The sequence below is a fragment of the Homalodisca vitripennis genome, chromosome 4, assembly GCF_021130785.1.
Source record: "Homalodisca vitripennis isolate AUS2020 chromosome 4, UT_GWSS_2.1, whole genome shotgun sequence".
Lineage (NCBI taxonomy): Eukaryota > Metazoa > Arthropoda > Insecta > Hemiptera > Cicadellidae > Homalodisca > Homalodisca vitripennis.
Window position 1 is genome coordinate 172,624,522 of NC_060210.1, and position 54,610 is coordinate 172,679,131.

At 32.3% G+C, this 54,610-nt stretch overlaps 2 protein-coding genes across 3 annotated transcripts; one reads left to right on the forward strand and one right to left on the reverse strand.

Annotated features, from left to right (window-relative positions):
• The first annotated feature begins 16,279 nt into the window (after positions 1-16,279).
• Positions 16,280-26,390, forward strand: LOC124360648 (prefoldin subunit 2). 2 transcript variants are annotated; one of them, XM_046814454.1, is made up of 3 exons: positions 16,280-16,554; positions 24,075-24,198; positions 26,118-26,390. In XM_046814454.1, the coding sequence occupies exons 1-3, from the start codon at positions 16,406-16,408 to the stop codon at positions 26,286-26,288; spliced, it is 444 nt and encodes a 147-aa protein (XP_046670410.1). In that variant the 5' UTR covers positions 16,280-16,405; the 3' UTR covers positions 26,289-26,390. The 2 variants fall into 2 exon arrangements, with proteins under 2 accessions (XP_046670410.1, XP_046670411.1); XM_046814455.1 differs by having other exon boundaries at positions 16,537-16,662.
• Positions 26,391-38,279: 11,889 nt separating this feature from the next.
• Positions 38,280-52,278, reverse strand: LOC124360649 (fibroblast growth factor 1-like). The gene is made up of 4 exons (XM_046814456.1): positions 52,154-52,278; positions 44,278-44,453; positions 42,380-42,486; positions 38,280-38,633 (listed from the first exon to the last, which is right to left on the reverse strand). Exons 1-4 carry the CDS (start codon positions 52,210-52,212, stop codon positions 38,442-38,444), a joined length of 534 nt encoding a protein of 177 aa, XP_046670412.1. The 5' UTR covers positions 52,213-52,278; the 3' UTR covers positions 38,280-38,441.
• Positions 52,279-54,610: the final 2,332 nt, after the last annotated feature.

A 54,610-nucleotide genomic window follows, 5' to 3' on the forward strand; every position in this document is an offset into this window, starting at 1 on the left:
GTCCACCAACTCAACGACCGCCATCACCACAAGCCCAGGCACCACCATGTCCACCAACTCAACGCCCACCATCTCCGTTTTCGAATGATTCCATAATATATACTTTTTCTATGGTGCTGATATCACCTAGGTATAAAAAAAATCTAACTCTAACTGCAGCAATGTCCGACTTTTCCATAAAGAATTTTTACAATGTTACAATTTTTGTACATGAAGCCTAAGTTATGTAATAGGCATAGAGTGGATTGTATACTATCCATGTAACCAATAATTTGGTGTCCCAGATTGTAGTTACTTTTTACCCAATTCTTTTAACTTCTTCCTTTTTTGTATACATATAAATAAAAGCTTTGCAGCAAACAACTTGTTGACCGATAAACATCCTTTGTTCATAACTGTTACTTGTGTTTTAATGATTATATTTGATATCATTATGTTCTTAAAAGTTTAATGGTTGATGATTTCAAGAAATAAGAAACTCAAACTAAATGAAATACTCATATTTTATCATAGGTTGAATTTTGAGTAGTTGAAAAAATGTGCATATTGTGTAAACAATAGGCCAGTTGAGGATTTTGTAGCAGAAATATTATATATTATTAATATATATATATATAACTATATTTCTTATTAATTAAAGTTTTCCCAGAATGTTGATTTGCATTTTAATTTCATTAAAACCTAAATTAACGCATAAAAGTGTTACTTACATTACTTTTTTAACACAAACTAATGTTAGTACCAAGAAATTGTGTAAACTCTTTTATCTTAAAAATAAATTAGTGGTCCATTTTTGCTGTCCAAGATTGTAGTTTTACCTAATAATCATAATTTTATATATATATATATATATATATATATATATATATATATATATATATCATTTAAATTAAAGTTTTGACATGTACATTTTCTCTGATTAATTGAAATACTTGTCTTCAGTTCACAACCATCTTAAGTGTTAGATTTGATTAGGCAGAAATCTTTAGGTTTTCCATTTTTATGTTGACTCAAGCATTTTGGTTTGTTTCAATGATACTGTTACTTCAATGATTTTATAAATATAAGACTTCTCCTTATATATATAAAAAGACTAAATAGGATTTTTCCGGACATTTGCCATCGTTAAGTGAAACAAGAAAACAGTAACACTACGTTTCGAGATCTGCAATCTGATCTCTTCTTCAGGTAAAGAACTAACCTAATACATAATTACAAACTAGGTTAAAATAAACAAATCTTACTAAAGCGTTGTGGCACGCCTGAGTCAGGAATCACAACCTACATGTTGTATGTCAACTTCACTAACACTAAAGACATGCACTTAATAAAAAAAACTATACAAAACACCAATCATTAAACTAAACTACGGAATACAGGTCACAATATGTCTTCACTCGTCTACTAACCATTTACGACTGACCAGAGGGGGTAGCCAATGGTAATCGTGACGGCCGGCTAAAACAAGATGGCGGAAATACAAGGGAAGGGGAACAGGAATGGGCCCTTTCGTTATTATTATTGGTTCATGCGAGATGAAACTTCTTAAAACCATATTGTGACTCCGCATTGGTTTATTGCAAATATCCGATCCGTTTGATACTTTTGGTATTCTCTTTAGTTCATTTTTTAGAATTGGCAAACCAAAGCGGCCTAATCTCGACTGATGGTTGACTGATTGGTTGGTCTGCCAATTTAATGTATGTTGCCTCAATTAATTTCCTTATTGTGACCAATGCGGAGTCACCAATATGGTTTTAAGAAGTTTCATCTCGCATGAACCAATAATAACGAAAGGGCCCATTCCTGTTTCCCCTTCCCTTGTATTTTCCGCCCCCCCCCCCACCCCCCCCCCCCCCCACCCCCCCCCCCCCCCACCCCCCCCCCCCCCCACCCCCCCCCCCCCCCACCCCCCCCCCCCCCCACCCCCCCCCCAGCGCCGCCTCGTGGGCGAGTAACATCAGTGGGCGATATCATACAAACCTTCTCTGTGTGAAAAATGTATATACATACAAAATTTTCATAATGATCGGTCCAATAAGTTTTAACGATTCCATAAAGACGACAAACACACAAAACATTCATTTTTATATATAGAAGATGAATGAGAGAAAGAAATTTAGGTGAACCCCCCCTCCTTGTAATCCAATGTAAATAACTTGTTGGTAATTAAATAAAGGGTCTTAAATATTTTAATAAAGTTTATGAAAGAAAGAATGAGCAATCTTCAAGTTGGATAAAAATAAAAATTTATTGAAAACGAAAAGAGACAAGCTTTGAAATTCCGAACATAAAATGGTGACGAAGGGGACTACATATACATGGTAACATAAAAAATTCAGCTATGACACTGGAAATATGATTAATTTAAACCAGAAATATTCATACACGTACAAAACAATATAAGAGTAAGGTTAAAATGTAATACTATTAATCATGAACAATTAAATAATATCTCCCTGATGTATGTCTATTTACATTGGAAAAATTCATAAGACTCCATCATTAATGATGCAACCTTCATTAATTAAGAGTAAGTGCCAAAAAAGATTTTTTATTACTCAAATGGATGTGTTGCACAATGTAAAAATAAGAAACATTAGTATACTGATTATCAATACATAAGATTTTGGTGTAGAGGCAGAGTGGCATGTTTCTGCTGCTGCCCATGGAAAAAGACCATGTGATGGAGTTGGGGGTTCAATGCTTGACTTGATGAAATAAACAAGCCTACAATGACCATATGAACCAAATTTAAACTCCTTTCCCAGCTTATGTATGGATAGATGGAAATTTTGTCTGGAATGAATTTTACCTTCTCCACTAAAGATGTATGTAAAAATATGCTCTGGAGATACAGCAGAGGAAACAGTGAACATCCAAAAATGCCTTGAAAAACTAAAAATGGCAGAAATGGATATATAACTCCTGCATACGACCAAAAGTGGTTGGCTAGCGTATGTGTTGGAGAATAATGAGGGAAGAAGGTGAAGTAAAACTACATTTCTGCACCCTGCTGGTCTTTCACCCATATTTTGGGTGTTCACTGTACCTCTGTGGTATCACCAAAATAATATTTTTACATACATCTTTGATATACTTGAATTTATAGGGATAAAATCATGATACTTCTGTGTTCCCTAAATAGTCATTGATCGGCTGAAACGGTTATTCATACATTTATTTGCCTCGATATACTCATCTTGAATGGAGAAGGTAAAATTAATTCCTAATCTATATGAGTACTAACCTTCATACCAAAATTTCATCAAAATCTGAGGTGATCATGTTTATACCCTGTGTTGATTTGATATGGATTGACCCTTAGTCAATACACATTTTTAAATCATTAATTGTAAACATTATAACTATTTACTGTATTTATATTAAGTAATTTACTATAAATATAATCAAAACCTTAAATCCCATGTGATTTATTTGTCCAGAGGCAACATACAATCCATTATTTGAGATGGCCACTGTAGATATGACATTAGTGTGGCCCTCTAAAAATTTTTCTTTTTTAGACTTCCAGTTTTTGATTGCCAACTTGTTTACCCAATGGATAAACAATATGAACGCCATCAGGATGAACTTTCAATCCATTGTGAGGATTTCCTGAAATAAGAAAATTTGTATTCGGAATCTTTACCTTTTTCCATAGGGGCTTGAAGGCAGGCACAATTGAAATAAAATTAAAATTTCTTTATTTGTACAAGCAAAGCTAAAATTTTTGCTAAGACCATAACTTGCTATTTGCAAACATTAATATACATTAAATTAGATAGTTAAATGAAATCATGAAAAGGATGTGTTCTTATTTTGTATAAAACATGTATGTTTCAAACAGTACAAAATAGGGTTTCAGCTGTTTCTAAATTAGGACTAAACAAAAAGATATCAAACACAATATAAATGTATTAACCTTGCATTTAGTGCAGTCATTGAAGCGAAAAATACGGTCTTACCTCCGAATTTTTTTACTGTGAACCGATATTTGCATGAAAATTTTGGAATTAGGTCTCACCTTACCCTTAACTTCAAAAAGTGAAAAATGATCTGAACTCCGCCTATTATTTTTAAGGGGTGTAAACAACCCCTTAATGGAAAAATTCGACATTGAGCCATTTTATCGCTAGAAAAACATGTTTAATTAGTAAGTGGTTTTAAATTTTAAAGTGTTTTATAACACAATTACCTCATATTAAAATCATTTTCAACCCCTTGAACATCTTACAACCCTTGCAAACAACCCCTAAATTGAAAAAATCACACAAAAATACTTTGGTATGATATATAAAAGATTGTAAGTATAGAGTTAGTAATATTTTATATTTTCTATAAATAATTATCAAATTTTTAACCCCCTTTCAACCCTTAAAAAAAACTACCCCTTGATAAAAAAATGGTTTAAAAATGTTTTTTTGATAAAATGAAAAGGATTTAAAATATTATTCCACACTCTCGAAAAATGAATTATCATATTCTTAAGCTTTTCTTCTACCCTTAAAACTTACCCCTAAATTAAAACAGTAAATATATATGATTACATATTATTTTAAAATAATTTAATTTAGAGTAAAAAATTGCCATTTATTGGATAAAATTATTTACAAATTATACAAAATTTACTCAAATGTGTTATATATACATATAAGAAAGTTGGTATGTATTCATGCCTACGTTTCCAAAAATATGAGCCATATTATGTATATATATACACATTACAATAGTTTTTGGGTCTCTATTATACTGCGTACTTTCACATTGCTCCAAATATTCACAGTCCGAAATTTTCAGTTACTAAGTAGAAAAAATTATGATAAGTTTTTTGACCATAACTCCTTCAATTTTTCATGCTATCACAATTTATAAAAAACCATTGTAAAGTTAATTAAGAGAGCTACAACATCCTTCATTGCAATATATAGTAAAAAACCTTTTTCTCAAACGGTGAAGGGTTAAAGGGCTTAAGAGAGGCTGTGATTGCGCTGCCACGCGCTCTTTAAACAATCATATTTCCGTCAATTTTTGTTTTACAGAAAAATCAAAAAATCCAAATTGTTTTGTCAGAAATATACCTACATTTTTCATACCTACACTTTTATTCGTATGTGTCGTCATTTTTGAGATATCATGAAAAATAGGTGATTTTTTTAAAATTTGAAATTTTTTTTAATCGTGACTTTTTTGAAAAATATGTGTCCTGAAGCAGCCAAACTGATACAATCTATTAAAATCTTCATAAATAAAGTTGATTCTAGGCGGAATACGATTACCCCCCAATTAATTTTAATTTTGGTGGAAATGGCACTTATGAAACCCATTGATTTAAAAGAAAAAAAAATTAGATGCTCCTCTTATTTGCAATACAGCTCACTTATTTTACGTGCAAAAGACTTTTTAATAGTGCTCATTTTTAAAAGCTTATTTCAAGCACTATAAAACTCTTTTTTATTAGAATGCCTAAAATGCATCTGCTCGCCGCTAGATGGCATTGACCACATCGATTAAATTTCAGACAAAATAAAAAACGGCTTTGATTTTTTAATATCTAGCTTAATATTGCACTTAGAATACTGTTATAAGTTAAAAAAACAAAATTGTTCATTGTTTTACCATGCTAACAATTGTGTTCCTTATAAAAGTTTCGATAAAACGTATATTTTTGGAGATATTTGCAAAAAACCCCGAGGTGAAAAAACGTGACAAAACAATTGCGAATTTTCAATTGCCAATAACTTGAAAAGTATTGGATTTTTTCGAAAAACGTTATAGATGATTTTTTTTGCTTAAAATTTAAAACCTTCTATCATCGATATCCGAGGTTATTTTGAAAAAAAATAAATTCACTCCCGAGAAGGGGTGGCAACCACCCCCAGGGTGGTTTGCGGAGTTCAAATCCATTTTCACTTTTGAAGTTAAGGGTAAGATGAACCTAATTCCAATTAAAAATTTTATGCAATTCGGTTCACAGTAAAAAAAATTCGGACCAATCAATGCTTCAATGGACTGCACTAATTTTACTTGTTCACACACTCTTTCATACATCTGCTAGCACCACACCTATGCATCTCAGACTGTATTTGCCGTATGCCACAAACTAGGCATTGCTGTCAATTGAAATGAAGTTATGAGAAAAAGGAATTGCATAATCAGTTAGGTAGGTATTTTTCTAACAAAATAAACATATCAAATACTGCATTCCTATGCTAAAGCAATACACACAAGCCACAGTACTCCTGCTCACCCATGGATACAAACTAAAAATATTTTATATACAAACTAGCTGTTTTCCCGCGGCTTCGCACGCGTCTCTTTAAGCTTTGCCCGTATATTTCTTTGCCTTAAAATAGTGTTTGGCTGTTTAATATACGTAACTGTGTCGTAATTGCAGTTTATAATGTGCAGGCGCTTTGATAACTTTTATATCTTGCAGTACGGCCTGGTGGTGAGTTACATCAATGGGCATTGCATATAAACCTTCTACATAGAAAAATACAAGTAAATACAAATTTTCATAGTGATCGGTCCAATTAGTTTCTGAGTCTGTAAAGGGCAAACACAAAAACATTCATTTTTTTAGATATTACTAGCTGTTTCCCGCGGCTTCGCACGCTTTTCGTAAGCTTTGCCCGTGTATGTGCACTTCTGGTTCAAGTGAATTATATTTCAAACGACAATGTAGAGTTTGTATTGTTGCCACCGATAAAGAAAATATGTCAAAATTGTATATTTTATAGTCCTACGTACATGTACTTTATTATAAAGTGGTCTAACATTCAAGCTTTAAGCAGAAATTTATTTTGAAGACAAATATACATCAAAGCTTAACGCCTTCAAATAGTTTTTTCGCTATTTAATATACGTAACTATCTCGTAATCGCAGTTTATAGTGTGCAGGCGCTTTTAAAAAACTTTTAACGTATGCAGTACCGTCTGGTGGCGAGATACATTAATAGGCATAGTATATAAACCTTCTCCATTGAAAAATACATATGCATACTCATTTTTCATAATGATCGATCAAATAGTTTACGATTCTATAAAGGACAAAACACACCAAACATTCATTTTTATATATATAGAAGACTATAAGTGTAGTAATTAAAATTATATATATAAATAATATTTTTGTCGCATTATATATGTTTACAAAGAACAGCTGATTAAAAATTTGAAAAAGACTCTTTCACTTAATAACTATTTGTTTGCTGCAATTGCATTTCTTACGGGTATTTCTGTAACCAGTGGGGCGGAATCCTGAATCGGGGAAAGGGATAACATCAATGGGCATAGCTTATAAACCTTCTCCGTGGAAAAATACATATACGTACAAATTTTCATCATGATCGGTCCAATAGTTCACGATTCCATAAAGGACAAACATACAAACATTCATTTTTTATATATATAGAAGAAGAAGACTAGCGGGCCCGGCGCGCGCTTTGCTTCGCATTTCAATAATTTTTTTGCAAAAGTTGCCCGCGGCTTTGCGCGCAATTTCCCGTTGGAAACAGTACACTATATTCACTTATTCTTTTTCTATCACATTCTAAACATTGCTGAGATAATTGATAGTCGTTCCATCGTGAGCCTCTTGGGCGTATTATGAAGGTATGTACCATATTCCTGCCTCTATCTAGCTGTTACCCACGGCTTCGCACGCAAATCTTAAGAACCGAAGTCCTTATATTACTTAGTAAATTTTTTTTTTTTACTATAATAAATTTTAGATTATTAAATTAGTTATATCTCCGATGCCACGATTGAGCTTGCTTTGTTGTCTCGATCGAGAGAATATGTACACACGGAGTTTTGAGAACCATACTTCTGTCAAAAAAAACAACTAAGGTTGATTTTATAACATTCTTTATATTTGTAGCCAACGTAAGATAGTAATTATGATATCTGCATTGCTCTTCTGATCAAGCATGAGCATGGTTTATATTAAATAAATATTGCAGTTAAAGGTGAATTTTTACGTCAAATTTGAATTGTATTATCTGGATAGTAAAGTCTATGTTTAACAGTGATTGCAGAAACAGTTTAAATAAAATTTGTCGTTTCTCTTAAGCTTACTCTATGCTTTAAAACTATAAGTGTAATATATGTTTACAAAGAACAGCTGATTAAAAATTTGAAAAGACTCTTTCACTTAATAACATATGTTTGCTGCAATGCATTTCTTACGGGTATTTCTGTAACCAGTGGGGCGGAATCCTGAATCGGGGGAAAGGGATAACATCAATGGGCATAGCTTTATAAACCTTCTCCGTGGAAAAATACATATACGTACAAATTTTCATCATGATCGGTCCAATAGTTCACGATTCCATAAAGGACAAACATACAAACATTCATTTTTATATGTATAGATTTTAGAACCATAATTTTGATAAATATATTTTTTCTTTAACACACAAGAGGTTGTACCTGTGGCAGTTTGCCGCAATTTTTAAAATTTTGTTGTATATTATGATTAACAGTATCAGCACTTTTGAAACCCTTTTTATCTCTTCTATATTTCTTTACAAGATCTTCACATCTGTTGGTTTTTAACTCACTTTTCTATTAAATAATAAAAATGTTGTTGCGACCTACACTCAATTTGGCAATATTCATTGATACGAAAAATGAAATGTATAAATACAACTACTACCTTATAATAAATTCAAGTTAAATTTTCCATGTTGTTTATACATGCTTAAAACATACATGTGGCAATTCATTCACGCTCGACCTCCTGTGTAATCTAAATTTTACGATAAATTTTCATTACTTGTAATATATTTATTTATTCACACAGTTTTATTTGTAAATAATTTAAAGTAGTATATTCTGAGATACAGTTAGACAAACTAATCACATGATTTTTTAGAAGATTTCTTACTGAAGGAGTATTTAAAATTATATAAAGTAAGCTGAGAAAATTGCCTTCACACGACCTCTTCTGTCCAGGAAGGAGGTATGACCTTTCACGTGTTAAAGTAAAAAATCATCTGACTTAAAAATAGTCAGCCATGGTAGCAATTGAAGGAAAATGTCTGCATACCTTCACCGACCATGACCCCTAAAGACCAAAATCACCCTCCATTCCAAGGTTTATATAGCATAATGTATATATGCTACATAACATGGCTTGTGGAAACAATAACTGTTCCAATGTAATTCGTTGGTACAAGAATTTATCTTATGAGTATTTTGGCTGAGTTCATTCGCCAGCTTTTTACACCACTTCATTCTAATATAGTGACCATTTAAACTTTTAAAGATTCACAATTCCTATTTTATGGACCTATTGAAAATGTTTTTTTTTTTGTGGCATACTTGTACAGGGTGGTCAACTCAAGGTGGCCATCATTGGGATCTCAGATAATATTAATTTTATAGCAAAGTTTATTAATTTGGAACTTTACCTTATTTTTAACGCTTATTATAACTACACTGAAAGTTTCAGAAACTCTTTTTCAACAGTTGTTAAAAAGGCATGTAGGTATTTACAAACGAAAAAGTTTAGGTCATTATTTTTAAGTACTTAAATGATTTATGACTTAAAGCAGGTTTTCAAAGTGTTTTCTATCTTCATAAATACACGCATGCATCCTGTGTAAGTCATGTACGGTTCTTACTAATGTGTTATGGTTAATGTGTTGCAAAATGTCCACAGCAATGAAGATGTTCAAAACAAACTCTTTGCATTGCTTCGACATCAGAGACACCTATATTACAAAAGAGCACTGTCTTGTTTACTCAGAAGTCATCTGTTGTAATCCAGATAAAGTCTGTGACAGTGTCAGATTTCAGACGCTGAGTGGAAAGTGAAATGGAGCTTAACTTAACATTCCCATTAAACCAACCCTTTACATCATAGCTATTTTATGTGGAGAGAGTGTGTTTTAGCACATGAGAAAAGGAAAACTTACTTGTTAACCAGTTTATAAAATTAATCACAGACTGAGACTTACAAGTTGTGTACCTAGACAGGTAAAATAATGAACAAGGGTACAACATTTACTTTCTAAAAGATTTACCAAAAGCTATAGTGATATAAAATTGGCAATGAGACAATGGATTCTAAGATATTTACCACACAAAACCTTACCAAGAGGACCTAGCACCTAATCAACACATATAAAAAGCAAAATTTGAGAATTTGATTGTAGGGATAATGATAAATATAATTCTAGATAGAAACCCAAGAAACAAAGCAACAATGTAAGATTTAGAATTCAATTTGTTGTAAATCATTATCTTATTACAGTGCAGTTTTGTTTAACCCTCCATCTGGCCATATAGTAACTTTTGAACTGGCAAGCCCATTTTGGCCGATTTCCAAGGGTTTTTCTTAACTGTTATAAAATGTACGCTTTATGAAATGGTACACTTCTTACATATTTTTGCCAAAATATGAAGAGTTTTAATTGTTTAATATTGAGCTGAAAAAAGCATTCGTACTGAAACAAAAAAATGTCTTGCAAACACCTATGTTACTGTTTTATATGGTAACAGTAAAAATAACAAACATAACTTACTGTTAGCATTGAAAAAATTTAATGTACATAGAACATACAACAAAATACATGTCATATTACTTACATATATTAAAATACAGTTGTATGTAATGAAAAGGATTCACTATGAATAAATTACATAGCCAAATTCAACTTGAGAATAGGAATTTCTTACCATCAAATCCAATAATTGAAAGGAGTTCGAGATCTTCTACATCGACACCTTCTTCATTCATATTACTATGTTATTTGGTTTTTACTAGCAAATTCTTAGTACGTTTCACTAACTATCATAAGTAAGGACAATGAACAGTTAACAAAATGTCATTGTTTATTATTATGATACAACGTTCTTGTTGTCATGGAAACGGCATTACAAAAATGTTGACAATACCAAAGAGATTCAACCAATATCACCACATTAGTACATGGAGTCTTCAATATATGACGTATGAAAAACATTTTGAGTTAGGTCTCGTACATTACATTACTTGAGGTTTTAAGTTGGCCTCACTGCTTCTTCTATGTACAGTACATCAAGTGATGAGGTAGAGCAAAAGGTTAGATGGTATATTTGACAGAAGGCTGAGAGCAAAACTGCTCCAAGACATCGAAGTTGGTATCGATTATTTTTTACTCGTAGTGTGTTTTATATATATATATATATATATATATATATATATATATATATATATATATATATATATATATATATATATATATATATATATATATATATATATATATATATATATATATATATATATATTCCAGGATGATCCTAACAGGCCGAACCCAATATTGTAAATATGTGTATATAAGTTGAATAATGCATTTTCTGTGTAAAATCATTCTTGCTAGACGGGTTTAGAGATTAGAGAAATATAAAAAACTAAATGAATAATGATTGTTTAGCGCTTTCATGCTTTTGGTAAAGATAAGTGTAGTTATACAGATTATAGTTGACCTGTGACCTGTTATTAGTTTCTAGTTGGAAACCAAGTCTTAGTTATAATCAGGTAATAGCTGAATACAAGAGAAGATTGAAAGTGCTAAGAGAGAAAAATATAATAGAATGATTGAAGGGAAGGAGTTATTGGAGAAACTGACATTCTTAAATTGCTCTCGTAGTATTATAATTATCGTATCTCGATTTATTTTTAAGTTTTGAAATATTTAAAATCCCATTTAGACTGTTCTCCAAGCAGAGCCATCCAATGTTATAAAATTTGAGGCAATGGAAAGCTACGAAACCCTCCTCATAACTTAATTAATTACGCATAGGGGAATAATGCCTATACAGTTTGGAGTTACGTCTATACGGTATCCTTACAACGTGTATTATTGTGTATTAAATATAAAAAATAAACTGATATTCCGGTCTAGTAAAGAAGACGTTAGTGACTTAATCGCTCTATTCTATTGATGACTTTTTTTATATCTATAATATTGCCATAACTGTTAGTCTTAAATAATAATTATAATACCTTTTTTATCACTCTTATGTATATATTTTATGACATGCATACAAAATAAATGAATCAATTTTAATATTATATATAATACTTGCAGTTACTATCTGCTTCGCACGCAATTTTCTGTTGAAAACCAAGACACTTAAATCACGTATTCTTTTTCTATGACATTATAAACACTCCTGAGTAACTTATAGTCACTCAAAGTTATTCCAATCTTATGATCCGTTTTAGATTTAAGTTTAAAAAACAGTGTTTTGGGACCCTGAAAATACACAGATGTGAGAATACTACTTCGGTAGTAAATCGTCTACTTTCGGCCATTGCAATATACATACGGCCTTACGGCCTAAAGATATTTCTGGTGCCACAGTTGAGTTTGTTTTGTTGGCAAGAAAATATAAAAATAGCCTATAAAGGTCCGAAAAACCTACTTCTTAAAAAAAGTTGTTGGTTTTTTAAGTCTTTAAATCTGTAGAAAAAGCTAGATAGTAACGTTATCTTTAATTCCTGAATTACACTAATGATCAAGCCCCACAGACTATTTTACATAAGTCTGTTACATATACAAAAATATCTAGTTACAACAACAATGTAATACAGCTAATCTTTATTAAAATGACTAATTTTAAGGGGACTCGGACAGTAAAAATTTGGTAAAAAATTACGTTTTCATTTTTTTATTTATTTTTGTAGACAATTTTCTTGTGAACATTTTGATATACAACACTTTATATTTGAAATTTTATTAGCACTCGTAAAAAAATAAATTCGAAAGTGTGTTTACGTAAATATGGCAAGGCAACAACACCTCATAGCTGAGCAACGCAACTTATTTGTTATAGTACTCATTACTTTATCAGTAAAGGAGATGATGCCTTATGGAGCAGATGTCCTAATAGACAAATTAGAGTGTATTGGACACATACAAAAGCGGATGGGTACTACGCTACGCAAACTAAAGTCCGATAATAAGTCCATAAAACTTGCTGATGGTAAACCACTGAATGGTAAAAACCGCCTTTCATCAAGTGCTATAGACCAGCTCCAGGCCTATTATGGCCAAGCCATAAGAAGGAGCAATACAGTTGAAGAGATGAAGCAAGGAATATGGGCTTTATTTTATCACAAGTCATCCAGTGATGAAAATTATCAACATGGTCTTTGCCCAAAAGGCGCTGAAAGTTGGTGCAAGTATTAACGATCTCTTGTAACTGGTGAGACATACAAACATAAAAATAATATCCCCTCAGTTATTATGGAGTTTAGGAGCCTGTCAGATCCTGATCTCTTGAAAAAGTGTTTACACAAAAAGACCCAAAACCCTAACGAAAGAGTAAGTGAACATTATTATGTGGGGATATGAATGCTCATCACCCATACTGGGGAGCAATTACTTCTAACACAAGAGGAAATGATATTTTTCATGAATATAACAATTCATTATGTTGCTTAATAATTATCACAGTCACACTACAATGCTCTCCTTAAACCACTTCTACCCTTGATTTATCTTTTGCGTCACCAAATATGAATGCTTTACTGGTAAAATGGGAAGTATGTAAGGACTCTATGGGTAGTGACCACTTATCTATAAGTTTACAATTTAATATGTCAAGTCTTACATTTAAGTATAATCCTGATTTTAGTAATATCAATAACAATATACTTAATTTTTTTTAAGCAAACTGGCCATTTTCCACTAAGACTATTGAATCAAAAATTAGGGAGCTACAACCAATCTATCTTAAACATAAAATGAGAGAACTCTATAATATTATTACACAGTCTAGTGAAGTATCTATTAGCAAAGTTAAAACTCCCATAAATAATTTAAGCCAAAACCATGGTGGACAGACAATTGTTCCCGGGCTATTGCCCAAAGACGGCTAGCATTCACTTCATTCAAGAAACAAATGAATGCAGTTACCGTGCATATCAAATAGCTCAATTAAAGGCTAGAGAAGAAATCCAATTGGCCAAGAAATTAAGTTGGGAAACCTTATATTGGTTAAAAAAGATCAAGTACATTTGCTTTGAAAATAGTGAAGAAGTTAAAGGGTAATACATAACAACGAGGAATTCTATGAGGGTTTCATGAAACATAATTCCAGATTACGTATCCCATGTTTGAAATGCAATGCATCGGAATGAAATTATATAGATCAACAAATTACCCTTTAGAAACAAGCTTTACGTTAAAAAAATTACAACTAACTTTTAAAAGTAAAAAAAAGAACACATCACCAGGCCTAGATTGATTTCTTATAAAATGATTAAATATTTGCAATTCAATTCCCTTATTATGCTCCTAGAAAGTTTCAATGGTGTCTGGAATGGATATACTGACATTCCTACATCTTGGAAACACATCAAGGTCATTGCCCTATTTAAACTTTCTAAAGATAAAAATTTGGAGGAATCACACAGACCAATTTCCAGTGGTTTCTTGCTAAGCTAAGATTTTTAACTCAATGATAAATAGATTAAATAGATTAAAAAATAGATTAGAATGACATAGAAAAACTTGATATAAGTCCTAGCTCTCAATATGAATTTAGAAAACTGAAAGGTTACGATTTCATTTGGTACGAAGCAAAACGTACCAAAAAGATTGTACTTCTCAAAAAGTACGGTAACGATCTGTTTATACGAGTTAATAAAGCCCGATGGTATAAAGAGGTTGTTGAAACGATGCCAAAATATACATGGTTCAAAAATGTTGAAATGAAAAGATGGGAAATAATCAACATTCTAAGATTAAGATATATATAAAAACCAATATAAATAAAAACCTATATACTATTGGTTAGAACTTCGCTCCACTATGTCTGAGGTGTACTTTAGGTCATAGTGTCACTTTGGAACATGTGTTTTTGCGTGCCCTGCTTTATGACCATGCTAGAAGCCAATGTTTAAAATTAATTAAGAATGAGTATGGGATGTTTTTTTTTTTCAAAACTTAGCTAAAATTCTACAGTCAAGCGATCTAGTGATTTTTAAAGAACTACTTGAATATTTCCAGATAACAACATATTCCAGGTAACAGAAATGTAATCTGGATAAGGTGTTTCATCCAAGGAAGCATGATGGACCCTTAGCGAGAAGTTATCCTAGATCCTTTATGTATGGTGATTCCTTTTGCAATGGTCACGGGCTCACAACGTTCGATTAAATTGAAGTCACAGAACTAATGGTACTTGAGTCATATTAGTAACCTGTCTCTTCGTCTTAACTCTTTCAGCCACTTCAAATAAATAATATCCCATCCTACAGTGTCAAGGCAAATAATTTAATAAACATAGTATAAGTAACAAACAGGAATATCCAAAATAAACTAAATATTTTGCATTCGTCACTTTTGTCATCTAATGTAAAAGTTAGATAATACTATTGTCATAACTATTTGCATCACATTACTGTAAATAATATTTTGTTCTACTAAATACTAAATTCATGAATAAATCTGTTACAATGAATAGCAATTTAGAATAAAAATATGTGAATATATTATTCTGATGTCTAATTTCAATAAACATTGAATCACAAAAATTCTGATATCTAAGCAATATTAGTGATGGGAGAATCGAATACTTAAAAGAATCGAATACTGTGTTTTCAAAAGCACCCTTGAAAAAGTATTCGAATGCCTTTTCTAACATAGCAGTCGATACTTGTAAAATAAAATGAATTTTTGTTTACAAATGTATTTATTAATTGAATATGTGTACAATTATGCATTTTGATATATATATATATATATATATATATATATATATATATATATATATATATATATATATATATCTAAACCCTCCAACGAATACATTCATATGAATACGAATACAGCTCTGCAATACTTTATTTAAATTAAATACTATTACTCCAAACGAATGAATACTGTATGTTTGAATTCAATTCTCCCAGAGAAATTGTATTCATTTCAAAAATACTCGAATTTGTTTTGAGGTAATCGAACATGTGAATACTCTGGCTGTATTCGAATACTTTTCGATTCTGTATTCGATTCTCTCATCACTAAGCAATATTCATGCCAAATTTCATCTTAATGCGATATTGAGTATCAAACATCTGAAACTTCGAACTTTGTAAATATTCAAACATTATTCTTCACAAATTTTTGCATTTATATTGATAGGATAAGACAGCATGGGCAACCTTAATACCATTTAACTATTATATTCTTGTCTGCTGACATCTAGCTAGATATAAAAAAATCGTACACTGTAGCCTACATGCAGAACAGCAGGAAGACAACTGCTTTACTCAAGTAACAACCTGAAAAAAGTACGTAGTTTGATATTGATACAGTCGAAAAGACTTTTCAATACTGGATTGTGGTAATTGCATTGCGTGGGTTTGGTATTTTAGTTGTAATAGGAATAGTTAATTAAAATGAATGCGGACAATAAAAAGGCTAAAACAAATAAGGCCAAAAGTGTTAGTGGGGACGAAGTGTACAATTCCTTTCAGACTTTGAGAAATGAGCAGCGTACGTTAGCAAACAAAATATCAGAATTGGAATACGATCTAAATGAACACAAGTAAGGTTATGTCTACTATTAATGTTTATTATGAGTAAAATTACTTTTATTTGTGCCTAGTTTTCTGTTAAGTACTCCGATGCTGCTTTGCAAATCACTTTTTGTCAGGTCAGTGTTAGCTTTATGAATTTTAAGACAAAAACGTGATACTGTGAAAAGCATTGTTGTCCTAATTAAGATAGAGGTAGTCTAGTCTGTGAACACGTTAACATTTGCATATTAGCACATTGATTGTGGCAGATAACTAACAAGATAGAAAAAGGCGTAGCATAACAGTGTGACAAACAGAAAAGGGTTACTAGTCATTACTGGTAACATTGACCCCAATTGAGACTTAATATTTATGTAACCTAACTATTGTTATTTGATCTGTACTAATTTAAAATATCCTAACTTGTTATCAGTGAAGTTAGTGGTGCAGTTGCCAATAACAATTTCTACATTATTCATGTACTTTGATCATTTTCCTGTACAAAATTAGCCTATATGGTTGTAAAGGGAGAAAATCACAAATAACTACATGGATTTTAGTATTAGAAATAGAAACGACATTTTGTAATTATATTTTTAGGTAATTGTCACATTAACTTTTGCCGGAGCGGCAAAATACGAGTTTTGCTTTATTAACTTATTGGAATCGTCCTACAGAACAAAACAAGGTTTAACGGCGTGGAAATGAGAAATAACGAAGTTCTAGAACATAAGAAATGGAACAACTGTTCAAGCACAGAGTAATATTTCCATGTTCTACATCCACAGAGGGCATCACGTGACCTTTTTTGACCATTATTCAACCTCATGATGACGTTATCGGTTGTGGCGCCATCTTTGCAAACCTAAATGAAAAATAAGGTACTTTGGGATCATACCGACCACACTAGTATGAAGAACACAAAAATAGAAATTTATAGAAACAAACATGATAGAACGAAAAAACAACTCTTCAATTACAAAATTACAAACTTACAAGCATTTCCAGGTATTGTGATCGCTGTTATCTTATCTTTCTCGAGAATCCTGATTACGGCAGGCCGCGCGGCATCACGTGATTTGCACGGTACATAATTGCCTTTCCATTACAATTCAATTTATATTTCTGATTAGCCCCTCTAGAATTTGATATTTTACTGATAGGTACTATCTCGAGGGATGTTTTTCTTTCGTCGACATCAGCGCAGGGCAGCACCGAAGGTGCTGTCAATGCCCGCGCTGATGGCCGGAGGCACTCGCATTTTGGGTGGCGGAATGTGATCAAGAATAAAAACAAGTTTTTAGTGTTTTTTTAATAAAGAGTTTAGTTTGGTAAATGTTTGTTTTTGTTGAAATTTTGTGTTTGGAGAAATGTAGAGGTAAAACACGGAAGTACAACAAAGCGATGCACCAGCTGAACGGGCGGCGAGACTCTGCAATCACGTTATCTACTAGACGCTCGACTTTGACCTCTGTCTGAGGATGGGGAGGGGTTTGCGATAAGACAATTCCTGTTTTATATGGACGAAATATTGTTCTACGCTAATCTAGTAATCAGTAGAAACGAAATATGAAATAACGATTCATGTCTGGGTGTGGTCGGTATAATCCCAAAGTACCAAAAATAATAATGAAATAAGCAGAATTTTGATCCAAATGGACAATGTTTTTCTTAAATTTCGAGCTACAAATTAATTAGTTGTTATCGCTTTGAGACGAGTGCCTCCGGCCACCGCGCTGATGTCAACGGAAAAAAAACATCCCTCGAGATAGTACCTATCAGTAAAATATCAAATTCTAGAGGGACTGATAAGAAATATAAATTGAATTGTAATGGAAAGGCATTTATGTACCGTGTAAAAAACTTAATAAATCATGAATACCCCTAATGTAAATATATAAATGGACATTAATAGAGAACACTTACCATTAGTGTGCTCCACAGAATGTACAGAAACTAAATAATCTAGTTTCGGTTGAAATGTAAACTCTTAAGATGCCTAACAAAACACTCCGACACACCAATTTACTACAATTGGTCAAACTAGTGGATGGTTAATCCATGATCATCATGCAATCACTCGATCCAAACCACAGTACATGATATCTAGTGAAGCACTCACTTCTGCCCCAGAGCGTCCAGATAACAGATACGCTATCAGTCCCAGCCGCAGATAATATTTACAGATATCCAGACACAGCACACAATCAGAACATTAAAACATTAAGAACTTAACTATTTATTTATATTCTCTTTAAAATCATGTTATTTGTCATTTGCACGTCCCTCTAAAACCATATATATTTTTTGTTCAGGAGGATGAGCAGAATACGTTGATAACGTCAAATTTGTGATTTGCCAGGTCGGCCTTTAATCTTATAATTTCCCCAGAGTGTGCTGTGGTCTAATACAGCTTCAATAACCGTCCCGTGTAGTAGCGTTCACTGCCTTGTGGACAACTTTGGCATTGATCACTCGACTATCGTGGCAAGTTAAATCTCATATTGTCATTTAGTAGTGTTTGAGTGTGGATTACTTGATCAGTTAAAATATTAGAAAATAATTTATTAATTGGTTGGTACCATGTTTTTCAGAGTGAGAGTGTGAGTTCGCCATGTAATCATTTGTTGTTTTTAAATCAGGAAGCTGATATTGTTATATGACAAGAATTTACCTGGTGGTTTTAAGTAGGCTAAATTGTACAATTGTGCAAAAATTAGGAAATTATTGTTGTTAGTTTTCTCCTTTTATCAAACAGAGTGGCCATGAAACCAGAATAAGCCAGGAATTTAACACACCGGAAATAAGTTGGAAATCTTGCTGTAGAACAAGAAAAATCTCAAAAACAAATTTTCCATCATTAAGAACATATAAAAAAATAATTAAGATATAATTTGAAAGTTCTTAGAATAAGGACTTGATTAATTTCGAAACATGGTATTTTACATGAAGTCTGTGAAACTATGGATGAAGATTGACATATGTTCTCGTTGGCCTCTACTAGTATAGTGGAGTTTATCTTGGTTAATTCTAGAAAGGGTAGAAAACAAATGGTAGTACAAGGTAGAGACAAATCGGATCTTAAAAATGTTACAATAGGGGTACCACAAGGTTCAGTGTTAGGGCCTTTTCTGTTTGTAGTGGCTGTGAATGACTTTGCACACAATATACCATGTTTTTCTGTACTATATGCTGATGACACCACCCTAGTGAGTAGCAATGAAAAAAATAGACCAGTTATTGATAAATCGTAGGAGGCTGCTAGATGATGCAAATGAATGGTTCAGATCTAATTCTCTAGTTGTAAACCGTGATAAAACAGAGAATATATGTTTCTCTCTTGATAATAATAATTATGATGATTTAAATTTTAAACCTGTAAAACTTTTAGGAATATATTTGGATAGTAAGCTAAGCTGGGTTGTACATGTGCAAATGATGTGTAAAAAATTGGCAAGAGTCATCTACTTACTTAGAAAATTAAGATTCTGTGTTAGCATGGATATGCTCATGACAGCCTATTATGCCTTCTTTAATTCAGTTTTAATGTATGGAATTTTGTTATGGGGAAATAGTAGCGCTGCTCAAAAAGCTTTTATATGGCAAAAAAAGGCGCTAAGAGTTATTAAAAGTTTACCTGACAGAACTTCTTGCAAGCCCCTTTTCAAAGAATTGCAAATTATGACTCTGCCAAGTATGTATATATATTCATGTTTATTAAAATGTAAAGAAAATTTAGAAACATATCAGCTCAGACAAAATATACATAATTATAATACAAGGAACAAAGGCAAGCTAGATATGGTAAATTTTAGGCTGGAAAAAACTAAGAAAAGTCATTTATGCATGGAAATTAAACTTTTCAACAACTTGCCTGATAATGCATGGAGAGTTAGTATTGTCAAGTTTAAAACTTCTATTAGTAGTTGGTTAAAGGACAAAGCCTTTTATTCAATTGACGAGTATTTGTCCTGTGACACTAGTGAAATAAAATTTTTAGTCGACTTTTTCTATCTTTCTTGTTTCTTTTAAAGTTTATTTATTATTTCTCATTGGACAAAGCCTTTTGATGAGCATTTGTCCTGTTTCAATTTTGACGCCACCGTTACAAATTTGTTAAGTTGTTATTTGTTTTATTCTCTGTTATTACTTCTTATATATTCTATTTATTGTTGTTATGTTATGAACTTATTTATTGTAGTTGTACATTAGTTTTTAATTATTTATTTATTTTATTATAGGCTTATTGAACAATTTTGTATACAAGAAATTAAGGAATTTGGTATTGGCTAGTTATATGAATATTCTGACGATGTCAATTGCATTTATATATGTTTAAAGACAAATAAAGAATCTTGAATCTACCTCAATGTCGTGGCAAGCCTCCCGATCACGTAACAATCCATTGGATAATGAAAGACAGACAACCAACCGTTCGGGCCTCGGCCACTACACAAAATGGTAAAGCGGCAGAGCGCTAGTGGCTGTCATACAAGAAGTGTTTTTGTGGTTAATTTTTATTCAGTCACTGAAATGGAGTCTCCAGATAAAGTTGTCAAACTCTTATTTTTGAGGGAAATTATTATTTTGAAACAAGAGTTTGGTAGATAGGTTGGACCGGGGCCTAAAATGTAGAGTATTTACCCTATAAACAGGCTTACAGTTTGGTTCGGTGAATATTATCATCTGTTTGATGGTTTGATAAGAGATACTATCTGGTTTTTTTTTTATTACACCAGAATGTCAGTTGGATTTTTACCAGACCTGGTAACACGTTATGGAGAAGAAAATAGTGGGCTTGCGACAAGTAAAGCCAAGAAGGGGGTGTTTGGGTTTGATTTAATGCACAGCAAACTCAGAATGAGCTGAGGTTAGGAGACAAATTTAAAAGTGGAACGTGTTTCTTCCAAGACAGAAGGAATTTATTGTTATGTGAATTTACAATATACTTTTTCCGTCTGTAGCTATCAGTGCGAGGCAGCTCCAAAGGTGGTGTAGTAGCCTGCGCTGATGGCTGAGGGGACTTGTGTCAGCCTGGTATTAACCCTTTGACCGTTGTAGACGAGTATACTTGCCACCATCATGTGGCATGGGGGAGCTGGTAGGAGGACGAGAGAGATTGGCAGGAAAAAATGAGATGTGAATCCCGTTACATGTGCGAGAGTTGCAACATCATTTTATGTATCTAGGATTGTATTCTAAAATTGTCCTATAGTAAAACAACTATGGAATAAACTTATTCATATCCTGACCAAAATAAGCCAGGACTTTCAAAGATTTTTTTTTAGGTGTAAAATCTTAATACACTAGAAAATAATTAACAAAAGCAATAAAACAGTTCTATACAACATATATGGTTACCAAAGGTGAATGGAACACATTCACAACACTGCATCATTTGAGCGAGTTTGGCTAAGAAAAACTTAGTGCAACTGGTTTAGCCACCTGCACAATCGACAGAGATCAAAGGGTTAACTATTATTCTCATAACACCTCAATGAATAAAAAAATATTGTTTATTTGGGTAGAAATTCTCTTGATTTCAGTAATATTGTTATTTTATGTAGCAAAAGATGGCGCACTGACTGATGTCATTATAAACCATTACAAGGTTGACTCATGGTCACAACAAGATCATGTGACACTCCGTGCAGATGTATGGTGAGGAATTATCGCTCCATGTGAGAAAAGTAGTTCCAGTTCTACAACTTTGTTATTTGTCTTATCCACCCCATGAAACCTTTTATTCTTTTGTTCAGGAGGACGATAATAATATTTTAATAATGTGAAACTCAAATTTTGTTGCCACTAAGGCTGTAAATATCACATTTACCCTTAACTTAACTATATGACTGTTGCATCTACCTGAAGGCTCACCTGAGAGCCAATATGTCTAGCCAAGCTAATCGCCATAATTTTCTTAGGCTGCAGTTCAATAAGAGACTGGCAAAATAATTGATTGTATATCAATAAAAACGTATACGAGTGTATAATTACAATATTATAATAGTTTAGGCACTTTCTGATTAAACAGAGGCCACCCGTTTAACGATTAAAAAAGTAGGTATATAAATAAAATTCGAATAATATAATAAATATGAACAGAAAAACTATACCTTCATTTAGTAAAATTATAAACACATTTATATTTGAGTATTCAAAAACTCAATGAGGTCGGTGAAAAGTGTGACGAAAGCGCTATTGCTTGCACCAACGTACTCATTGTACTGTCTACATATCACTAGAACAAGTGTACAGTATGAAAACAAAGATAACAATGAATTACAGAGTTAGGTTATGTATGATAAACCGAGACACGAATATGATAAGAGCACTGCAGTTACTCCGGTTAATGACTTTCGACTTGACATACTTTCACTGATTTGACTGTCCGAGCAGATAACAATTCCTACAATGTGATAATTGTGTACAGATGATAAGGAAATATGTTCCATAGTATTATTGTGTAACTGCCCACCCAAAGTTGCTAAATCCCGTTTATGATCGGTGGCCTCCGTTTAATCAGAAAGTACCATAGTTTATTAAATATAAATGATAAAAGATTAAAAAATTACAATAACTAAATTATATTTACAATTTGAGAAGAGACATGAAATAAAATAATAACAAAAAACAAGATGTATTTAAACTAATCAATGTATAAATTTTTTATTTGGATATATATATATATATATATCCAAATAATATAAATTCATATATATATATATATATATATATATAAAGTACATTTTACCTGATTTAATAAGTTTTTTTTATTCTCCATGATTGTCATTTTTATCATGTTGTGAATTGGCCCAATGTTAATGGGTCGATGAAATTTTTGCTATGGTTGATGTGAATTGGTAATTCATAACATTGATTTTTCCATCATCTACAATATTATTATTTTGTAAACAGATCATATTTAAATATATGTAAATAGCGATATTAGTTCCAGTTTGATAATATCAACATTTCCATCTGATAATGTAGACTGTTATCGATTGGTTTGCCCCCCTCTTATGGAACTGCAGCCTTTTCTTATTTCACTACATGAGGATCATTATTATTTTGTAAAATAGTTAGAATCAATCCCTAATCTGTTTGTTACACTGTTATTACAGTTTGTTTAACAAATGCACATAAATATTTTCAATTCACAGTTAAATGCTGTTTTCCTACATAACATAATATTTAACATAACTAAATGATTATTTATGCTAGGTACGATTATTAGTTTCTATAATCGGAAATAAATATAATTTTAAATGTCAATAATTTAGTTTTACATTTTGATTTTTATTGTTTGGTATTTAAAGTGATCGGAAAGCTTGATATTTTGGTGACAATATATTATACTGCAGCTTCTACTGAAACTGGACTGATATATAGAATACTACCATCTGGTCTTGTCCAGAAGTATTAAAGTAGGCTATTTAAAAACTTATACATTTTTCACTCTAATAACGAAAGATAGTTATTTTTATTATGGTCACCAAATAAAAAAATGAGAAAGTGTGTGCTTCTAATTTGGTGTATTTTTTTGCAGGATTGTCATTGATACATTAAAAGATCTAGATGGAGATAGAAAGTGTTTTAGAATGGTGGGTGGTGTCTTGTGTGAAAAAACAGTAAAAGAAGTTTTACCAGTATTATCGACAAACAAACAACAGGTATGGCCAACATAATATAAAGAATAGAGCCTTTTGTTTTGTTGTGAGAAAGATAATTTTAAAGTTAAGCTTATCTAAACTGGATTCATATTAAAATATTCTGGATTGTCATTATGAGTATTATTCAATAAGTAACAAGTAAAATCACTGTAGCTCAAAAATGGTTTCAACCCTATCTATAATTTTCTCTATAATCTATAATAATCTTTTTGAGAAGATTAATCATCTGTACAGGATGGGTGTGAACAATCAGTGTACACGGTTGTACCTGATTCGCATACCTGTCACCATAGTCACAACCATCGCTTCACCAATCTACCCCTCCTTCCCCTAACTCCTTGCCTACTTGCAAAGTTCATGACCCTTTAAGAATGGCCAGCAGATGTTCAGGGTTTGTGAGTTGTAGTTGGGCTCTGCCTAGCGTCAATCCACTGTCTGCACCTGTAAAGCGTAAGCCCAATATCTGCCAGGTTTTTTTTAAATACAGAAGTTTACCTAGTTGGTATTTACTTGCATCCCAAATTAATTGGTATGAGTGATTTAAGTGTTGTTTCTTATTTTAGAAAATTAAATAGAGATTTTCAAATGTCAAATAAAGAGTATACGTAGAATATAATCATTTTATATCTTGGGCTTATATTTATTATTTACTCATCTATAAATTATTGGCAATCATGACATATGTAACTACAAATAAGAAGTAGGTAGATATTTTTACTAATTTGCTTTTGTGATAAGGAATAAACCTTTCAGCGGTAAAGTTATAGATGTATACCACATTTTTTCTCCACATTTACAATGTTTATTATATTAGTCTATTCTAATTGGAATATTAAAACAGAAATAAAAAGAAAGCATAATAAATATAACAAGCCTTTTCAAACATACATTATTATTACATAAATAAAGTATGGTAACATTTTTTACCCCCAAAAAATAAAGAAACAAGCTATTGAATACAAATTCAGAAAAACAATGAACTTTTATATACAGCAAGCAGTAGGTAATAAAAAGTACCTTATTATATTGAAAACTATGAGTATGTTTTGCGAAACGGAATAAACGTAACCTGTCAAAAACTAATTAATAAGCACAATCAGTTTGCAAGTAACAATTTGTTTTTAAAATTAGACATCAGGTGTTCAGATTCATAACAAGAAAAAAGTACGGTAAAAACCTAAGAAATAATTTTAAAGGGTTCACTTACCTTGTAACTATGGATCCTCAGTTTTTGTTGCAGTTTGTTTTCTGAACACGGCCTAAAGACAACTGATTACTGATGTTGCTTTGACTACCCATTTTATCCCAGAAAGTTGGGATGAATGAAAAAAAGAAATATTTATATAGACCTTTGTGAACCTTTCTAGAATGCAAATTTCTTAGAAGGAGCAGCCCTACTTCTTTTGGTTAATATGCTTAGTAACCCGTAATGCCTCTCACCCTCAATAAAACTCATTCTCTCTTTCAGTGAATGTATTCATAACTTAAAATGACTATTCCGGAAATCCACATGTCTCTAAGTGTCACGTGTGCGTAGACACTGTTCTATGAAGTGGGGCGGCTACTTCCGTCTTAAGTTTGCCCATCCTCCTCATTATGTAAAAGAGGTTATAACGGGCTTCCCATTTTGATGATTTTGTAACAGAAGTAAGCATATATAAAAAGTTAACAGGAATTGTGAAAGGCTATTACAGTATTTTAGGTTTTGAACTTGTAGCAGCACTTCTGATTCGAATTAATTATATTCAGCCATACTCCCAAATAGAAAATGGAATAGATCTTTAAAGGTTTCAGCTTTTGTTAAGATAATACTCGTATTAAGAATTTAATAACTATTAATTGTTACACTCATAATTTTAAAAAAGATAATGTGTAATTTAATTGTAAATGAGATATATATCCAAAGTTTTTTTTTTCAGCTCTCAAACTTAATTGATTCCCTAAACAAGCAACTAACTAAAAAAGGCATAGAAATTAATGAATATAAAGAAAAACACAGTATCCGAATAAAGGGGCAAGATGAAGAAGAATCAACGGAGAAGAAAGTAGACGATGCTCCAGCAAGGAATGTAATGGTGAATCCTTTGTGATTTTGCTATCTATTGTTTCATATTCTGCACAATTCTTTCTTTCTAACTCTCAAATTTTGGCTTGTTTCTCAAGAATCATGAAAATAAACATTTTTAATGTTAGATTAATATTTATGTTAATAGTTATAACCCCCCATTTATTTCATCCTTTTTTTTAATAAACATTAAAATTATTAATAGTGAGATTTATTTTCCCAAAATACCCATCTTAGTTTAATTCAATATACTTTTTAAATAAAGTAATTTTTTATTAGCCTATCGATTGACTAAGGAGGTAAGAAGTTTATGGTAAGCTGTAACCAGAGAGCCTAAATAAAATGCTATGGATGCAAGTATTTGTAATTAATGGGACCAAGACTGCTTTGGATAATTCAAGTTTTGGATAAGGTAAACCACTATATTAAATTGAAGAAAATATTGAATCAAGAATCAAGAATCTTTATTGTCGGCCCACAATAACTGCATTGACAATGTCATCAGATGGTTTATACATATACACAGTATAACACCAACATTAAAGAATAAAATAATACATACTACATACTTATGGTAAATAGTACAAGTCACAAAGCATAAAAACTAAAAGAATAAATTGTCTACATTACAAGAAAGCATTTCGTCTACTGTATAAAAAGCTTTTTGTCTTAACCATTTGAGCAAAGCATTTTTAAATTTTGTGCAAGGAACATCTTTGGCCGTTAAAGGTAGCTTATTAAATAATTTTACACCAACATAAAAGTATGTGTGCTGGGTCTTAGTTAGCCTAGCGTATTCTAAGTCAATAAGGTCTCGATATCTGGTGGAATAATCATGACTAGAGTTTCTAAGACTAAGTGTTTCAAGATTTTCTTTAACAAACATTAAACTTTGAAATATAAACATACAAGGTACAGTAAGAATATTATGTTCTTTAAAAAAAGGTTTACATGAGTCACTAAAGGCTATATTGAAAATTGTGCGTAAAGCTCTCTTTTGGCATAGAAAAAACCTCTCCTTAGCACCAGTTGAATTACCCCAGAGGAGAGTTCCATACAGAAGATGTGAGTGGAAAAGTGCAAAGTACGCTTTTAATAGCAATGTGAAGCTAGTACAAGTTTTGAGTTTTTTTAACAGAAAAATTACTCTGGATAAACGGGTACAAAGAATATCTGTGTGATTTTTCCAGGTAAGCTTAGTGTCCAGGTTGATTCCAAGTAGCTTAACAGAGTTATGTATAGAGTTATTTCTTAAACTAAAATTAATATGTTCAGTCTTATCTTCATTAATTTTTAAGCCATTAGCGGAAAACCAGAGGTCAGACCTTTCCTTCATGTAGCCAATCATAGCCGAGTTAATTTCAGAGAGCAAGTTAGAGCACATCAAGGTAGTGTCGTCAGCATAGAGTACACTTTTATTAGGCACAAATTTGGGAAGATCATTGATGAAGACCGTGAATAAGAAGGGACCCAGAACAGAGCCCTGGGGGACCCCGCTTATAACCTGCTTAAGGTCCGACCTCTGATCACCCATTTTAACAAACTGGTACCTATTACTAATATATGACATAAATAGTGAAAGCTCATTGCCCTCAATTCCATAGTAATTTAGTTTTCTGATAAGCTCTTGGTGGGGCACAGTGTCAAAGGCCTTGGTGCAATACTGCCTACAATAGATTACATTTTAAGCATAAAAATATATGATAATGGATTTTTAATCTGATATCAGCCTATATGTACCACTGTACATACAAAATGAAAATATTTGTTTTATTTTGTATTTTTATCGTAAGAAAAAATAAGTTATCTCTACTTTTTTCTCCATATTTAAATGATGTATTTGGTCATCACCTATCAAGCTATATTACTAAATGTTTCAAGTATATGAGTTCAACATCTTTCCTATTCAAAAAACACTAGAAATGTAATTATTCAAAGTACACCAAAAAATTAATTTTTTTCCTTATCCAGTTGTTAACACATTCATTGCTGCTGACTCCAAAAGGTGCAGTGGACTTTCACGTGCAGCACGGATGTAAGGGCCGCCTTGCTGTTCTACTAACAATGTCTCAGTATAGTTCAGCCTGTGGTTGTACACAGGTGATTCTCTGCCACATTTTTGTCTTTGGCCAACGCTTTATTGTGATTGGTTTTGTTTGCATTTACACAGTAAATTATAATAACATAGTAAAGTTCGGCTTCAATAGGAGCCCGGTGTAATCTTTGAATGTTTTGTGTTTATGTGTTGTTTTTATGTAGGTAAAGTGTGTTGTGTATTCTTCCTGTGCATTATTTGTGTGTGTGTTTTTTTAAATAAAAATGGATCCTGCAGTGTCAAATACCTCAGGTCATAGTACCTTTCACACCAACAATGAACAAAACTATGACAGTAAATAAATGTAAGGACTTCTTGTAGTAGGATTGCTGTTTAACTTGAACCATGCCATTAACTGTATTATGTAACTTCTTCTTGTGTTGGATTCTTCCTAAGGAGAATCATTTTTGAAATAAAATGTTTTGAGAACTATGCAAATAAATTTGTAATCTAACTACAGTATGTGATTGATCATGCATGCCGTATGCAAACATTTTCCAAGCGACTTCACTTGGTCCAACATATTGAGCTTTTAAGAATACATTAATTTCATCATGATTAAGCACATGATTTTCAGCAGCTACTTCTATATTACAGCAATCAAGACTGTTATAGACATACTTTTGGATATACTTGATAGAGCGAACACTCGAACAGATATCCACATTGATATGAGTGTGGAAATATAGCAAGAGGAGTTGATTTTATGGTACAATGAACTGATTAATAACATCAACAAACTCTCCATTGATGCGTTTAGTTATGGTCATGCTATTATCTCTTCACTTATAAAGTGGGTAACCCTTTACATTTTATTTTGTTTCCTCGATGAAGATTTTGGAAAATCTTTTTTACACTTTCCTTCTTGCATGTACAGGAAGGATTGAGATGACAGGTTCATGTACCAGATGAGTTTTTACTAATTCATAGTTTTTTTATTTAAAGGGTTGGAAATTTCAGCAGATACAACCTTTTCAATGTCCTCTAGGTTCCTAAACATAAAATTATCTTCCAGTGTTAAAAGCAGGTGAATGTGGGGACAGTCCAGATTTTTGGAATTCCCTAGTTTACAAGAACGCTTTTAATTTTCTGAAGATCTCCTCTTTACAAATTAGTCGTATCAATTCGTCCACTTTAGCATGAAAAACTCATATCACAATGTATGGGGTATTATTTGGTGTCTCCCAAAAATAAATACTATCAGTTATTTCAGACCATGTAAGATTGCAAGTAAATGCTATGAAGATATCTGGCTTGCCAATTTTTCTCACTAATGCCATAGCATCTTGGTAATTCTGCCTCATATTTCTTGGACTCTCACTAAAGAATGAAGGCAGAAATACAATCTGACCTAATCTCAACTTTGCATGCTCAGCCCTCAAACGTAAAGCATCTGTTAAGCCTACGTATACGTTTCTATATGTTATATATATATATTTTATATATATATATACGTTTCTATATATATATATATATATATATACATACATGTTTCTACATGCAATTTAGTTTTTTCCCTTTGGATGTATTATGTCTATCTCCTTTAATATGGCAGTAATAGTCCACAAAAAGTTGCTGAGTAAGTTTTCCAGCATTTATTACTGGATTGAAGTCACCCACAGGACCATTTTCTCAGACTACAATTCTATATATAACATATTGTTTGCATAGTAACAGTCTTTCGTATTTTAGTTTGATGCACACCTTGAATTGGCATATCTATGTGCCAACCAGTATCACCACATGGCCAAATCAAAACGTAGCACAGGATCACAATGCATACTATCATAATTTGTTTTTTTTGTAAAGCACCTGCTCTTTCTTAAACAGTTATATGTGTATGAGAAGGAGGTGCTCCATAGCTGTCAAACAATTTCAGAAGTAGTAGGATCATTTTAACACCACTAATCTGAAGATGTTTTATGGTAGAACCGCATAAGAAAATTTATTAGTGAACTATTGTAAGTGCAAGGGCTTTTTCCTCTTCTGATGTTTCTGATGCATGGTTTTGTATGAACGAACATAAGGATTGAATTTACTAAGCAGATCACTTAAGTTGGAAAGTGTCTGTTTGGCCAAACCTTTATTAGCATTATGTGACATTCTCATTTTATAAGCTTTTGCAAAATCAAGAATATATAACTGATCATATGAAGTACTTTAGAAATCAACTGGTATAATGGAGAAATTCGGTGATAAACCATGCCATGGATTCTAAAGGAGTAAAGACCATAGTTAGGTGGTAAATCAACTTTTGAAACAAATGACATTGCCTTATTATTTTGACGAATATTGTCTCTGAAATTTTTAGATCTTACAAAAAAACAACCACCAGAAAACAACTCTTTCATTTTCTGTAGTAGAAGGTGGAAGTTTGATTTTTCCATCATAGAAACAGAGAGTGAACTTTCCAGCTGTATTCTTCTCGGGTTTGAAATACAATGCTGAGCAATACCAACAAACTCCCTCAAGACCACCTACAGAGTAAGGACTGACATCTGGAGTAACATCAGAAACCACACACTTTAAAGTAAATTTAAACTTCTTACTAATCCACAACACAGACAATTCTACAAATGTTTACTGGGCATATTTTATAGATGGGCCAGGTGGTACTGGAAAAAACATTTGTGTACATATGTTTAATCCAGAACTGTATTAATGTAGGCATGCAAGTTATATCTGTAGCATGGACTGGAAATGCTGCTATGTTACTTCCACATGGCCATACATTTACAACCGATTCAAATTACCACTAAATTTACATGAACATTCTGTATCCAGTTTAAAAGTAGTAAAGAAGCCACGATAATTCGTTCTGCAAAGTTACTGGGATGAAGCACCTATGGTCAATAAACATTCCTTAATGTCTATTAATCGACTATTGAAAGATATAATGGATAACAACTGTACAACTTGGTGGGATTCATCATCTCAGTAGGATATTTCTGGCCAGTGTTACCAGTTGTACCTCACGCATCTAGAGCTGCTTCAGTACAGAATTAACTTTTTAATTGAATTTTCAACTCTTATGGTCTCTTTTCAAAGTTTTCAAACTCACCAAAAATATGAGGGCTAATGCCGATGAATGAGAATTTGCTAACTTCCTGCTCGAAATTGATGATAGTCAATACTGTACCTATGATGATGGTTTAGTGGAGTTGACTTTGTTGTTGATTTCAGATTCAGATATTGTCAGTGAAATATATGGTCAAAATTTATCATTCTGTCTTGACACTTCTTACCTTTCAAGCCATGCAATTCTGGCTCATAAGAATAAGCACTTACTCCAAAATACTCTGCTCTCCCATTCTTTTTGGGCTTTGCCCTCACCGCGGCCAGTCAGAGTGGCCTTGCCTTTAGTCCTCTTAATGTCAGGATCCACAACTACAGAACTTATATCAAGTGTTTCTTTCATGGGTGTTCTAGAACTAGCCTTCAATTATTTTCTTTTAGAGGAAGAATGATCAAATGTCATCAGGGATTTGTCTTTTTCTTGTGGTTAAAAGGCTACATGTTATTATTAAGTTAGTTCCATCATTCTACAATTTCCGCTTTTCACTATTCCTGCAAGCAACTTTTGTGTTCCTTCCAAAACCCAATATTCAAGGTACAACAGCTACATTAAACTTACATGAACAGGTTAAAATAATCTGAATGTAAACAAACCTCTCTTGAGACGCCAAATGTACAGCTGACAATGGCTTCACAACATAAAAAGTCCTTTTAAAAAAAATCAAAATTTAGGTTGAATGTCCGCGCCTAAGTCTCAACCAATTTGCGCGATCGGTACATCAAATAAAGGCGCACATTTCACTGAGTGTTCTTAAATAAAAAACAAAGTGTGTAGGTTCATTAAAAGCGGGGGGGGGGGGGGGGGGGGGGAAATGGTAACGGTACATTTTAGATTCCCATTAGAAATGTATGAGGAAAATATTTTTATGTAAAACGTGAAAATACTAAAGCTAAGTGACTTTTAATACTTGATGCCTGATCTGTAAACAAATATCTTTCATTTAAAACTAACATGAAGGAAATCGGCCAGATAGAACTGCCGTACTGACTGCCATTACGTTTTTATAAACTCTTTTAGTATATATAGATTGTTGTAACAAAAACAAGAAAAATTCACTGATTTAATTCATTATTGTATAATAATTTATTGTTGTTTGCTTAATATTTGTAATAAAACATAAAACTCGTATGCTTAGTGTAAATAATAAAAATGTAATCTTACATTAAACGTTTCAATCTTACTTCTTTAACAGAAATTTCTTCTATTAATTGTTCAAATTCAAATTCTTTGCCTATGAGAATATCAGCTTCAGTGTTCAGAATTGCAAAATAATTAAATTTTTCTTCTTTGAGAGTAGAACGTAGATATGAATTAATTCTCCTCAGCAACGAAAATGGAAATGACGAATGAATGTGGAGCATTTGATAACCGCAGTCAAGAAATACATTCTCAGAGCTATATCTACATTAGGAACAATATCTTTCAGGTTCTCTTCTCTGAGGAACTTGCTTATAGAAAGAGGTTTGCATGTGATCAATTTTGAAAAATGTACACACTCATTTCTAAATGATAACTCTATATCAACACCGTAAGGGTTTTTCGGATTTGTTGCATGTTGTACAGTGACTGATGGTTGTTTGTAAGGTGAGAAAATTTAATTGTTAAAATTTATCAGTTTTTATAGAATATGCTTCTTTTCATTTTGGAAATTCACTCATTAAGTTGTCAATAATAACGTAAAATATAAGGACAACTTCATAATCACTTCCACACCATTCTCTTCCACTAATTGCTTTCAAACATATCTTGGAGAGTCTATTTTTTTTAATGTTATATGCTGTAGCTTCTAATAAGTAAGTTAAAACAAAAATTAACAAAAATAAAAATCGTTTAGTTTAAAATGGAATAAAATGTTTGTTCCGTAGTAAGATTTTGTAACTCTAAAATAATATTTCTAATTTTGATTAATTAAAATCCTTATCTAACAGTAGGTAAAGTCCCCCACTTAAACTTTCATGTACTCAGTTATTTTTGAGATTACAATGGTGGCACAGATAAAATGGACATCCTGTATGGACATATTTTTATATTTTATCAAGAAGACTTCATAAGAAACTTCAGCATAGATTATACAGTCTGATAATAGTTCAGATAGTATCAAATAATAAATATATACAACGCTTACCACTTTGTATTGACTGTTAAAATCAGCCTTGTCATATGTACCAGGGTTATTCCAAAAGTAAGGTCCGATTCACCGTAACTATTTAAATTTGGTGCCAAGAACAAAACACGCATGCGCGCCGACTCCCGGCATGCCTTGCGCGTCAAGCACCGCCATTAGCGGTTTTATTGTTGCTGTGTGTTGTTTATGGCGTTACGGGTTTTGTCTGCAATAAACATTTCAGCGACGGAAATTCATCGGCAGATTACTGAAGTTTGCGGTCCTAACATAATTAGTGACAATAAAGTGCGCAAGTGGGTGTGAGTTCCAACAGATGAAAAGAATGGATTCTGCTCTTGCTTTCTGGAGCGATATCATAAGGAAGGTGACAGTCTTTTAGACCTTATTGTCACACGGGATGAGAAGTGAGTTTCTCACATAACTCCAGAGTCTACACGTCAGTAAATAGAATGACGTCACACGATCGCCAGCCAAGGCAAAGCAGACAATCTCAACACGCAAGGTTATGGCGACCGTGTTTTGGGATTGACATGGAGTATTGTTAGTCGACTTTATTGGAAACAGGGACAACGATCATTAAAGCCACCTACTGGGCTACCCTGACTAAACTTCGACGTGCAATCCAGAATAAGCGGCGTGGTCTTTGTCGTCTGGAGTGTTGTTGTTGCATCACAATGCAAGATCTCATACTGCGACAATAACCAAACTCTAATTAAGAAATTGGGATGGGAACAGATGGACCGCCCACCGTATAGTCCGGACTTAGCGTCAAGTGATTTCCATTTGTTCCGCTACCTAAATAAGTTTCTTTGCAGCAAGCGTTTCGACAAAGATGAAGTTAAAGAAGCAGTTAAAGACTAGTTATCTTTGCAGGCGGCCGATTTCTATAATTTAGACATTCAAAAGCTTGTTGAACGACACATGTTAAATAAGTATGGAAAAAATGTAGATTTTTAAATATTTTCTTAACCGGACCTTACTTTTGTAATAAATCTTCGTACTTATAGTTCGTCACAATACTAAGCCAAAATATGTCGAAAAGACATAAATACTGGGCTCAAAAGAGAGGATTTTGTATTTACCAAGCTCAAGGACTACAGCCCCTCGCCAGCAATTATTGAAGAAGTTTTGAAAAAACAATTACTTAAAAGTACCCTTGTGTACCATACTCTTTTTTTTAGATACAATGCAAATGTAGATATAAGGAAACAACTTTAATGCATATGGTAAGCACGCACACATATATTGAAAAAATACAATTTATTACAAGAATTAAAAAAATCAAACAATATAATAAAACAGGCTCAAAGCAGTCTATCAACTTTCTTGCCCGTAATCTCTACCTGCTGAAAATCAACATCTAACAAAAAACAAATCTCCTGAAAATTCAACCAAACTAGAAAAAATATCATATAAATTGCAGAAACATAGAAGAAACCAATATGAAACCTCATTAACTTTAGTGGCAGAAGCCTAAAATGCCTTACTCAATGAAAATGGAATAGTAAAACTAAATATCTGCACCTGAAAAACCAAAATGTCAATAAAAACCAACCTAGCATAGAAACTTTTCAGAAAATATAATAAATAATCAAAATCAAACACCTAAATAGAATAAAATAACTGGAAATAATAAACCTAATCATATAAAACTGTCCTGAAATAAGAAACCACCCAATCATTTCAAAATTATTAAGAAATAATTAAACCCAAACATGCTGTGAGTTTTCCGATATGACCACATCACCCTCATCAACATGAAGATGTTTATTCCTTAAATATTTTTTGTTACTAGGGAATATGCACTAACCACTGTTACCAGTAATTAGGATTAGCGGTAAATAAACATAAAATAATCACGGTTCAAACCATTTATGATGAGACCAGTCACTACAATGTAAAGAGCAACTCTCTATTGCATTGGCAATGCAAAGTAACATAACAGACATTACATTTCCAGGTATAACAGTTAGAATTAAAACTAAACTTCGATATTAGAAGAAAATTGATTTCTTAAAATTCAAAACAGCACACTTTCAACTAAAACTATAGAGTAGAGAATCAGAGAAAAGTAATATCTGACAAAAATAGAACTACTTCTAACAAATGAGAAAGATTATGGCAACTGTTTTTTGGAATGCTAAGGGTGTGATTCTGGTTGATTTCCTTGAACGGGGATCAATAATCTCCGCAGAGAGTGAAGCATTGTAGAAGCTACATGAGCGATAAAAAACAAGCGTAGGGGAAAATTGAGTTCAAAATTTAGTTTTTTCCATGACAATGCATGTCCTCATACAGCCAATCGTCTAAAAGTCTTGGATGATTTTGATTGGGAAGTGTTTGATAATTCGCCTTATAGCCCAAATCTGGCACCAAGCGATTACCACCTGGCCTACAACGCAGCGCTTCGGTAGAGAGACGCTAGTGGTAATCATGCAGTGGGTAAGATCTTAGGTCGCAGATTTCTACAAAGCTGGAATCGGAAAACTTGTATCACTTTATAATAAATATCTCAATTTGAACAGGGATTCAGTTGAAAAATAGCCAAAGAGTGTAGCTTTTAAATGTATATCATAAAATGTTCCTATTTCAGTTTGTTAATTTTTTATTTCAAAACGCCTGTTACTTTCTGGATAGCCCTCGTACTTTTAAGCAGAAAATGCATGATGTCTGTGACTATCCTAAGCAGAACAGATCAGCTCGAGGCAGAAGAGCATTGATACAAAGTAAATTATTTTAGTGTCCTACAAGTAAATAAATGCACCGATGAGTCAAAACGCATGTCTTTGAGAACTCAACCAATTCAAGCTGCTCATAACAAATCAAGAACACAAAAATAAAGATAAAAGTTATGGAAATTTTGTCAAAGCAATATTGTCTTGTACAGAGAGCACATGGAAAATCACCACAGGTATGTAGTCAGTTATAACCCACGCAGCTGTCTGTAATAACTTTGCATAAACTGACAACACCACTAGTCATATTCCTTTGCCACATTAATCACCCTCCTTTACATCTGAATAAATTTCAGAACGATTAAATATTTGTTATTTTTTTAGGCTACAACAATGTGACTAACAACAATATGAAAAAAGACAAATAATTTTATGAAAAGAAAATAACTTCTCGTTATTCTGCAGATAATTTCTCTGAGCTGTTCACAGTCTTCCAGCAAAATTTTGAGAAAAAGAAAAGAAATAAAATTGACATTTTAAACCACTAACTTACAAATTATTGACACTCACTTACTTGTGTTTACAAAGAATGGATTGAAGGAGGACTGCATTATTAACACCTGTCTTGACAACTATTGCCTTGTAAATGAATATTGTAGGGAAACTCATCTTAAAGGAGGTGTTGCAATATACTGTAAGGAATCATAAGACCTCATGTGGAAGCTATATATGTACATCTCAGCAAAGAGTTTGTATGTGGAGTAGCTATGGCGTAAATGACTAACAATCAATATACATATACAATTGGCATCTACCGATCTACGGACACATTGTTAATGGCTTGTAGATTATCTCAGCGGTAATAGATAAGGTTCCGACCTAAAGAGTTCAGTCTTGTTGATTGGAGACATCAACATAGACAGCCTTAAACTGGAACGTGACCAAATCCTCCTCAGTGAGACTCTTATTAGCTACAACATGAACATAATTTTTCTCCCTCCTACTAGAATAACTCCTTATTCAAAATTATCCATTGACTATGTTTGTAAAACTCTTAAGGGGAATAAAGTTTCAGTAAATATTCTGGATGTAGGAATTTCTGGCCACACTACGTAACTCTGCACCTTCATTCTCACTGAAAAGCCTAGGCCTGTCCAAGGATAAAAAAATAAATATACACTAACAAATAAATAAATTCTCTTCTCATGAAATTTTCTTCAGCAGTGGATGAAATCTCATCAAGGTTGTCAAAAGCAAGAATTGCCTATCTTATAATCTACTTGATAGGTATTTCTTCTAAAGAGGCAAATTTCTATAAATCAAACTCCCCAAGGTTATTCCCGTTTTTAAGCATGGTGATCAAACAGAAGCAACTATCGGCCAATCTCTCTGAGCCGATAAAATTAAAATTTTACTTTCTCATCTTCTTCAGGTAAAACTGTTTTTATTAAATTAAACCACAGCAAAATACTGAGATTCACTTGTAGCCATCTTGAAAGTAGTATATGTATCTTTTGAGTAAATTTAGACACTAATAAAAAGTAGCCAGCAAATTTTGAAACAAATTCATAAAAATGAGGTGATTATCATAGGGTTAAAATGGATTGTAATTCTTAACAAATGATTTAATCTACAAGTTACCGGTATTTATGTGTTACCGACAGAACTAGCTTTAGCAAAGGAAATTCTATCACATAATCTCCATATGGATGCAAGGTCTATCTCAGTTAAAATCAAAGGTTACAGAGTATAAGAAGATATTGTATCCAATGCTAAAAACTGTTGCCCCTTGAATCTCTATGTTGCTGTAAACAAAGGAATAAATTATTACAAATACTGTATACAACAAAAAGGTACTAAACACTAAATAAATGCAACTCTTAACGATAATAAAAAAGTACCTAACGTTTCAAATATAATTTTTAACAATGAGCCAGTAACAGAAGATTGAAATGGATTGCAACACAAAAAACAGATTCAGTTTTGGCTGATAAGTATGTACTTAAAATATAGAATACAAACGGGAAATTGACAATATTAACAAATATATAATAAAGATTTATTTATAAGCAGTGTTTACAACATATAAAAATAGTTTAATCTTACATATAGCATAAATACGAATTTATTGAATATAGGACTTTGGCACATATAAATATAATACTATATTAAATACTGTATAAGCGTTATTACTGTTTGTGGTTCATTTACTCAGCTGTTCTTCGTGGCAGAAACTGTATAGCTTTTTGGCCCCATTTTGTTTTGTGTCCGGGTTTTTGTTTGCCAGTTTTTTTAATGGCCACATACCACTTGAACTTCTTATACTTATAAGACATGTACGTGTTGTATTGTCCAAGAACGCCTTCTATAAATACAGTTTCGTCTTCTTCAGGATTTGGCTAAAACAGACAAGTTTTAGTAAAAAATAATCAATTAATTTTGATACTTATGTTGGAGCCCATCCCTGGACTAGTAGTGAGGGTGTGACCAGGCTCGTCACTTTTGTTGCAACAATATACTACATATAAGACCAATAGATATAGCATAGGTAAAAGTGACGCCAAGAAAATCGCGAGCCCACAAAGATAGATGGAGGCGGCCGTAATAAGTCTGTCATCCTATATAGTTGCGAGTGTCAGGCCAGTCTTCACTCCAGTAGGCATATCTCCCTGGTATGGTTTAATAGGAGAAACAATGGTGTATTATTTTCAACAATCAACCCAAAAATTTTACTTAGTATATTTTTTGCCGTTAAATTGTATTTTTGGAGTAATTTTATTATTCAAATTACATTAATCAAACCTGAATTTTTGTTTGTGAATTGTATGTTACTATAAGTTTTACCGTATAATTTTATTATTTGTTATTAAATAAGTTTGAAAGTATGTTGCTTATATTTCTGTTTCCATTATGATTATAATGTCATCTAGGCATATGTCGCGGTGAAAATACTTGATTAAATGTAACAATTTTATTTCCCTCAAAATTTTGTGAAATTAAACTACGCTTAAATGAGTTTTTATATGACAAAGTGTTCTGTTTATTTGGCTAATTTGATCTTTATATCATTTAGCCTTTCAATACATAGTATAAATTAAAGTCGCTTTTTGTGTTGGTCTGTTTGTGCATCGATAATTTCCAATTTTACTCAACGGAATTTGGTACGGTTTTCACAGTCGGCTTCGTTATGAACCGACAGGTTTATAGGTATGATACATCAATATTTTAAACATAGAAAGTAGAAAAAAGTTTGGATAGTAAAAAAATTATATTTTTGAGCGCTTTTATTGTTAATACTGACTAAACCATAACAAAATAAGTACTTCGGAATTATACATTTCTAAAGGGCCTACAAAAGGGTCTTTGATGGCGTATATCTATCACCAAAGAATAACCCACAATATCATTTTTTTTTTTCTATTAAAGTTTACATTTTCATTAGCATTTCCAAAGCTACTGTAAAAATCAATATTACTTATAGTACAAGAAACATTGAGGACATAAATAAACGCTTTAAAATCTAAGTTGGATTCTAAACTCCGCATATGTGTTTATTTTCTTGGTCAGTGCTACAACACAAACTCAACAGTGGAACTGTAAATAAATTAGAGCTGAAGTGAATTTCATCGATTGTATCTGACTCTGGACCATAGTAACTTATTTGTCGTACTTATAGTAAGTTAATTTTCTTTATCGGGACAAAAAAACAAACTATCACCATAGTGACAGTGCCATAACACTTGATAGAAATTAAATATAAATAGGCGTACGTTAACACTGTTGGACCAAATTAGGTTTTTGAGACTTAAATGTATATATTTATTCATACAACAAACCCCACAATAGAACCAATCAAAAAGTCATTTACGTTTTGAATGTTTAAAAACTCCATCATATTAGGCTACATCATAATGCTTTCTATAAGAGAGCTATGGCCTTGAATTCTAAAATTGCGTATTAAGCCGGTGGTAAATGCTAGTTACAGTATAACATGAAATAATATGTTACTTTGGTTGGAAATGATAACTGTATGTGTATGTCCAATGCCCGCGATGTGAGGTTCTCAAGGGAAGTGTAACGTGCCGGTACGTCGAGAAGCACCCGATCTGCGAGTTAAAACCATTAATCAATAACTATTAATCCATTCGTAATATTCATCTCCAATTGACTTTCATTGTAAGCTTGTAATTGTATTTTTTCTGTTCATCATAAACTCAATTCACACTTTGAAGAAGTGTGTTGTTATTTTTATTGTTTCCTAATTTGCTTAATAGCGGTAGCGTTCAATAAATAAATGTAGGCTACTCAGATAAACGTGAGAACGCAACATATGGTCTACCGATTGAATTGGGTTTTTATCAGTTGAGTAAACTAATTGTTTTTAATCGGTTGTTCTCATCACTAGTCAGTTAAATGTATATTAAATCGATATTGCAAGCATTAAATTATATATTAAACAATCTTATGTCTATTATATACATTGGACTAATATGTACAGAGTATTTCATATACACGAACATGTATAAAATCGATGAAAGCACATATTGTGCCAGAATATAAAACTATATAAACGTGTTACCCATAAAAACAAAGCTGCTTGAACAGTTTGAAAATGTACAAGTGCAAGGGTGTCCCAGAATCTATAGGTACATGGTTTGATCCTCGAATAATTCAAATGTAAACAAATTTAATGTTATACATAATTTTAAAGAGTTTTATAATCAAAAAACAATTATGAAAATGAAACTTAATTTTTTTTAAAGGTGGCGAGAATCTGTGAAATGCAACCTTTGGCATACTGATTGCGGGTTTGGAGATGAAAATTGTTACTTTTCATATTTACTTTAATAAAACTTACGATCAGTTATATCACAGTATTTTTTTTTTCAAAGAAATTTTCTTGCAATTCAAGGTGAGATTTTACAAAATTAAAAAAAATTATGGTTGCCTGTAAAGTCGGTTTTACGGGCGAAGATTTTACGTGACAACGTCTTTTTCTCGGTAGAATATTTATTGATATGAATATTATTAAATTGCACAATAGGAACAAGGAATTGAATGAAAATAAGAATTGCACAAATTTTAACTATAGAAATATATTTTGTTTACTAAAACATTGTACATAATTTGAAATTAATTAAAATTTGTTATTGTAAATGGTAAAGTTGAATAAAACATTTACTAAAATTGGAATTTGAAATTCTTGCTAAACACAGTTAAATTCTAACTCCGCGCGTGGTGATTGGTCGGTTTAGTTCGTTTGTTTGGTCGCACTGTTATGACAGGTTAGAGGTTATAATTTGTTATTTTAAATGTTTGACTAGCAATACGCGCTGTTTCTTAATCGACTGAATTACGATTGATTGCAGAGTGATTTAAACTAATAATTTACTTAACACTATCAACATTTGTCAATAGTATGACATAACCTATAAACTCAGTTTCTCAACTTTTGTGTCAATCTAACAATTAATCAATCAATCATAGTTTACGATAATGAAATATCAGTGTACAATTATTTACCTTTATTGTTGTAGTTGTTGTAAATGACGAATCTAAGCACTCCACATTTTCACGAATAAACATAGTTATCTGCTTTATCCCGTGCGGCGGACCCACAGTTATCTGCTTTATCCCGTGCGGCGGACCCACTGGACGGGCATCGTAACGTTACCGGGCGTTACACTTTTTCATGAGTGACTCCGAGCCGCAACCTAATTTAAGACGTTGTCACGTCAATAATTAGATTAACATATTTTTTCTAACGCTCATATGCACAATACACATAGTTCTGTACATCTGTGCAGACCAAACAACCTTTGTACTTGAAATGTTTATAGCTCCAATAATATTCACAATGGAATAAAAATAAGTTTTCAGGATAATTTTAACACGTTTTAATCTTATAATAAATGTCAAGACAATTTATTAACTTTAGCTAATGGAGTCAAAATCAAAACAAATAAATACAAAATTTATTTGCTGTATAGAAAGTAAATGTTTATACTAAAAGAAAACAGATTATCAACCAAGTTCATCTCATCATCGATGACACGTTTTATGAAACATCCAAACAATGATTCATGAAATTATGATAATTACATTTACAACAATACGGTTTAAATGTAATAATTGAATCTCTCACCTCTCCATAAAGCCGTCCTTTCTTGTTCATGGCGAGATAGTAGTTAGATTTTATTCCTCTAATGCGGACAAGTCCACCAAAGTCTACTGACGTAAATTCCATGATAGCTAAAACCATAGTAAAGTTATTGACAGTCAAAATATTAATTAATTAATTTCGAAATTTATTACATTAGATAAGAGTCTATCACTTTTAGACTGATAAACTATAGCCTAGCGCAAGGTGCAGGATCCGTGTTCTGTAGTGAGGAAGGTTTTTAGTTTATTTTTGCGTAGGTACATAAAATTTGATAGAAAGCTGTGTAATAACTACATAGTTACTGTATATTTTTCTTATCTACTAGGAAATAGAATATAAAACTATTCAAGGAAAAATAATACTAATGTTTTAAGTAGGCTAGGCTACCAGTATATACTCGTACAGTATATATGTATATATACTGAAACCGTAAATATGAATATTCAATTACTTTTATTTTTTTATAATCTAAAACAAAAAATCAATAAATTTTATTTGAAAAAATTAGGATGTCCATAAATCACTTTATCAAACTTCACCATTTGATTTGTGAAGTCAAAATGAGTAAGACGTGATATACAATATAGTTTTAACCTGCTTAGTTTACATCCTCTCAGTTTGTTTTTTTTTTTAATAAAACAAATATTTAAAATAGAATTTAATTCATTAAATTCAAGCATTCCAAAATGTGTAGCGTAATTAAAACTAATTTTGAATAGACATTTTTAGAAAAATATATCAGATTTTAAAATGGCGGCCATATAAAATGTTTAAACTGTTAGAAGTAAAACTCAAAAACTGAAAGTTGTATGAAACATTTATAACGATAGTGAAACGTGTCATTTTGTAAATGAACATTTTCATACCGAGTTTATTTTGCTACGGCAAATAATAACCGAGTAGTAAATGTTTTGTTGAGCACCACCCTTCACTTTACGAATACACTATGTATAAGTTATTTAACTGCTGATTAATAATCAGCTGATTTTTGAATTTAACTCATGACTCATGAATTTAACTACACATAAAATTATAAATTGTTTTATTATATTTTTATTACTTTAAACGAGTTGAACTACTAAAATTACTAAAGAAATCCAATTAAATTAAAAATAGCTCGTATTAATAACTAGATTAAAGTGTTCTGAATGAGAGATAACGCTCAGTAAAACGTTTATTACTGGGTTATTACCAAGCGAAATGAACCTGAAAAAAGTACCTACTGTACCACAGTCAAAGTAATTAGACTTGTCTGTGTTAACAGTGTTTTCAACGTTATTTACATGGAAAAGTTCCTTTTATGACAATTTGATAATTATTCCCAAGTAAAATATTAGTTACTTTTTATATGCGCTATTCACTTTAACGCCTGTGTGCAACGTTACAAAACTTAATACCATATTATTTAGTAAAACATACTAAAAACAGAAAAGTTAAACACAAGAAACTTGAAGTTACTTCCAAATAGACTGTCTGTGGAGTAGGCTGTGGACGGAGCTAAACCATTTTCACTTCCTTACCGTTTAGTGTAATGAGTAAGGAAAGAGTAACGAAAGATTATTTACAAAATATAAAGAAATATCGTATGAAATTATGAAAATAAAAACTTATATGAGGCAATCATCAAGTCTAAGGCTATGTGAAGTCCGGTTAAATTAATAATAATATGGGGTTTTGTGTAATAATTGTCTATTAATCTGGAAACTATTTATTTAGACTAAGTAATTCTGGATTTATGTAGGTTGAACGCAAAGTTCCAGCAGTACTGATGAGTCAGTCAAGATGATCAGATCTGAGTAGTGAGTGAGTGTGGGAAGATTGCTCCACTCTCTCTCCCTCACTGTTTCGTTATTGAGTAGTTTAGTCACAAGTTGTATTACCACATGCGTCCATGTCTGCGTCGATGCCCTCGACAGTAGCATCTTCGTTGATAACCAGATTGTAGCCCGTCCTACAATAAAGCTGCATTCGCCGGCCATAGTGGGGATTACCCACTCGCAAGGAAGTGTCCGTGCCGGGGGGAAGGCGATAGGGGCTTCCGATGCACACACATTCTCTGCAAAATCGAAAGGACCAATTAATTAGTTTACATTGTAAATGCTTATTGCTTATTAGATTTCAATTATTCACAAATTAAAAAATAAAATACTCCAAGAATTAAATGGTGTTTTGAGAGGCCTTCCGCTTTCAAAGAACCTAACTGTTTTCACTTACTTAAGTCTGTTGATGCTTTCCCCTGAAAGTGAAATATCTAACACAATAACATTTAATTGTTGGATACTATTAAATATTATTATTCTACCTGAAATAATAATATCTAAATAATAGTAATGATAGATTAAAAATAAAATAATTCTAAAATCAATTATTTTATTTATTTTTAAATTAACGAATAATTAATTATTTTTTGCATACAGTCAATGTCAATTTAGATTACAATAAGGTTAATTTCCATGTACGAGTATACAGTCAGTGTGTTCAACAATAAACTATAAATGTTTAAAGGCGGATAAGTTCAGCAGAGTCATGCAATACTTAATTTAAGCTTTGAATTGATTTATTAATTAATTGTTATTTTATGTTAGCAAAGATTTACATGTTTCTCATTCAAGTATACCGTACTACTTTGGCGTCGTAGAACACCAGTTCTAACTACAAATCGTTAGGCACTTCTAGTTTGTCTAAACTAAGCACTATAAAAAAGTAATTAAAAAACATTAAAGTGTTTTCTTTTCATGAAACTTTCTGTTTGGAGATTTAGCATTATCAAATCTTAAAACCCCTAACTTGCAACTTTATTTATTCATCAATAATGTTTCAAACAGAAAATACTATAAAACATATATGACTGGTTGATATGTATTTATGAATCATATGTGTAAAGATAATTTTATAGGCTTTATTTTGGTAAAATTTACTGAATGTTACGTCATAACTTTACATTCGTGAGATGCATAGCAAACATTAAAGGAATTATTAGCAAGCAATTGTTACTTAAACGGTACATACGGGTAGAGAACCATTCAAAAGCAACTGAATTTTTCATGCAAGTTAGTACTAAACTGCTAAGATTTTAAAAATTGAACTGCACTATCTTGTAAATCTAATTCAGTTACGAATTATTTGTTTTTATACCAACGGACGGTATTTTTACATTTTAACCATTTAGATATTCGCTTTTCTTCAGTGGCTTCAATAGATTCGTCATCGTCGTACATTGACTAAAGTTGAAAAACACAGGTGACACCAGCAGAATGACAGTAGGCATACTTCAGGCAACTATTAGGACCTATCACAATATTGATCAATTTGCCATTTGAAACAGGATCCATCCCGTCCCCTTTAAAGAGCTAGTCATTCCAATTACAATAAGGACGATCCCTGCCTAACGTGAAGGGATCCAAATTATTCGTCCGATCTTAAGTATTTCCTCGTGTAGTAAAAGATTCCTATGAAAAACATTCTAAAAAATAACCAAATTATGATCCCGAGCAATTCGGATCCAGGAACAACAAATCCACAATTGACGTGATAGGCCACCTTTTGGACAATGTTGTCGATGGATTGGTAGGACGAGAAACTAGTGCTTAACATGTTGCTATACATTTCCAAAGCTTTTGGCTGTTTTTATCACGAGCCGTGGTTTCAAAAAAAAATTTAAATATCTCATTGTGTCCCTCAGGGTTCTATTATTGGGCCTCTTCTTTTTCTGATTCATGTATGCAGACTGAACTCAGTTATACTCCATCAGAATCTAAGTGACTATGCGAATGACACGACTCTCTGCTACAAAAGCAAGTCAACACAAGATCTTCAAATCTCATCATTAACGGAATTGAATTCATGCATTCAGTACTTCGCTAAAATGAATTTGTAAACTAAACAGTCAAAATCTAACGTCATTATCTACGACCGCGCGTGGAAGTTTGGCGAGTAAAATGGGTCTGTATTATAGCATAAATAAAACTATACCAAACTATCAGTACGGTAAATAAGAAGTTTTTATTTCAAAAATAATTCCATAATAACAGAACATGACATACTTAAATAAACACAAGTGGGAGTTTGATGAATTATGTTTCAGTAATGTGGATACCAGGCGCCATTCCTATCGTTCCTTTTCCTTCGTTGCTATCCCACCGTATGTTTCGGGTATATCAATGCCAATGTAAAAAAGTCCTTTCGGATTTTGATAAATTCCTAATCAGTCAACACTAAAATCCAAAAATCAAAATTATACTTTACATTTTATACTTTTCAAATTACTTCTAGGGGATTACAATAGCTTTTGTTTGTAAGTGGCGTTTCCCTAATTATACCTACTAAATATTCCAATTTCTAGTTAATTGCTTTCTGGAAAATGTGAAATTAACATTAAATTATACTGTGATGAGATCAAAATTTTAGACTAACTGTGATTTAATAACACACAGAAATGCACGCACCATCTTTAATACATAAAATAAGAAAAGAATTCTTGTAATATCTTTTGAAACAACAATTCAGTTCATACACAATTCAGAATTCAGTTCTCAGCAGACCTTGATATAATATCGTGCATGTTACGAGAATGTTGTTTGTATAGGCTGCGCCACCACACTGAGCTATTTATAGATAAAGCTATTTCCGTTATCCCCTTGCCAAGAGACGGAAAACTTTTACGTTCTTCCGCTTCAGACAGCTATTTTGTCATATTGAATTAAGTATATACTTAAATCGGAATAAACACTTAACACAAGAATCATCACGTGACGTTCTGCGCCTACCACCTTATTCAATATTATGAACATTAAATGTACTCAATGCTGCGGCCACCTGCCAACGTTTCCATAACGTAAGCACATGTACCTAACTAATATTAACTTTGTTCACATAACAATACTGGTGTTTGTTGTCGTTGGAGTGTCACTGTTAACTGTAACAATATATATATTTTCATTTCATTTCAAAAAGATTTTATTTCACAGTATTTACAAACTTTACAATATATTTATACAAAACAAAAGCAACAAAGAATATAAAACCATTGATCTTGAAATATTTACAAACTTAAAAATAATCAAATAATAATATAATCTTCAAACAAACTAAAAGTAAACTTAACAATCAAAAGAACTTAAAAAATACAAGCTCGATAATTGTGAAATAAAATAGAGCATCCAATAGGCAAAAGCCCGATGGAGGATGCACATCAGATTAAAATAACATAATAAAACTAAACTCAAAGAAGGAATGAAACCGCTACATAATAATATATTAACAAGAAAACCATACAAAATCTATAAAAACAAGTCATGGACGTAAAAATTTAAAAGACTAATTGGAATTATAAAAGATGATAAAACGAACTAAAATGTACACATTATTCATTACTTCATTCAACAATTTTCAGAAGGCACTCACAATTATCCAATGAAAATAAAAACATTTTTAAACTTTAAAAAACTATTTAATGGTGCTAAATGATCTAATTTAAAGGAAATAAGATTAAACAATCTTGGAGCATTAAATGTAAAAAAATGTTTGAAAACAGTTAGATTAGGCTTTGGAACCGAAACAAGCAAACTTCTGAAATTATATCTAATATTACGTGTGAGGGCCGGGTTTGAGCTTCTTATGAAAAATAGTTTTAATACCTTATATATGTAAAGATTTTCGCAAAGGGAGTATTTTTAAATTTAAAAATAGTGGCCAGGAATGATTGGTTTTATTTGATTTGGTAATAATACGGATAAAGGATTTTTGAAATGTAATGAGAGGATAAAGCGTGGAAATATACGTACCTCCCCAGCATACAAGCCCATAACTTAGTCTGGAGTGTATTAAAGCGTGGTAAACATTCAGCAGCAAGCTTGGAGGACATACATCACGCAACATATAAAAGCTTCTCAAACTTCTATAAAACTCTTTTTTCAGTGAATTTACATGACCTTTCCAAGATAGATTTGAGTCAATGGTAAGTCCAAGGTATTTGTATCTGTCCACTTTTTCAATCTTTTTACAATTACAAACGTTACCCGCAGAGCACGTAAAATGATGGTAGTATACATCATATTCAAAAATTACTTGTACCTCGTAAGTTAAATATCATGAATTTTGTTTTGTCACTTAGGAGCATTGCATTTTTATTAAACCAAAAATTTAAAACTTTCAAATCATCATTCATTTGTCTACTAATAGCTTCCAAATTGTAATCAGAATACGTCAGTGCTGTATCATCTGCAAAAGCTGTCAATTTACCATTTAATTCTCCATTACATAGGTCGTTTATGTACACAAGGAAATATATATAATTTTTATTTGATTTATTTATGTATACAGTTGTATTAAATATTTTGCAAGAAGATTTGTTGATTGATGTTATTAATTATAACACCTATAGGGTGTTTTAGGACTCATCGGATGTTTTGAACATTAGATCTATGTTTATAGTAAACACATTTTTAACTTAAGTTGGATTTTGAAGATTTTTGTATTTTATGTGTTTTTTCTTTAAAGAATATTTCTTTAATACCTGTATACGTAAATAAACTAAAGTATGGATGGATAATTTTTAACACGAATTTTTAGCTTTTATAAAAAAAAATATATATAATATATATATGTAGATCTGAAACAAATTAATCCTAATCTTAATAACACTATAAATGATAAATTGTCTTTGTTTGTTCGTTTTGCTTTCACGCGTAAACTATTACATCGATTTTACTGAAGTTTTATATGGACATTCTTACGGTATTTGGTATAAATATAAGTCTATTCTTATATCGAAAATCACTCCGGTCTTCGTCCCACTGGAATTTAAGGTATCACAAAATCCCGTCTTGGTCTCTAAAGTTGTAAAATATTAATTGAAAGCTACTTCTAAATATAGTCAACTGTTCTGTGTAAACATTGTTTTATAACAGTACAAACATATGACCAATTATTTTAACAATTTTTTAAAATTTGTTTACATTTATGGTGTGTAGAATCTCTAAGTAATAACAATTAGCTTTAAAGTCCTTTTAAGACTTCAACGATTAGTTAAGTACTCATCATCCTTAGAAAATGTTCTAAAACATGAAGCAGTCGACAAGAGCTATATATAAAATATAAAGCAGAAGTCAACGCGCGCGCACGTGCACGCGTTTGTAGGTGTGGCGTATGCGTGCGTGCGTTGAACCTTTACGTTACATAGTTTACATGCATATCCCACTTCAAATACTCATAAATATATAGAACTAAATATTTCACACTTTCAACTATTTATGAATTACAACATTCACAGCTATATAGCCTACATTGATGGGAGTGACAACGCAATTCAAAAACACGTCTTGAAAAGATTCTTTTGTCTTATTATAAAAAATGCAATACACTTAGCTACAGTTAACCATCCTCTGAGCGTAGTCCATCCTCAGAAATCTGAACCTTCTCACTATAGCTACGTTATAAGAAAACTCGGTTGCTCCACCGTGCTTGTGCACCTAATCAGATAATACAGGATACTTCCCCACCTATAGATTATACTGTATTTTGTAGTTTAGGTTGTCTCTGATGTCGAAACGATTTTGAGCTTCTTTGTCACCGAAATTTGTCGTCTCTTCAGACGAACAGCTTCTAATCACTGCAGTAAGAGGGAAGTGAGTTAAACTCAACATTCACGTACCCATTCTGTGCCTGTTCAGCTGAATGACTTGAATCCAATAGAAGTTTTTTGTGTAGCCGACACATAAAAATATTATTGAGGACATGTATGATGTTTATGGTTTATCAATAAACCCATGTTTTTATTTTGAGAAAGCAGTTTTTCTACTGTCGCTAAAGTACTGCTATCCACGTATAATGGTGACTGTTTTCTCATTTTAAAGTGAGAAATCTGATACAATATAACAGAGGTTAAAACTATTGACAATATTGTTATATCCTAGACTTTATCAATCCTAGAACTAGCATAATTTTAGTAAAACAGGAATGAACAATACATAATCAAAATGTTTAGCATTGTGTTATTATTGTATATCAAAAACATATGCCTGTACTCGTATATACAATAATTATCCGTGAGATATCAGGAACTACAAATGAATGATGATCTAATAATGACGATCTTACTCTCAAAGTATTTATTCTGCCTTCGTCGCGGTTCGCAGAATACACATCCATATACTAAAGCTAATATACATTGACATAATCACGTTAACGGTATGAAATTCTTGTTATGGGTCAGTAATCATCATAGTACTTACTATCATAGTACTTACTAATTACTATCAGTAATTATCATGACATCTTGTGCACTATAGGATTTCGTTCATTTGCCATTTTTATATGTTACAAAATGTATAACACTACGTTTCGAGGATTAGAATCTATCCTCTTCGTCAGGTATAAGAAATTTTAATTTGAGGTTTCGTAAATAAAACTAGCAACATAACCGCTAAGTCCACTTTTGATTGGTGATAGACCACTTTGGGGCCAATGCTAAAAAGAACTAACTAGAAAAACCTAAAAATATTTAAACATTAAAGTCTAGGATCAAGCAATATGGCCGGAGACGACTGCCTCTACTCTTCCCCCTCCACGACCATCGCCTACCTCTCTCACTGTTTCAGACGACACGCCGCGAGGCCACAGAAAGTGCCGAAATTGATTTTCTTGTTGGTATGCCACTTTCGCCTGTGCTGGCGTAACACATGATTGTGCTCAGGACTTCTTGTGCTCGTGACTTCCATCCTGTGAAGTGGACAACACCTGGGTTCTTATGCCCCTCTAATATGAAGAGGATTTTTACAATAGATTAAGACAAAGTTGAATTTAAAAATATTACAATGTTTGTTTTAACTTAGAATGTTATGGAATAAATCAAAGAATTAGACTCAGATAAATAAATTTGCTCTACAAACAACTACATCATTCCACTCTTGTTAGTTTTTTTTATTACAAAACCTTTGATTTGCGATGTTGAATTTTCTACTAAAAATATAGGTTCACCAAACTCTATATCAGTATTTGTTACTTTATTGAGGTCTATTATAAATAACGGAAAGTGTTAAAACTATAAATGTCAAACTATCATTTAATTGCGAATGTATTACAATAGTAAGTTAGGCAATTTCGTCATCTAGGCTCTTAAGTTAGTATTGTCGTTAATTGTTCCGTATAACTCCGCCCCCATTCTTACAAAAAGATTTCAAAATTGATGTCAGCGCGCTCATATTATTAAACATCTTTTATTTAAATATGCAATTTAAATTATCTGTATTAAATAAAAATACGGCATATATTTGAGCCACAAGCAAATTATGTTCTTTCCAGATATTTGGGATGGTTCAAGAAGCCCATAACCTAAAATTTTATTTAAATTGTGATCCAGAGAAGAATAATTCCTAATTTACTCTTGCTCTGAATAGCTAAAACTTTAAAAATGTGAGGATCTGCTGGAAATATTTAAAAGTTGAAGCGATATGTCAATTCAAGACTGCACAGAGGGAGCATCTGCCAATGTACGATACTAACTCTCACGGTCACGCACCGCCATGATGTTTACTAGAGTATAGTGGGAGACTTGTAGCCTACTCACTATAGATACTATAGGGTGGACGAATGATACTCTATAATATGCCACCACTGTTAAGCTAGGAAGAGATTAATCCGGATTGTTTTTAATTGGTTGGCCATAAATAATTAAATATGCATGAACTAAATTCATTATATTTTCTGGTTATGATATAGGTATAGTAAGAGTTAAGCCGGTAAAGTAACATTGCCTACTTGGAAAGTGGAGACGCGTGTCTGGACTCATCTGGCGTGTCCTGACTGGAACTCGCCATTCGCGCGGGCTGTACTGTAGGCTGCGACTGAGGCCCTGAGTCAGACGTCAGTACTTGGCTCTCTGCCACGCCACGTCCCACTACTAAATCTGGCTCATTCATAACTCCATTGAATTGACTTCCGACCTGACATTAATTACCATTGGATCATTAACTATATTTCATAATAAAAATTAAAGATCTACTAAGCCTGTTTATGGAGTCATTGATAACAATAAAAACTTAAACCTACGGCTTTCATCTTATAATTTCTTTTCAACTATACAACAATGCCATAAAATATCTTTTCCAAAACATAACTATTCCTAAAGCTAAAAATCAAAATGTGTCATGTAAAGTAACGCGTCCGTTTAGCCTACTGGGTTATTCATTTTGGAAGATTAGAGGTTTTGCATTAGTGTGACTTATCCAAAGTTAGATTGTATCCCGGTTTTATATTGTACTGTATGATTTACAATATGTGATATTTTCAGTTAAAAACCAATTTTGAAAACCACTTTACATAAACAAATTGTCAAAAAATGTTGAAAACAAACAAAAAATATCAGTTTTAAAGATTTTTAGTGTGTATTTTCCATATGAATTAATATATGATTATTTAATAACCACAAATTTGTATTACACATTTGTAGTACACATGCGTCAGCCATTTCGGCTTCTGGACAAAATATTATATTTATATAAAGGCTATATTACACTTCAAAATTTCAAACTTGTCATTGGAATTTCCTTTCCTGGTGGTCTCGGAAATACCAATGCAAATTATTCTAGGCTGCGACTTTCTGTCTAAAACCAGAGCGATCATTAATATGGCAAATCAAACATTAACATTCCCATATAACACTTCTTCGGTTATGCATCTCCCTCAATCAGCTGATTACCAAGTCCAACAATATGTCCCTTAAAGTTAAAAGAACACCTCTTGTCAGATCAAGCGGACCAACTATTAAGACTGGTAAATGCATTTTTAGAAACAATTGCCTCTAAATTAGGACGTACACATTTAATCGAATATAAAATCAAAATAAATTCGGAAGCAATTGTTAGAAATAGACCCTATCCGCTTGCTCCATCAAGAATGGAGGCAATCAAAGAACATGTTGATCATTTATTGACCAACAGGTTGATCAGATCATCAATGTCCCCCTACGAATCTCCAGCATTTTTAGTAACAAAGAAAGGCGGAAAACGCGCATGGTTGTTAGGCCTACTTTTAGACAGCTCAATTCATTAATAGTTCTTGAGGCAACTCCCATGCCAACCATAGAGTCTGATTTTTAACATTTGGGGCAAGCAGCATTCTTTAGCTTGGTGGACTTGAATCAGGCATATTTGCAGGTCCTTTTGATTGAAGACTCAAAGAAATACACAACCTTTGTTCTACCTGTTGACCAATTTGAGTACAATTTTCTGCCTTTTGGTCTTGCATACCGGTTCTCAAGTCCTCACACGTTTAATTGATCAAATTTTTGGAGATATCAAATATAAATATGTGTTTAATTTTTTCACGATTTGTAAATATAAGTAAAGGCCATTTGTGATAAGCACAATTGTGTCACCTCCGAGAAATAATAAGTCGCCTAAAACAGGCGGGATTAACCATTAATCCGGAGAAAATGACCCTGGCAGCAAATCACATTCAGTATTTAGGCCACACATTTGCCAATCATACCGTGACAATTCAAACAGATAGATGCAAGGCAATAGTTGAGTTCCCTGCTCCTAAAAATTGGAAACAACTAAATAGATTCTTGGGAATGACAGCTTTCTATTCTAAATCCATGAAATCATTTGCAGAAATAGCTCAACCACTTAATAGTCTTCAAAAGAAAGAAGTAAAATTTGCTTGAACAACAATCCGCATTCAAAGGTTTAAAACAGCTTTAACAGCGAATGCAGTTTTGAACATGCCGTATTTTACTCGACCTTTTGTTTTACAAACCGACGCATCAACTTCCACCTTAGGTGCCTCGCTCAGCCAAGACTACAATGGCAACTTAATGCCAGTGGTATTTGCTTCGCGACCACTAAACAAGCATGGCCAGAATTACGACACTCTTCAACTTGAACGCCTAGCTGTCGTCTTTGCCTTTTCCAAATGTCAACAGTATCCTGGAACACAGGGAATTCTTCTTGCAGACAGATTATTCAGCATTATCCTGGCTTTAAACCACCCGCATCAAGTTGGAAAAGTTTATCGCTGGATTACATTTATAAATTAATTTCCATTTCAAGTAAAACACATTAAAGGGTCAGAGAATGTAGTTGATGATTTTTTATCGCGCCTGTTTGAAAATAACTAGCCAACTAAAGTGCACGCAAACAACCTATCTGAAAAACCATCCACTTTACCCCAGTATCACTCTTGGCAAGATTCCCAGAAGTATTTAAAGATACT

What these genes read in the sequence shown, in the direction of transcription:
- LOC124360648 (XM_046814454.1), top strand. Translation starts at nt 16,406, where the DNA reads ATGAATGCGGACAATAAAAAGGCTAAAACAAATAAGGCCAAAAGTGTT. An exon ending in TACGATCTAAATGAACACAA is followed by an intron (nt 16,555 to 24,074) that starts GTAAGGTTATGT and finishes ATTTTTTTGCAG; the next exon opens with GATTGTCATTGATACATTAA. An exon ending in TATCGACAAACAAACAACAG is followed by an intron (nt 24,199 to 26,117) that starts GTATGGCCAACA and finishes TTTTTTTTTCAG; the next exon opens with CTCTCAAACTTAATTGATTC.
- LOC124360649 (XM_046814456.1), bottom strand. Translation starts at nt 52,212, where the DNA reads ATGGCGAGTTCCAGTCAGGACACGCCAGATGAGTCCAGACACGCGTCT. An exon ending in CACGCGTCTCCACTTTCCAA is followed by an intron (nt 44,454 to 52,153) that starts GTAGGCAATGTT and finishes TCGATTTTGCAG; the next exon opens with AGAATGTGTGTGCATCGGAA. An exon ending in CGCAGACATGGACGCATGTG is followed by an intron (nt 42,487 to 44,277) that starts GTAATACAACTT and finishes CTATGGTTTTAG; the next exon opens with CTATCATGGAATTTACGTCA.